The 57,319-nt window shown below is 38.3% G+C and overlaps 2 protein-coding genes across 2 annotated transcripts; one reads left to right on the plus strand and one right to left on the minus strand.

The window, feature by feature from the left end:
* Positions 1-482: 482 nt before the first annotated feature.
* Positions 483-13,545, minus strand: LOC146167879 (sodium-coupled monocarboxylate transporter 1-like). Its single transcript, XM_083382862.1, has 12 exons — positions 13,253-13,545; positions 12,614-12,753; positions 10,472-10,589; positions 9,477-9,699; positions 8,370-8,510; positions 6,879-7,097; positions 5,320-5,422; positions 4,106-4,267; positions 3,531-3,702; positions 2,932-3,075; positions 2,766-2,848; positions 483-1,441 (listed from the first exon to the last, which is right to left on the minus strand). Exons 1-12 carry the CDS (start codon positions 13,458-13,460, stop codon positions 1,238-1,240), a joined length of 1,917 nt encoding a protein of 638 aa, XP_083238988.1. The 5' UTR covers positions 13,461-13,545; the 3' UTR covers positions 483-1,237.
* Positions 13,546-26,785: 13,240 nt separating this feature from the next.
* On the plus strand, positions 26,786-55,860 carry LOC146167880 (tRNA (32-2'-O)-methyltransferase regulator THADA-like). Its single transcript, XM_083386161.1, has 37 exons — positions 26,786-26,897; positions 27,142-27,308; positions 27,383-27,610; positions 27,723-27,814; positions 28,120-28,337; positions 28,743-28,808; positions 28,882-29,061; positions 29,146-29,306; positions 29,525-29,700; positions 29,861-30,019; positions 30,154-30,228; positions 31,327-31,482; positions 31,543-31,659; positions 31,973-32,096; positions 32,175-32,320; positions 33,195-33,340; positions 33,799-33,936; positions 34,766-34,971; positions 36,071-36,222; positions 37,033-37,142; positions 37,749-37,881; positions 38,446-38,580; positions 39,206-39,305; positions 39,598-39,715; positions 40,289-40,389; positions 40,973-41,105; positions 41,359-41,515; positions 42,043-42,149; positions 42,806-42,888; positions 43,913-44,105; positions 44,585-44,676; positions 45,728-45,807; positions 45,874-46,029; positions 46,795-46,969; positions 53,285-53,407; positions 54,031-54,161; positions 55,732-55,860. The coding sequence occupies exons 1-37, from the start codon at positions 26,848-26,850 to the stop codon at positions 55,858-55,860; spliced, it is 5,013 nt and encodes a 1,670-aa protein (XP_083242287.1). The 5' UTR covers positions 26,786-26,847.
* The last annotated feature ends 1,459 nt before the right edge of the window (positions 55,861-57,319 follow it).

Here is a 57,319-nt window from a genome sequence, read left to right on the forward strand (position 1 = left end):
AATAGAACACTGGAATTATTGCGCCCCCTGTTGGCGGAACTAAATAAAATTTTGGTTGTGGGAATTATAAGGTTCGTACCCAAGAAACTTGTTTGTTGATTTCCCTGGATTGCATCAAACATTCCCAAAGAAGCAACTTAAATCAACGATCTCTTTCTTAAGGCTTAATAAAAAAAACTCCATTTTAAATTAAGAAAACAAAAAGCAATGTAAAGCAAATTTTAAAGCATCATTTGGGTGAACCTATGTTGTTATAAAACAATATTCAAATAAAGGTTATTTTAACGCCAGGTCCTTTGATGTCATATGGCATTATCAATTTGGAGAATCGAATCGCCGAGAAATAAATCGTGGCGAGTTGAACTCCAACTGTCACATAATATGTTAAAAAAGTTGGCCTGGCTTAAAGATGAAAACACAAATAAGAAACTTCATATTTTTTTAGGTTTTCGGAGATAATTCAAAAAAAATCTATGGCCAGAAACGAGCATAGCCTACTTTGGGAGGACAGTCACGGAACAAAGGATTTTTGTAGAGGGGAGGGATAACGTGGGTTCAGAAAATGTGGAATTACCTTGAACAACACCACACATTTCGTTGATTTTGTTCAATCTTTTAGTTGGAGAGGTGTTACTTTCAAAACAAAGGCTACACAATACAAAGATGTTATCAATAAAACGCGCAAAGCGAAAAAAACGAGTTTAATGCATATCACTTATGTTGCTAAAATGGTTCATTTTCGAGAGTGAGAGGTAACACACTCTATTTTGGGATAAAACTAGTTTACCTAAATGAGCTAAGACACACCAAAACACAATTCAGTATCGCGCAAAAAAAGCTTTTACGTAGCTAAATAGGCAAAAAATGCAGTTTTGGGTGAGGTTCACACTGTATCCGCGCTTTCTATATTGTTAACTTTATCTAACAGCTTATACAGCTTCAGTACAACATGATGTACGGTATATATATATATAGCTATGGTTGACATAAATATATAGTGCTTATTGGAAGATTATACGCCGCGTAACATTTGCCCTCAAATATATATATATTGATTAGAATTAGATAATGTGTTTAATTTTGTTAGCGATTTATATAAATAAGGTTTGGCAATCCACAAAATGGCCAGAAGCTAAAAACACATTCCAGTGGCTTAACGTTCTTGTACAGTTTGTACCTCGATGGGTTTGCAAATAAATAGGCAGTACAGAAAAGTGGCGATAGATGATTTTCGGCATTACACAGGGCGGCCGGGCAACAACACAACGCAGCTGCTGTCAATTCGTTCTTCGTCAACTTTCAACTTCAGGCTGGAGTCGGAGGAATAATCGCTCGGTGGCCGCTTTAACAAGCTGGAGTCGTTGCTCTCACGGTCGCTCGACTTTTTTTTGTCGTCTGTCGTCCGGTCGTATTGCACTCCACAACGCAAGGCGAATCGAATCTGGACAAGAGATCGGAAAACGAGGTTGCAAAACCCAATGATTCGTGGATCGGATGCTTATGATCTATAGCAGGAGGAGCCTATATGACTCGCGACTATTTTTGTGACGCCATATGGCTCTTTAGATAAAAGAATCTTGCTTGCAAAAAAATCTAAGCTAATATTTCTCAGCATGATCAGAATAAAACTGCACGCGGCCACGACCTGACTTTATATTTACTTTTTTTATTTCACATAGTACCAAATTTTCGACGCTTCTCGTGAATCCTGTCTGTTTGCAAAACTGTTATCCCTGTTGAGGGAATAGTCCATTCTTTCAACGGAACTCCGTAATCAAAGTTGTGCAAACTTAACTAACTCATTTTTAGTGCATAGCATAATCTGTCCTTTAAATGAGAACAAGATAAACGGACCTCATGCTCAATTTACTATTTTTTGCCAATCCATAACTAGATGTTAAAAAATTATTATATGGCTCTAATGGAATTACAACCAAGAATATTTGACTTTTATGGCTTACTTAGCTAAAAATGTTCCCACCCCTGATCTATAGGTTTACTCTTATGTTACAAATAGCGTCTGTGTTTTAAATGCAAATACACCTCTTTCGAATCGGTTATATGCATGTAAACTATAGGCGGAGAATATCTTTATTTAAACACAGATAGCGGTAGGCTATATAATTGATCTGCGAGGCAAGAAAAAAAGTGTCGCCTAATTCATGCAGATAATGGAATATATTCGTCGAGATTTGTCGGTCTACCAAATCGTGAATAAGCGAGCGAAAAATGTGACGTCGCCGCTACCTTTGTTCAGTGGCGTCAAACTGTGTGCTCATATCTCTGATTTTAAAGTAGTCTGATTTTACATCGACAGACTGTAACGGTAATAATTTAAAATTGAACATCTAAATGTCGGTTGTAAGTACGTCACAAAATAAGGGAGGGTTTCTATTTGTAACTATTAATTGTAATGACTAGAGATGTCCGATATTTTACAATTTCTTCCGATATCGATACCCGATATTTTGGACGAAAGATATCGCGATATCAATGACGTCAGTACTACGATTAAAGCAAATAGAGTTAAAACATTCGAGAGTATTTTTTTTTCATTTTTTTTTCTCCGAAATTTGCTTTAGAGTTGTAGGTTTAGTTACCTTTTTTTCTGATAAGGTTATCTTTCGATGTTGAATTGGTGCGTTTAATCAGAAATTATACCTGAAATCCCTATATTAATTTGCTATCGGATCGGCATAGATCCGACCTAGTATCGTACAATATCCGATGCGATATTATCGGGGACGTCCCTAATAATGACCTACCTTTTTCGGTAACCAGCAGAAAAAGGGGTGGTCGAAGAAAGCGTAAGAGACACCTGGCGGCAAGTCACGTGGATTTTGAATACCTAAACATTGTACCGAGTTGTTAATAATAATCATTACAATAGCGACTCGTTGATTAATGAAAAAAAAACTGAAATCAACTTACCTGTTATCACGGAAACGATATTGCCAACAATGATCGCCACAAAGCACCCGAGTGTGGTGTAGTAGGCGTAGGTGAGAGAAAACAATTCTGCGATAAACGGCCGTTCCTCTGCGTTGGTTGACTCGGCCATTGTACTAAATTCTCCTGAACAGAAACATAACTTACCAGAAACATTTTCGACTGGATTAAACGACCTTATGAATCAAATTAAAAAGTAGAACTAAATATTTAAAAAAAAAAGAAGGCTGTTCATAATAAGGGTAGCCTACATTTAATAATTTCAGTGTCGCAGAATCTAGCTGAAACATTATACCACTAAATAAGGATTCCAGTACCTTAGCTCTTCCACTATAACACGGTAGCCTATAACTATTAAATTAACCCAATTATAGTTTAACATGGTAAAGTTTTTCTGAAAGCAAAAAGAGTTTATGAAATACATATATACCTTAACGAATTTGTGTCAAACCTAAAAATAAATACTTAAAAAAATAATTTAATTGAGGTCAATGTGAGCTTTGTAGTTTCTTTAAAACCTATTCACGACAAGCAGTGGATAGTTTGGAAATCTTTATAGTATAAAAAAAATGAAATGTTACCTGCGGCAGTGGTGTAGGCCAGTGCTGTAGAGGTAAGATTAAACCCATATTCGCAGCCCACTGTAGTCAGGTCAAGCTTGCGTAAAAACTGATTCGGTGGGGGAAAACGGAGCTTTCCAACGTAACACCAGGTGGTCACCCCAAAGCCAGCAAACGCTCCAGAGAGCGCACCCTGAAAATAGTAGTGTTCAATAAGTAGTACAAATGCATGGAATTTTCTTAATTTAGATATATTTCGTTCTACAATTAAAAGAAAAAAGCAAGTTGTGTAAAGCCATAACGTGGTTGTGAATGTCTTGTAGCATTTTAAAACATACAAAGTGTGGCAAGATCAAATCGAAGACGTGGGTTCTTTATTTTTATATGTTTGAGATTTCTATCTAGCATGGCAATGCAAAATATGATCAGTCTTTATATTTCGTGTACAAAAAATAATGTCTCAGATGTTTCAACATCTTGAGGAAGGTCATTGGAATGTCACTGCAAAAGCGAAAGAACAAAAAGCAAGATTGTATTTTGAATAAACTTTCACAGCGATCTGTCACAGGTTAGTCAAGTGAAAGATTTTGTCTTACCCAAGAGTTGACCCAGGGAAAACCCCATCCCATCATGAAGACTCCCAGAATTGGGCCGAGTATGATCCCGTTCACGCTGTAGCTGGCGATCAATATTTCGCCGAGGTTGGCAGCAAGTGCGACCATTGCCACACAAACGCAACCGTAGAACAATACCAACACCTGTAATTGTGTAAGTATAATATATGTTAAGTGCTATTTAGTGTTAGGTCACTGTTCTAAATGACGTGACTCAACCTCAGTCTTTAAGGCAAAACCTTGACTAGGTTTCAGTCATTCAGGCAATTAAATTGGCCGTTTTTATGCAATAAATGTTTTAAATTTGGCCGTTTTTATGCAATAAACAAAGCCGTTTAATTTTATACACGTAGAACCTTATTTGTGCTTAGTTTTGGTTTGCTTGCGAAGTATTGTTTCGGAATGGGTTTTTTTTCCGGACTTGGCAATGACTTGGACTGGGTCGTGACTTGCTATTAGTTGAAGTTTACCGTTAACTTGAGTTATTTTTCAAACGTTAAACTACTTTTGTGAGATTTAAAAATCATGGGTTGGGATAGTGACGAAAAAATATGTTTTGGTTAACTGGTATTTGAAAAACTATAACTAACAACAACAACCTATAGCTTATCGCAAACAATATGATCAGTCACCTTGGGGGGCGTTATTTTGGTATGTAAGGGCAGTGTCCCGCCCAAATCTTTTGTCAAACTCTACTGTGTACTCTCTGCTCGCGATGAAACATGAAGCGTCGCGCATACACACACACGCGCACGTAGCCCACATACACACCACTGAAAAGTTGTTATTCTTCGCCGGGTGAGCCTACTATTTCTAAAACTGGAATGCTCTATTACATTATGTAGGATGGTTTTTATTTTTTTTTCAGCACAGAGCTCCTTTAAAGCTAGATGGTGCGCTTCATAGACAAAGCTGAATAAATATTTGGTACCAAACATCAAGTTAGTTAATTTATTTTCAGGGTGGAGCACGTTAGCGGAAAACTACGCAAATTTTGAGTCTACCAAGAAGTACAAATTTATCTAATTGTACTCTATAGATATCGCCTTTTTTAGCCAAACAAGCTAAAAATAAATGAACAAATACGCAAACATCGATATCCATAAATCGTAAATAGATTGAAAATGTAATTTTTTAAATTGGAATTTATCTAAAATTCTATATATGTTAAAAAAAGTATGATTCATTTCAAAAACCTTAGAGATCCAGGTCGAACTCCTATTGGAAATCTTCTTAAAAGGCTTGACAAAGTCTTCAAGTGTGACTGTGGCCATTGCGTTGATACCAGAGGACACCGTGCTGTAACAAACATAAACAATTTTTAAAACTAAAATGAAAATATGTTTTAAAGATGAGTTATATTTTTCAAGATGAGAAGGTTTTGCAGCAAATAGGGAGATACGCTTGAAATGGCGAAAAGCAAGCCTAATTTTCCACTTTAAAACCGACCGGGCTCCTAAATTCGAGAACATTTTGGTACCATCATTCTATTAAGTCTTACTTTTGTGTCCGACTTTGTCGAATATGGAAAAGCAATTTCAATTATGGCCTCCTTATGACTATATGGTGGAACCTCTCCACTTAAATAAGTTTGCTGAAGCCGTTTGATACAGCCAATGATTCTAATATGATTCTGACTTTTAACATGTAGCCAAAAAGTAACGTACGAAAAGCACAACATCTTCGTTAAGTAATGTAAACATATATTGTATAAAATGGCATAACAATTTCCTTTTGTAATAAAATGGGATTTTCAAAACATGTGATGTTATTTTTTGCGTTTTGCATTGTTCATAAAACAAGTAGCCCATATTGTAAAACAGCAAACGCTACGGTCATCCCTATATGTTGTCATTCCTGATTGTTTCTGAAATGGGTTAATTGAATGCTTCCCCACAATAAAAGTAAACCTTATTAGGATACGGCGCTTTCAATTACCCGGCGTAATATTCAAAACCAATACGTGATCCAGGTGAGGCGCGAATGCAAACTGTTTCAAATGTAAGAAAATCTTGTGACAAGTTTGTAAGTTATATATTTCATCGGCAGTTATGCCTTATTTCGAATAATTTAGGACTTTTTGTGTCTTATTCAGACGATTAAGTTATTATTCTCTCGTGGATAATACTGCGTATTTAGCTTTATTATGTCGTTGGTCACTATGGTTTTATAGATTTTTCTGCTTTAGGTAATATTGCATTTTAAGTCTTGTTGTGTGTTCCCTTAAAGAGGCCCTAACGTAAAACGTCCTACAGCGTCTCGTAAAATATATCGAACGGGAATCGATAACAAACGTAGCCTAAAACCTTGAAAGCAAATTAGCTTTGGTCTAAATAACTATTTTCCAATATGCTGTATATCACCTAAGAGTAAGTTTTCTTAAGCCGCATCTTCAAACGGAAGGATAAATTTATTTGCCCATTTGGCATGCATAGCGCACCACACTTGTCTAAGCCCGCCACGCAAACTACCAAGCAAATGCCACATGATCCAGTTTGTTTTGCTGTCAGGTAGAAAATGATTCACTTATATTTTGAAAGTTGTGAGGCCTATCACTTAAGACGCGCGCTGCGCTCTCGCATATTGCTCGGGCCTATCTCTTGCTATGCGAACATCACGCTATTTCATCGTCTGGCTTACAAACTATGCCAAATTTATTATGAATGTATTAAGAACTTTGACCAACACCTGTGCCAACATAACTCTTGGTACCGACAGTAGTTATTTTAAACTTTGTCGGCCGCTTCGCTTATACCTCAGTGTCCCGCTGAACGCACTGCATAAATAAATTCCGGGAAGACCCGGAAATTCGTGCAGGATTTCCATCACGAAGTAGGGGGTCAGTTGGTCCGTGGCCTTGACCCAGCCGGCCGCGTGGGGATCGCAATTGGCGTAGAACGCGAACATTGTCAGTCCGACCAGTCCGGCCAGACAGACGATCGCCGTGATTCCGAGCGCATTTAGGTAGACCGATCTGCGGCATTAAAGAACATTTCAGAGCCACACGTATTTTGAATTCAAGCAAAAAAAACGAAGAAAGATTTGTTTCAACAAACAAAGTTGGCGGACGGATTGCAAACAGTCAACTATTTACGCTCTGCGTCAGATAGAGGATGTCAGGTGAAAAAAGACGACAAAGGCAATTTCGCCATTTAAATGAAAACCGGGTGAAAACTTTTGCTCGATTTTGAAAAGCAGACAAAAAATCACTTTCCAGGATACCTTTTCGTACACTTCAATAGTTTAATTTAAATTGCTAATTTTTTTACTTAGAGTCTGAATGACGTTTTAAGTTTTTATGCAAAATAATAAATTAGTGTTGGCCTACTGGTTTTAGGTAAGGTTATTGAAGAAAGACTGTAACTTGTTTGTGATTGAAGTCCATACGCCTGAATCAACAAGCACCGATTGGAGTTAACCCAGTTAAAAATATGTTTGATACGTACTTCGACATTGCAATAAACAACTTAAAGACTTGACAAACTCGAGCGAAAGTATAGCCAGTAATCTTAATATTCATCTGCTCGTTAAAAAACAAATAGCAATATACAAGGATAACAAAACCTGCTTGTCTGTTGCACGATCGTAGGCTTGTTGTTGCAACCTGGAGCCGATTGGGACTGAAATATTTTTAAAATTGCATGCGACAGCATTATGGTTGCATACATAAACTTCTTAACTGTGGGCACTGGCTGTTTGGGCACTGTGCACCGGACTGGGCAGTTTCACGATTCTTCGTATAAGGAAGGTAGGGGTTAAAGTAAAGCCTAGCCTAAGTTAAAACGGCGGCCAACTTAGACTCATAAAGCCGCATGTGGCTCCCTATGGCGCCATATGCGGCTTTGGCCGAAAAATATATTGACTGACCAATAAATCTAGGTAAATAATTGTTTTTTGAGAAAAAAGCCCAATAAAGCTGTTTACAATTAAACGTGATCAACACACGGTATAGAATAAATTGTAATGCAATTTTTATTATTTTGTTGTTGTTATAGCTTTATAAAGTAAGGAATAGCAAGTTAAAGTTTGTACGAATGTCGGAGTTTAGGTATTATATACGCGTATCTTTATGATTTATCCATCACGTAAACCGCACGTTTAGACAAGTTTAGTGCTTTCAGCGCGATTGGATGATGAATAATTCACCGTACACAGTCTTTTTTTAGTTTCTGTGCCAAAGTTTTACCGCCTTGTAAGCTATTCTTTTTTACGTTAATTTACAAAAGTTTAATTTTAAAATACCCACATTTTTGCGTGTCTTTCTGATTTGCAACACAGATACCTCTGAACCATGGTCTGGGTGGTGCCGTTATTGGCCGACCAGTAGAAGGTTCCACCAATCACGGTCGCCCAAAACGTATGACGAATTCTCGGGTCCAATTCAAAACTAAAACAGGTAACAAATAAAAAGTCTGAATTTTTGACGCGGTTTTGGGTTAAGCATCGCAGTGTACTGTCTTTGTAGGAAAACTAAGAGTTAAGTTCTTAAACTTTTACAGGTTGCGACGTAATAAGTTCATAAAAACAACTTCGCGTTACATTTTCATCCTTACATAGCAATACAAGCAGTTGTAACTTGACAATCACCCGTACTGCACGGCAAGACTATAAAACCGTAATATTGTCACTTTACAGTTACTATAGATAGTGGTGGGATTCAAATTTTTTGTCAGCTAGTTCTACCACAAAAGATATATTTTTCAGCCGATTCTGTTAAAAAAGTCATATTTTTCAGCAAATAAACTGAACTTCGAGTATACATTAACACTGTGCATACAAGGGGAAACAACGCTAAGTAAATTAAAACAAAATGATAAAACTATCCGGTTTTCACCATGAAAATTAGCCTGTGCTAACTGACTGAAAGATGCATTCAATTATTGCATTTCAGCCTGCATGCATGTTTTTAGTACCAGGTTATAATCACAAATTGCAAAATGAATCTCCGGAGGCACACTGTTGTGTCGTGACACACGATTCAGTTGAAGATCTAAATAGGGTAATGTGGCATCATATACCGACAAATTGTATTGAAATCTTGACAAGCTTTCGCACACCCGTGCTTCATCAGGTCACAGTAGACCCGATGAAGTATTTTGACCTGGTGAAGTACTGTGACCGGTTATATGGTGCCAACTGATTAACCTATTTAGAATTAGACAACTGCGGCCATTTACAAAACTGTTTTAGTAGTATAAACCTTGGGTAATTTATTTCACTGTAAAGACCAATAGAAATGAATGTCTACATTAAACAGTGAGGCAATCATTGGGGAAATGTAGGTATATCTTAGTTTAAAAATATCGTTTAAATTTGCAGCAAGGCCACAATTTACCCGAAAAGCTTGACATACTTGTTAAAGTCTATCCGCCCGCGACTTTCGGCTATCCGCCACACGTTGTCGATTCCGCCCAGCAGGTAGCTACCCCGGGCGATAATGGCAATAAAGCCAACGAACATCATGCCGCACTGAAATACGTCGGTCCAAACGACCGCCTTAAGGCCGCCAAGTGTAGTGTAGAAGGTGCACACCGCGCTTGTGACGATCACCGAAAGCCAAAGGTTTAACCCTGTCACTGTAAATGTGTGATTTAGATATGGTTTGTACTTATGAACTATTGACAACATTGGCACAATGCAAAATATGGTTATGGCTTCTACGCCCCTTTTGCACCCACTTAAAGTTTAACAATTCATCAGTCTTGGATTGTGTTTAGGAAAGACCATACAGTCTTATTAAATGTCAAACAAGCTATAGGTTTTACAATTCAGCAATGGAGCAGGACATACATCATAGAAGGTATAGTAAACGTACAAACATCTTATTACAAATTAAACTCTTATCATTTTCGTTTTGACTGGCTTTCCTAAACCCTCGAAGATACGTCGTAAACCAAACTTTGAATGCGTTCCGCGCCTATATCATGAGGCTACGAAGACTCAAAATTTCGTTGCTCGCTTTTATCTGCAGTTGGCAAAGGATGGAAAATTTACGGGTTTTAAATATTCAAATCAAAGTCCACTTTAATACAGTAAGAAATACGTAAGGGGTCTAAAAACCGTGATACGAATTAAGTTACGATGCAATAAGTTTATGTTTGGTATTTTACGGTCTAATTTATCTCATCCGGACATGCCTGGTGGTCCGTGGAATGTTAATACTGGCCTGGCGGTCCGTGCGGAATGTAATATATCAATTTTGCCAAAACGCGTTTTGGTCATAGCGAATAACATCAAAACGGTCGCCAACCCAAATTATTCGTGAATAAGAGAGTGTACATAACAGGATGATTTTATATTTTATTTAGCTTTTTAGAGGCATAAGCAGTGGTGTAATTAGATGCTCACCTTCATTAATTGCCAGCGATGGGGCATAAATTGCAATAGATATGTACATGACTTGATTGAAAATGAACATGCTGGTGGCCAGCATTCGAACTGCTCTGTTGAAACGCATTTCCAAGTACTGCGAGGAGAACAAATCGAATGATTAAAGCAAAAAAATAACTACCATGGCATTTCAATAACGTAAGTTAGGTTGCTCAATATTCATTAACGTAAGTAAAGACGTTTGAACTTTTATGTTTGCGTTTTCCCAGTTTACCGCTTGTGCATAAAATTGTAATTCGATAAAAGTGTATTCCATGTCCCCCAACCTGTAAAACGTTTGAAGGTACCTGGTTTCAGTTTTTGGGTTTATAACCAAATTTGGAATTTTAAGGTTTATAGTAGTATACCTGAAAAGCGGCAAAAACTGTTTGGAACATTTGTTTAATACGCTAAGCCAGGGGCTCACAACCCACTGACCGCGACCGGATCGACCCGCCAATGTAATTCAACCAAGCGCGACTTCTTTTCTTTGCTGGGCACTAGGCAACGCCTCAACATTTTTGGCTATTTTCACTATACGTAATGTCATTTGGCTCAACGCGAATGGTATTTCACTTTAAAGTATATTCGCGTTTTGAGTGAATCTTCTCGAACTAAACAGTGCCATGCTCATGGAAAGTGGAATTTATTAGTAACACTTCGTTGCATTTAGTTCTTTTTGGTTGTAGTCAGGACTAACAAGTTAAAAGCCTTTGTTAAGCGATAAAGGATTGAATGTTGATTAACAACATGTCAAATTGTTTCCTTTTTGTTGTATAGTAACAAAATCAAGTGCACAATTTTGGCTACGGTATATAAGGTTTTAGAACCCTGGTATTGAGGAACCTGTCATGTGTTTCCGCCAACGTTTTGGCGTTCAATAGTTTGTTCCAGAGGAAGTGTGTGCATTTAGCATTTGGACAAGTTGACATTTTACTTTTTGAAATTCGATAACGGACGCAATAGGTATTCAGTAGTGCACAAAAAATCCCCAAAACAACCAGTACGTTTCATTATCACTTAAAATTCACCAGGACTATCACAATAAGATATGCTTGAAACTCAGACTGATAACAATTGCCCATCTCTTATAAGTGATGCTTGAAATGCTTCTCAGTCACATTAACTGAAGATGATACAAGCTCGTATCGAAACGTCTTATTAATCAAGATGATGTCGATCTCCTCGACCTTTTGGCTATGCGATTTATTATCGAGCTACATTACAGATCCGTGCATACTGCATAGTGTACCCAAGATATGCTTTTTTTCATTTTTTTAAGTTACCGTGTTGCGTATTGCGGAGTTGTGTATTGGTGTGTTGGGAAGTTATGTGTTTGGGAGGAAGGCCTATGCGTGTGTCTTCGCCAATTCTAGAGGGAAAAAATCCTCGTCACTTCCTTCCTTCAGTGACGTATACCAGTGGTCGGCAAACCTTTTCGTCGCGGCTCAAAGTCCTCTTTTCTGGTCTATTAAAGGCCCACTACGTATAACCACCACGAAAATAGTGGCGGATTCAGGATATTTGTTTTTAGGGTGAAATCTTACATGGCGCCTTGATGATCAAAACACTGCCATGGCATAATGTAAAACATTCTATAAAACGAAGAATATACGTGCGAAGCGCTAAACATTTTTCATTTACTTATAATTAAGGGGGCAAAAATATAGTTTGAGAAGCTCTAAGGCCACGTTTGACACGTGGATCTGAACTATGCAGAGACAATATAAAAATTCTAAGCCACACGAACTTGTAAAATAAAGTGCAATGAATGGACTCTGCGGCCCACAGTTTGCCGACCACTGACGTATACTATCAACAGGTAGCAAATTCAGCTATACAGATACTTCCAGCAGCACCTATTCCCGTCTACAATAACTACAACTAAATAACGTGGTTTTACAAAAGTTCCTGAAATAGTTTAAAGCAAATAGGTGTCATTGAATGTAATAACATTTTGATTTGCGCCTAGCATATAAATGTGCTTGGTCAAACTTTATATTCAAATAAATTAATCACACGCAAATTAAGGGATATTAGAAATGAAACTTTTCATTTTGGAGAAAATATAATATAAGCTTTTTCACTAATGATTATTATTATTTGGTCAAATGAATATACCTCGTAAGTGCTTGTAATGCCAAGACGATAGTAGATAGGAATGTAAATTTCTGCTGCAATGACGGCCACCAAAAAGTAGGAGATACAATAGGTTGAAAACATTGTACCGAACATATAAAACTCAGCGGGCGTTCCGATAACTGGAGGAAAATTAGATAAAGATAAAACGTATAAATGTCTTTAAAAAATCAATTATTTTATAAATTATGCAAGAGGTTTGCTATGGTACATGTCTACTCTATTGCAAATAAAGTTAGTCAAAAAATAGTTTTTTTAAAGGTGTTAGGGCACGTGGAGTGGTGTATTTTGAATAACAATGTAATTTGTTAAGCCATTGAACAAGCTTTAATAATAGCTTTCTTCGTCTTACATCGTTCTCGTAAATAAGGGATAATTGCTAACAGTAGTTAATTTTGAAAGCAAAACTTGCATAGGCGCGCTTTTTAAAAAAGACGATTCAGGCTGAAATAGAATTAACTCCTCTTGCAAAGAAGTAAGAAAATTAAACAAAAACACAATAGGGACTTTGCCCAAATATCAAAAATATGCAACCAACTTTGCTTTGTCCTTTCCCCAAATAGTTCCCAAACGAATTCTAATTAGAGACGCAAAAGTCGCACATCCAACGCATAAACATACTTGTAATAGCGGAAACGAAGCTAGCCACGTGGGATAGGGCAACCGGAACTGCGTGCATCTTCCGCCCTCCCATCAGGTACTCCTGCTCATCCTGAATCTTCTTGCGGTCGCGGATGGCAAAGAATAGTCCGATTGAAGTGGAAATGACGAACAGTGCGCCGAACATGAGGTAGTCCCATGGCGACAGGGAGTGAGTGGATTCCTGCATTTCTTATTTCCTCAAATTCTGGATAAGCCACAAATCAAATCAACTGTATGTTGGACCCCGTTTGTAAACCAAAACCCTAATAAGCAAACCTGACACGTAACATATATAGATCTTTTTAGATCTAAGAAACTTAGTTCATATAGTTAAGCGGAATTCGGCATAAAACTAAGTCTTACAATATACAACAACTGTTTTGTCTAACCGCTAACAAAGGCTAACATTATATAAAAACACTTCGGAAGAGGAAACTGTGCGATATCGCTACCGGTAAACACCTCCGCTATTGACCCATCAACATATAACAAATGATTGAGTGGCGATGTGGCGATGGTAACCACGCCGCTGCGAAAAAGCACGTTGTCGTCTACCGGGACTCGTGCGCTGATGCGTTAACTATACCTGCCGTAAAACGTGCTTTCGAAAAAAAGGGAAAGTTCAGGCTGTTCAGTAGGGACAAACAGCTTTATTCTCGCGCGAGAAACTGTGGCGTCTTGCGTAAACTAGAAAATTAATTTTAATCAGGATAGCCTTTGAGCAAGACGAATGTGCTTTGTCTTATTGACAAGTTGCCCAAACAGTTAAACGAAATTAAGTTTTTCAAGTACGGGCGTGCGAAAGCTGCTCAATTTTTGGTTCACATTTTTTACTTTAAAAACTAGGGCTTTTGATCTACTCTACATCTATGAAATAAGACAAATGCAACTGCCCTTTTGGATAAAAGTGTTACGATATGAGAAGGTAAAGCCCTAACAGCATTAACAAAACCACTGTAACAGCGGGAGCATATCTAAACACCGAAAAAACAACAAGTATAATATCGCAGGGCAAATTGGTCCGCGTCTGCGTTCGCGCAAAACCTCATACTATAGTTTCTTCAATAAAAAGATTGCTCACAACAAAAATCATAATAAAAAGTAAGGTCTGTAAATATATAAAATTCAAATCACCCTTTCGATACGATGTCGCTGAAAACAACATAACCATTGTTTTCCATGAACAATGACTAAAGCGCTTACAAACGTTATAAATTCTCATTGGTCACAGCGCACAAAGATAACGATTTAATACTAAACGAAATGTAGGAATGCATTTCCCACGAGAAAATTATTTAGCTTAATCAATCCCGTATAACAAACTCGTGTACTACTATAGAGATTCACGAATTATGATATCAAATTACAATTTAACTCGAAATTTTCAAATAATATTTTACACCGCAAACATTTTATTAAATAGAGAAACTGAATGTCGTGTTTTAACAGTACGCACCTAGAAATAATCCGTTTTATTCCTAAAAAAATAGAAAAACAATAATTCGAAGAAACTTGACTTTGCATAAACCGAAATTTAATAACAGAAGAGTAACAGCAAAGCCAATAAAAGTAGGAGATTATCTAACGCAAACTTAAGCAGCTCATTGCCGAGCTTGGCTAAGTATAGGTTTGAGTTTGAAATTTGAGATCAATCACATAAAATTCCACATCACATAACTCACATATGCGCTTTAATCGGGTACATAGGCCTACCTAACTCACATATAGGCCTACATAACTCTGCAGCGACGTAATTAATCACCGCGAACCACCTCATTAGCTTGGTACATCTATAGGCATGTTCAAAGTTGTTGCAAGGCTTTTCTTCGCTGCTGACAACGGGTCATTATGTTATAACCGACACTCAATCAATATTTGGTGTCAGTTCAGGCGCTTCCTTGGTTTGATACAGTTTCGGCGGACATGACCACGCGTGTCCATCCAGCAAAAAAACGAAATCGTGTGTTGGATTTATTTCGGTTAGTGAAAGTGGCTTGGATCGCACGATTTATGAAAACTAATTATTGAAATTGTAATACTCTTTAGTGATAAATAACTAATTGCAATGTTTTTTAGCCATGGCAAAACAGCTTAATATGTGTGTTGGAGGTGGATTTCCGTACTATTTATGTCGAGTTCAATCGCTAAAAGAAATACTTCCAAATAACATATGTTTTTTAACAAACTCAACTATACGAGTTGATAAGCGCGTCTTAACAAAATGATTGCTTTCAATATTTAATCAAAGCAATATAAGGCACTATTAATGCACTCGATGTCAAACCAATACCATTGCCAAATTATTGGTATTTTTGTTTTTGTTATTGTTATTGTCGTCTCGATGCGCATTGCAAAAATTAATCTTGGCTGTCGGTGTGAAAAGTTAAGCAAAACAATACAAGCAGAATTGTAAGTTACAAGCCCCCGATGTGCAGTAATCCACTATTGTTAGGGTGAACAAGATATTTTAGGATTGCCGTAAAACAGCAATATTAAAAGATAATTGAACGCAGAACGTCAATTTTTTTAGTTGTTAAATACTGCCAAACCAAAAGGTTTCAGAGCACTGGTCTGAACACATATACGACTGACTATAAGTATAGATAGACTAAAGAATAATAATAATCGCACTCGGCACAAGTAGGCTAATGATTTGCTGCAAACAATGTATTTGGATGAAACTCGTGCGCCAAGCAATTTTTCGGGGGGCGCGAGCTCGACTTCAATATTTTAACTTTTTGCAGTGATTTTAATGGTTTCGTTTGGGTTAGGCATAATTCCTACATACAAACTCTGTTTTTTGCCAACTTTAACACTAAAACTGCAAAAATTTTTCGCGCTGGGCGCGAATCTTCTAATTCCCTTTTAGGAGATCCACGGTATCACCGCCCTATATTAAATCAACTTATATAGATAAACGATAAAAGCTATCGCCCTTTCGGACTATTTTTCATCCATATTTTATATATGATAACAGGCTATAGCAACGGGGGGAGTCGAACGTTTTTTGCGCGAAACTATTTTGTTTTTGCAATATTGCCGTTGTATTGTGTGTCGTTACATCTTTTGAAACCCGATGACGCAATGTTTAATATTTGCGCTTGACATTTTTTGCGCTCGACATCATACAACTCTTACAACTGTGGAGTCAATGCCCTCGCAACACGTTTGTCAAAACCAGCTCGATAAAATCAATGTGTCGAGCTCGCGCATTTTGTTGTGTGCCCAATGCGAAACGCCCCTTCGGTTGCAGTTTAGCCAATTCGACCAAATAAAACTCAAAATTTTTCGCGCTTCGCGCGACCAACAACACCCTTCACTTTTTTCCTGTTTTCTCAGTAATATTTAATTGCAGAATGTCGAAATATTTTCATAGGGGGGCGCAAGGCATGAGAAAATTACCAAAGGGGGGGGGGGGGGGCGGCTGAAAAAAGGTTAAGAACCACTGTGGTAGGGTATTGTCAGCTTGGAAACGTTCACGTGAAGGCATTAATAAATAATTTATACGCTGCTGAAATCATGTAAAAAATAATACACATTGTTTTGATAACGTTTGGTTTACTTGAAACCAGATCGCAATAACTAAACAGTCCGATTGAGACAGTATTCTATTACAAAACGTGTGTTGTATGTAATACCGAATCCTATCAAATTACAACGTCTTAAAACACTTTTTTAGGCTGTTTGTACAATTGTAAATGAGCGTTGAACCACACCGTCTTAATGGTGGCCATGCTAATCGCACTGCTAACACATTTCACATCACTTACCGCGTAAGGTTATTTCGATCAAACCTGAAGAGTGATTTTCGCCAAAGGGCACACTAATCCATACAGATTCAAGCTTTACCATGTATGCAGAAATGCATAGTAGACAACACTTTTAGCTGATACGATATTCCCATTCAGGTTTATAGAAATAAAACTTCAAATAAAATGCATCACTCCACGATCCCTTAATAGCTTAGTTCCTTGGTTCATTAAATATTTACAGACGGAATGATGTCGCCTTGTGGCCCATTGACTGCCAACTCATGGTTAAAACAATATCCATTTGTTTAAACTCTGTTGTGCTGCATAGTGGTCAAGTAACCTAATCATGCATTTGTTTGATTTATGATCACTTTGACCTGGCTGTTGGCATAGGCAGCGACCTAACGGTTGACAATTCAAACTATTACAAGTGACCCGCCACAGAAAACCAAACTACCCTTAGTTACAAGTAGAGTCGGTGGTTGACATTACAATTGCCAATTGGTTGTTACAAACTTTGGCAATTTAGCGCAAAAACAAAACAACGAATGAGCCACCAAATGACCGACCTTATCCTTATGTGGTCGTGGACAACTTGACATATAACATGTAAATTTGTAACTGAGATAATTCCATTCAAATATAGTTCTTGCTGAAACCGTGCTATTTTTTCTCTCCAGAAATGACTAACGTACAACATACCTCAGGAATCATCACTAAATAATGCAAGCCGCGTATTTCCATCTCTAAAAAATGTAACCCGAGCTTGCTGGTCGCTCACTACCTTGCAAAACCCTGGTGTACCATCAGCCGGAAACCACTCACCAATCTGGCCACAAATACATTCAACTCCTTAAGTAGCGCCACAAGCCGAGCTATGAAAATAGCGCTGTAAGGAGTTAAATTTTATACACAGTGAACAGAATACACGCGGGATTGCTCAAACAGCTCTATGCGCTAGGCCACTAACTACAGCACCCATTCAATATCCCTACAGTTAGCCAACACTTTACTACTTCTAGGAACATTTGGCGCACACAACGCAGCTGGGCTGTGATAAGGAAGTATTGCTGGTTATAGAGAAATAAGTCCCTGGATTTTTCTACTCACGTCGGTATATTTCTACCTCATATAGGCCTAACAAGTCTTAAGCGTGTAAGTTTTGCTAGTTATCTAAATGAATAAACTTAAAAAAGTTTAAGAATGGAAGAGCAAAACAAACGGTTGCCATTCAAACAGCCAAAGTTACGACATAAAAATCGATTATACACTGATAGAATATAATAGTTTGGCCACACAGTACACGTCTATAACATCCTGAAAACTATTTGGCTCTACCAAAAAGTTTCTGTAAAAGCCAAATGTTTGGTTGCCGTTGAACGACAAGGCTACACTTTTTTCTCCGCTGACATCTCCTTTGTCCGTGACAATACATTCTAATTCTCACGGCAAGTGTATTTTATGTACACATTGTGTTGATCTATAAATATGGGAAGAAAAAAATAACAACTACCCTGTGCCTAAACTTCGCTACTTGTGAAATATGTTTCCCGATACTAAAATGTGCTGTGTCTTAGCTCCTACAAAGCTGTAGGTCATGTGGCAAACATACATAAAGCCTTTACGACACAAAAATCTATAAAAATGGCTGCACAAGTTATGTCAGACTGCTAAATAGTAAAAATAACCAAAGCCAACGGAGTATCATATTATACATGGTTACCTAAATTTAATACGCATAGACGAGAAACATATTTATTAACGATGAATGTCCCAGGGTGGAAAGACTATGGTCATAGTGTTAACGCTAAAAATCAATTGTCACAACTGGAGTGGCACTTGACTTCTTTCCAAATTAGCGGTGTTTGAGCATAAAAATCATATAGGAGTACTAACATATATTTTAAGTTGTCGGTCAAACATATATTTTTATGTTGTCGGTCAAACTCGTGCGCGAGTTTATTTAAAACTTGGTCCAATTTTTTTATAAATATGGCGGCAAATGAACAGTTTCACGAAGAAAATACGTTCATCTGGTTAAATTTGACAAAACGTTTAGTATAGAAGAGACATCGCACTTTTAACGCGTTCAATAATTATACTTTTAAATGTTATTTGAGCCATTAAGTTGTGAATACCATTAGCCATACAGCTGTACAGTACAGAAGTTAGAAAGTAGTATGACCGCTACAATGGTAAAATTGAAAAGACAATATAGATTCGCGCAAATCGCGACAAAAACACTAATTAGGGAGGAAATTCCATTTTTAAGGAAGGTTGAGTTGATGAGGCGCCAGATAATCTTCACACAGAAAATGTGCGAGAAATCTATACTTCCTGAAAGGCGTTGAAGTAAATCCTTTATCGAGTTAAAACTCGAAAAATTGTAATTAGAATACGACCATTAACACTTAACGTTGTGCTATCACTTAAAAATAAAATAAAATAACCGGGATTTGCTATCTCAACCAAAATGTGAAAGGCAGAATTAGCAACAGCTTGTGCGGAGAAACCGGTGATTATCGAAATAATAGGTGAATAAATAAAAACTCTTTTCGCATCCTTAAAGCTTACATCAATATAAACGCAGATATCGTGACTCACATTTTGGTCTTAATACCCCACTTCTTTATCAAAAATCCCTTTCGCCCTGCGCAAAACGAATTCCTAAAATGTTTGTTTTGTCAGCGGTAGCGATAGACATTATGGGCCTTGAGCGTCTTTGTCTGACTTCATCGATCCTCACCGAGCCACTTATCTAATCAAAAACGCTTTGATATTGAATAACAGGGCGTTTAAATAATAATTCGTGTTGCTTAGGCTGTAATGGACTGAAACCGATCGTTTACATTCTTGCTGGCGATAATATACGGTTTGTATTCGGCGCAATTAAACTCTTCATAACTTAATCCATGCCTGAAATATTTTTATTCGTCTCTTGTAAGGCATGACTAGTTCTTAAGCGCCAGACTGTTGCGGTGTAATCGACGTACTGTGTTTCCGCGTACTGTACTTATCCAAATTAAATGTTGGACCAAACATGCATGGCGAATATTGCGCGACAAACAGCAGTCCAATGACTAAACGTTTGTGTCGACTTGAATTTCTGCAGTATCGGTTGTGTATTTGCGCCAAAACCAACATCTGCGCGAAAATTCATTAGCCTACAACCCTACATATACCCACAAGGCTACAATACACGTATTTTGACTGTTATGACTGCCTTGCAACACTTAAAAGACAAGAAAATATACAGAGCCTAACGTTTGTTAAAGTCTTTTAAAATAAAAAATGTGGACAATTTATACAAAGGGGAAATACAGAGTTCATAGTTTGTTAAAGTCCTATAAATTTCGGACAAATATAACAATAGGTTGCGTGCCACTGAAAGTATCATGCTCTGTTTTTGCCCAGATCTTTCAGTGCATTTTTTTTCTTTTTAATGAGAATAATGCCTATAAGGAAAGCCAAAGCCGCAAAAAATACCACTTTATAGATTTCAATGAGAAGTATTTATGAGGCAAAGGCGCATTTTAACGGCACAACGTTGATTTACTTATCAAATTTTTAAATGAAATAACAACATTGCTTTTCATTTAGCAACTTATGATTCAAACACTTGATTTACTTCTCTATTTTTTTTTACACAGCTATAGTTACTTCCTACTTGATTGTAATGACTACTATGCAATCCATTTGCCAACCTTGTCATTCACATATCTTATTTATGTTTACCTAGTCCTAAACCAAGGGTTCTTAAACAGGGGTTCATGGAACCCTTGAGGGTCCGTGAGCTAGTTTTAGGAAGTCCATAAAGGCCTACTTGAAATATTTGTGTATATTCAAGAAGTTGGCCCTAATCAGTTTTCTAAGAAAACAGTTTGATTAAAAATAAAACGGTTTTCCACTGAATGTATTTAGTTTCCATTTCACTTTCCCATTTTTGGACCGAAATCAGCAGATTTATAAAGTCTATTTATACTGTGACGCTTTTTGATTTTTCGCCTACCGTGGTCCACGCGAGGCAAAAAAAATTGTAGGGTTTTGCGATAAAAAAAATGTAAGGCCAAACTTTCGGACATTTAAGGCACAACTTTCGGGCATTTAATAGCCATGCAGTTTTGAAACGGCAACTAATAAGACAGCAAGTTTAATTTTACAACATACCACAAGTGATTCGTGACAATGCCACAATGTTTTAAATTTGCGGATACAGCGCGTACAAATCAAACAGCATAATATGTTGAATTGAAGAGCGACTTGGCGAATGGCATAAAAAAAAGGTAAATGACTTAGCTACATGGCGCATGGCTTGGCATATTCGGGACTAAGGTGTCTAATGAAACGTCTAGTAATTAACGAACGGAATGGCTACTTTGCGAATCAAACAGCAACATGGCAAATAGCATATAGCAGGTGTTCAAATGATTTCTGCCATGATCCACCACAGTCAAACCTGACAACATGATGATCCACCAAATACGAATAGTGAACTTATTGGACACGCTTTAATTTTTATATTGCTTTATTTATGTAAACGCGATAACTTTAACAGTTAATCTTGTTTAGTGTTTGTTAACCTTTGTAAGTCAGGGCGCACGTGGCGAGCGAAGCGAGCGCGATTTTTTTAGGTATACCGGCATTTCTTTTAAATTAAGTTTTTATTACATTACCGAAAATATAAAATGTTAAAAAATATATGTCCAGTATTTTTGAATGCGTTTTCCATTAACGGTAACGAAGCGCTGATCTAGTTCAAAACACCGCATCAAAACGTAAACAAGCCGGACGTAAAAAGATGATTCGCGCGAAGCGGGAATTTTTTTCGCACTTACGTAGTTAAAATAGTCAAAAATTATTTGAAATGGACTCGTATCTAGTTTGTCAAAGAGGCGGCGGGTCGAATGAATTACATTGGCGGGGCGCATCCGGCCCGCGAGCTGTAGGTTGCCGACCCCTGTTTTAGACTAGGTCGTACAAAAGCATCGAATTGGGGCTTTCTTTCGCTGACTGATATCCTCAAACGCTCACAAAGATTAACATTTGGGAGCCTTGTTCTATGCTTGATTTTTTACAAAATTCATTAACACTGACAATTGGTATTCAGATGAAAACACTGTAGAAAGTTTATTTTTTAAGACTACATTAGAAGATCCGCACAAAACGCTGAAAAGATCCGGATCAGGATCGCGATCCGCCATTTGAACATGACCGGCATGTAGCATGTTTAGGATTTTTAAAATCGTGTCGAATGAAACGTCTATTTGACGATTGTAACGGCAATACTTATGACGGATTTGCGAATTAAACAGAATCTTATGTATTTTAGCAACGTTTTGAATGTAACGCCCAACTAATAATTTAAATTGCAATACTTGGAATAGCTACTTCTCGAAATCAAACAGCAAAATGGCTAATATGATAACATCATTAGGATTTTTGCAACATGTCAAATAAAACACCTACTTAACGATTTTAATAGCATTATTTCAAATGTAATATCTTAGCAGTTTAGCTCGTGAAGAGTATGTGATATAAAACGTTTAGTTAACCATTGTAATGGCAAATTGTGAAGTAAATGGCAATAAAGATAATGACTTGTATTTTAGCAATTTAGAGTGGCGATAAATATGCTGTTGTTACCAGGCATAGTATATTTAAAATAAGTTCTTCTGCCTTATATTTCTTCAACTAACGTTTCGGCTTACTATACGGCAAGTCTTCGTCGGGGACTGACACACATAGGCACACAAGTGGCGATATTAGGAATAATAATGTCTGCTTTTAAAACGGCAACTTATAATATAGCATGAGCATTCGCAGCCTACAGCCTGGTATATAGCTTGTGTCTTATGATGAAGTAAACGTTTTTTTCGTTTGAAGCACGTCTTGGATCCTATGCTCAGTGTTGCAAACAAGTCATTTCAAACTGACTCAAGTCCCAGTCAAGTCATTTGTAAAATAACTGAAGTCCAGGTCAAGTTTTTTTGAATAAATAACAAGTCAAGTCCCAGTCCAAGTCATCAGTTGCGCACGTCAATTCCCAGTTAAGTCATAATAAGAGCAAGTCAAATTCAAGTCACATTTTTATCCTTAAACTATTAGAATTTTTAAAAGTATGATTATGAACAATAACTGAACTAAAAAATAAGACAAACGCAACATTTAGCTAGCGATTTGTTTTATGTGCAAACATTTGTATAAATAGCTCATTTTTTATAAAAAAAATACTTAAAGAAAACACTTCATTTCAACCCAAGTCGTCCAAAGACTCAAATCAAGTCCAGAATTTGTCCGGAAGACTTAGGTCAAGTCAAGTCATTTTGCCCAAATGACTTAGTCAAGTCAAGTCATTTGAAAACAGTGACTTAAGTGCACTTAAGTCAAGTCACTGACTTAAGTCATTACAACACTACTTATGCTGACATTGTACGTTTGTATGTTAATGTAATGCACAGACTAAACATAAATTTAAAGAATGAGTAAGCCTAAAATGAATTTGGTAGCCTCGAATAAAAATTCAAACTTGCATATTTTTGTTTTTACATTTTTATTATGTAAACAAAAATTTGTTTTAAGCGCACGGGTTCGCTCAAGTACAACAGGTGTTTCTAAACTAATTGTTTTATGACGTCATGTCATGTCATGAAATAGCATCATCTTTGTTAATCTTCAAGCCATGCCCCCATTATAAGGCAATATTACCTAAATTTTGCATAAAATAATTAATAGTGGTAAACTAATTTATCATCACAGAGCAACGTGCTTTTTTGATTTTAGCAGACTGCAATCCTGGTATAGGCAAATAGGCATATATCATTTATTTCACCTTTTACGTCTATCTTCATAATAGGTGCGATAAGATTAGGCTACCTACTTTACCGATACCAGATGTTTACCGAACGACATTTTAGTTATAAGTTAGTTTCCGGTACGTCGCAGGGATAAAAATATATGTTATTCTTTTCACGTTTATATTTGCGAAGTTATTTTTCTCACGCGAATCTCAATTTGCCTGAAAAATGTTAAGCCCGAAACACCGTGCGCCCAATAGCACTTTACTTTTGCAAACTTTAATATGTTTCAAAGCACAATTTGCATTTCGCGCTACCTTTTAAGTGAAGTCTTTTAGGTCAAACAGCCGTTGGTATAATCGTTTTCATAAAGCCAAAAGTTTGCGCAAATGCTTGTCGCAGTCTCTTTCAATGTATTTTTGTGCAAATTAGTAACGTCATACCTAAAAATGTTGCGTTCCGTTAAGAAATGTTTTTTTTTATATTTACTGTTGCTCAAACTTATATGTGCTTATTAGGCTATAACCTAGTTTAGATTAGGGTATATAGGTCGACTTACCGTAGCACATGAAGAATTCAACGAAAGCCCCTCTAATATCGTACTGCCGTTATTTTTTTCCAATAAAAAAAAAAATAAAAGCTGTTCGCGGGTACTAGTCTATACTCTGTGGTAAAAGTAAGCCGGAACATCCGGAAACGTACTGGTAAAAATGTCCTTTTTTAACATCCATCCCGCAATCTCCTTGAATGTTTTAAAAGTAAGATTTATATCAGTTGTATACTTGTGTTAGACTTCAAACGATAAGTGAGCTTTCTTGTTTTAGACCAGGGAGTCGAACCGGAACCGAACCGGACCTTTATGAACCGGTTTTGGACCTAATTTGTTCGAAGCGTAACCGAACCTGAACCGTTTTATGTAAGATTTTTAAGAGCTGAACCGGAACTGAACCGAATATTCTGAAAGAACCTGAACCTCAACCGAACCCGAACCTGTAAACAAAAGAGGTTCATCCAGCATTACGTTACAAGTTATGCCATGTTCGAAATTTTGTGAAAAAATAAATAAATACTGATTAAATAAAACAATAATTTTTTATTTTTTAGATATTTTAATGTAAGGCTGGAACCCCACCTTTCATGTAAGGCTGGAACCCCACCGGACTTTTAGACACGACGCGACGAAACACGTCTGACCAATGACTAGTCGCGTCGTGCCTGAAAGCGACTCTATCCAATCCCCACCGACAAAGCGCGCGAAACTTGAACTCGTCAAAACTTTGCCTATATAGCCTAATTCAGTTATGATCATGGCGGAGGCAAATGAAATGGAAACTTTGGGAGAAATATGGATTTGGAAATGTAACTTGCAGTACACCCTATTTTCTAAAAATATATTAAGAGGGTGGTTCTTTCTATACACTCTTTTCACATTGTATTGAAACATGAATATAGATCAAACTGGAAAAGGCTTTTCAACCGTACCAGGATTATATTTCCGTAATAATTAAACGAATATATCTGCTGAACCTTTTAAAATAACATTCCTAACAGAAAAACTTTTGAAAACCCGAAACAAACTCGTGGTTTTGTAGCGTGCAATTAAACCCGCCTGCTTCAGTTTCTATCAAAAAACATCTTTAGTCACGGCAAAAAGTAGTGCACGCGCTATCTGACTAAAAACGCGTTTAGTCGTGTCTGTCTGCTGTGCGTGAGATTTGCGTCAAGTCTGGTCGGGGAAGACGCGACAACAGAAGAAATAGCGTTCCATCTCATTAGTCGCTATCAGTCTGCTGTAAAGCATTTTTGTCTAACCGGTGGGGATTCAGCCTAACTGTACATTTATTGACTCATATTTTCATCTCATATTGCATCCGAACCGGAACTTTATAAACCGGTTTTGAAATAACAATGGTTGAACCGGAGCTAAACCGGAACTTTTGAAATGCTCGGAACCGAAACTGAACCGTATTCCAAAAAATGACTTGACCCGAACCGAACCTGAAACGGAAAAGTTAAAGGTTCGACTCTCTGTTTTATACCCGTTATAATGTAACTTTGTGACGTCATCTCTGATTTTTTTGTGCGTTAAGACAATAAAATTAAACTATTTTACCCCTGGTACTTCTCCTACACAAGTCGTTTAGGGTAATGTTATATCGTTGATGTATCACAGGTTAACTAACACTGAATTAGTAAATATCCAACATCTTTAAAATCGTTTTTTTTAGTTTTTATGTTTTTTTGTCTTGAGGATACATTTACGATTTAGGGAAAATATTAATTTTCACACGTGGTTTATTTGTTTACGTTTGAGAAAACCAGGTATTTTTTAGTTTTTTAGCTGCTTGTTTTGAACTATTAGAGTTTAGAACTTTGGACTGTTCTTATGTTTCATTTATTGCAACTGTTTTCAGTTCTTTTGGAATATGCTTTTTCTTTATAATGGGAAAGCATCCACCTAAAAAAGTTGTTTTAATATTTACACCTGAAGTAAACCTTTATTTGGTGAACAATTTGAGGTTTCTAAAAGAAGATTGTGAAGACCTTAAATGTTGTTTTAAAGATATTAATAAGCGTTGGAAAGATTTCATACAGGTAGGATTTCGTTTTGTTCAGCATTTATAAAATAGAAATGATCTTTGTTTTAAGTATAACTTGTGTTATTAAAATTGATTTTGTATAGCTGATAGTTATGTGTTAAAAATCGGCGCTGGTTTAGAATCCTTCAAACAATTTTTAAAGCAACGCACAATGTTTGGATTAGGGTGCAGGTTAGTGTTGGGTCAAATGTTATCACTTGATAATATAACTTGACCTACCCAGACCCAAACGCTAACCCATGCCTAACGCAAATAATATGCCTGGTAAGATTCTAGACCAGCGCCTAAAAATCTCTCAAAGTTGTGTTACTATAAAATTACCGATAATTGTGTTTCCAGAAAGCAATAAATTTATGTTATAGATTGTGGTTGGTATTATTGCAACTGATGGAGAAAATTCAAAGAAGTATTTGCATGATGTTTGTATCATGTTCATATATTGTTCAGTCCAGCATCCCTGTAAACATTCATTAAACAAGTGAGTATATTATTTTTCGCAGTTATATTATATACTTTTTATTATACTAATTAGACCTATTTTTTTCTAATTATAAAGTTAGATGTCAGGTGTGCAGCTAGTTTAGGTGTACAATTAAATAATTCAGGTATCCACACAAATAGCTTTTTCGATTACCAGATGTGCACCTGCCACTGAACGTAGACTTGGAGGTATATAGAAAATCTGTTTGTTTGACGCCATTTTTTTTTAAGAAAAATTTTAGTGTTTTACAGAAAAACAATCAAATTGGTGACATACTAGTGACCTGCTTGAAGGATGCTTTACAAGAGGACTTTCACAGTTTTAATGAAGTGATTTTACCCCCATGCCATGTACTTCAAACTTTACAAATTTGCGGAAAGCAATATTGTTTGCAATTTTTACCTGAAAGTTTGTTTATTTATTCATTATAAATCCAAATAATTGAACTGGTAAATTATTATTTTTTTTATTTTTGCTTTTAGTCATTGTAGCAATGATTACAAGAATAAAAAAAGACAGTACGCATCTTACTTCATTGGAATTAAGTTCAGAAGAAACTATTATACTTTGTTATCAAATCTGCGACAATTGTAAAGCTATCAACTCACTCTTGCAGAAATGGCTACCATTTCAACATGAGGAAGATATTGAGCCAGTATTAAATCTTTTGAAAGAACTTAAGAAGCTATGTATTGAAATTCTTCAAAATGGTAATCAATGTAGATGGATTTCATGATAAATTAATACAGTTATTTAGTGTACAGTTTATGGATATAACTAATTCATTAGAATACTTTTTTTAAATTAAATATATCTTTTTAGACTTTTTTAGAGGTGATATTTGGAATTCTGTTAGTCAACTTTGGCCCAATCTTGTTGCATCTACTAATGCTGGATCCGACATTCTTCCAATGGTATTTATTTTTCTTATTTTTACTAAACAACGAAAACTGTATTTATGTACCCATATTTATTAAACAAATGACCCTAATATATAAAATTGATATGTTATATTAATTAATGATACAACAAGAAAAAAAAACAGTTAAAAACTATGTACTCCAGGTGCCAAGAAAAACAGTTTCTTAATGTTAATCTGTTTGGAAAAATAGATCGTTTAAAAAAATCGCATATGCATGCACAATGATAAATCTGTTAAATATGAGTTTTTTACTTTAGTTAATTTTACTCATTATCTACACTTTTTGTCATCCCATAGTTATCTGAGCTTATAAAAGTGGACCACTCAAAGACTAAACATTTAGAAGAGGATATGAGAAACCTTAGCTGTCCAGCAAATTTAGCATGCCTACATGGTGCTTTGGTTTTTATGTCTAATAAAAAACACATTGACACTTGTAACCAACAAGACTTCTATCAAAACACTGCTTCATTTTTAGAACTTTCACTGGAAAGTCTGAAACAAAAACAAAAAAGGTGGGCAGTTGCTTGTTTAGTAGCTGGGTAACAATGAACAAGTTTGTTTTTTGTTTAATAGAACCCAAAAACTTTAAACAAAGAATCCAGTTAATTTAACTGTTCCTCAAATATTATATTTGTTTGTTGGAACTTCATTTAAAAATGGCGTACATTGCTTTTTTCAGCCAAGCCTTATTTGCACTTAACTGCTTGAAAGTCAATTAATATCTATACCCCTCTCCAACAATTGATGTGTATATTGATGGCTGTACAGTTTTTGTCAACAAGTACCATAATTTCAGGGCCACATCATAGCTAAGCGCAGTATAATTGATTCAGTTAATGTTATTTATTATCTTAAAAGAGTTTCTCAGTTTTAAATATTTTTATAGTTTTTAAATACCATGAACCAAACTTACACAGGTTGATTTGCTTACAAGATGAGATTGCACATTCAAAGTGCCTTCTGCAATGGACTATTGTATTAAAGTAAGTGTTATAAATATTATTTATATAAATTTGTGGCCGTGGTGCTTTGCAAATCACAGATCTTAAATTTTAGAACTGTTTGTTGCCATTTACAAAAAGATACCAATCTGCAAATCCATTCTATAGTTCAGTGGTTTATGCCACACATAAACATTGGTCTGGAACAAGCTGCTGATATATTAAGACACCAAGCAACCAGTATGCTGCAAAACGTACTTGCTATTGCTCAATTTTATGATTCTGACACAGGTTGGTATTTAAAAGTCCTGCATGAATACCAGCTTTGTTTATTTTTAAAGTGTTGACTTTTTTGTTATTCTAATCCCATATTTTAAAGTCATTTTCCGTCCTCAGTTGGGGATGAGATCTTACAGGTTATTATATCTTGGGAATGGTCCAATAAATCAGTTTATATTGGATTGTGCTGTTGGCTCCATTACTCACCTGCTGATTGCATTCTACAGAAGAAGCCCGAAATCATTTTTTTATTATTGAAAGGTTTACATTTATTTTGTTCGTCATCTCTAGAAGTTAATGATATGTGTGTTATATATGAGGTGAATTGTATGGACACTACTAGTCTTTGTATAATTTTTTGTCATTCAAGTGTAGTTTTATATGTGTGGTCACAATTTATCTTATGCTATATTATTATTTTGTTTTAAATTAGTTTTGCCTCTTTATATTAAAACATTAATTATTTTAATTTTCAACAGCCATGGCTGATCAGACCCTAGTCCCATATGCATCAACTCTTTATTCTGATATGGCAAGCAATGCATTTGCAAATTGTAAGCCCGATACTCACGTTGCTACAATGGGGCAATTTCTGACTCCTCTGCTTGAGGTCCTTGGCAATAGTGAAGAGCATCATAAAAAATTACTTCTCGATGTAAGTAACAAAAAACAATATGCACTTGTTGTAAACAAGGATTTTAATATAAATCCCAGAAGTTGTTTTTCTAAGTGCCCAGTCTTGTAAATTCATTGTGCCAAAACAATTTTCATCTTAAAACGTTTTAACTATTTACTATATGTGTATTTCTTTTCAGTATTGTCTTAAAAAGGTGTTGAAGCTGTTTGGTAAAACTGGCTTGGACTTTATGATGTCTTATATTCACAAACATCCCTTGCTTAACCAAGCACAATCAGTTAATAGTGGAGTTTCTATAATGTGTCTTCGTACTGCGCAATCAATGGGTTTTTTGAAGGTGATTTACCATTATATGTTTGTCATAGTGAAACTGTAGATTGTTCACAATTAATACAAATTAAACTTATATGTCAATATTATATATATTTTAGAGTTATAACATGCAACAAATTCATTTTTGTTCATTGACAGAATGATAGAGGATTATGGAAGAAGGAATTTGGCATTGCAATAATCAAACAATCTATGGTTCATCCAGATGATCTGGTAGTGAACTTACTTTACCATAATTATATTCACATTACAACTTGCTGTCAATTTGATAAATAACAGCACACATTGATATCTGATTTTTTATATTTGCTAAAGAATGATGTTTGTAAGATAATTGACTGTTTTAATTCCAAATAATGTTTGGTAGTACTACTTCGAATGTACACAACATTTTTCTAAAATCATTCTCTCCCCTAACTCCTATGTAATTACTTTAAACTTAACTAAGCTGAATGTTTATTCTTATAATTAATTAAATATTCACTTGGGTCAATCGGTTTACAACTGTGCTCCTGCCAGCATTTATGATGACCTATTGGGGTCCACAGAATTTTTTACTTCAGTTGCTGAACAGCAATAAAGCTCATGTTGTTCAAAGAGCCCAGATAAACAGTGATACTTTGTTGCTAGTGAATGAAGCAAGTAGCAATTAATTATGTTTCTGTTTTTTCGCATGTCAGATTATGTCTTCTTATGTTCCACCCACACCTCTTGGGGGTCCAAATGGTTATCTAAATGGCCATGGTATTAGATGTAAGGAAACTAGTGAAAAACTCCTGGATTCATGGGCCCCGAACGTGGGTGTGCAGAGCGTTTTTAGACGCTCTGAATTTTCTCAAACAGCCCGGAATTTGACCAGGTTATGCATGCAATTAGCATGCAAAATTAATTCCTGTAGCTCAATTTTAGTTCAGCAAAAGTATTTAAATTTTTTCCTGGATTACCACGTAGGCAAGTGGCTATTGAAACCCCAAACTATATTTTTTAATTTTACATAAATGCAATTTTTTTTCGATTTAATGCTACGTTTTGCCCCTTTCCAAGGAAACGTTTTTAGCCTTAAGACGCGGTATACTTAATAGTTTACTACTTATGTGATTAAAATATTAATTTTTGCACTGCTAGGAAAAATGCCCTGGAATTTTAACAGTTCTGCGCCTGTGCCTGGTTTACAGTATTTTAACAGGCCTCTTTGGTTTGTTTTATTTTCAGTATAACAATTATCTCTCAAAAAACAACTCATTTCTTGTTATTTTGATATTATGACACAAAATATACAACATCATTAAGTTATGTAAAGGTTATATTCAGGTTCGCCTCGATGCATTTTGCCTAATTTGTGAGAGCTGGAAACCATCCGATGCAATTGATTCGTCAGACTTGCAATTACTTCAGTTTGCCATTCCATACAACCTTACCAGTCAAAGTCCATCATTTAGACAAGAATTGCTAAACACTTTAAAAAAGGTACAACCTATTCAAAATAACTTCTAACATATAATGCTGATATTGTCGTAAATTTAACAGTTTTTACTTCGTTTGAACTTGGTGTATGAGAAACTTTGCCGTGACCTTAAAGCCAAAGCCAAGCAAGAAAACAAAAACACAGATAATAAAGAGGAATCTTTACAATCCATGTATAAGGTATGTGACAGAGTGTAAATTCTACTATTTGTTTTAGTAAAACTTTATAAAATGTTGCCTTATTTTCAGTGATTTAAAATGATTCGGTTTGTATTATTTTAACATTTTCTGCCAACTACCAGTTAACTGCTGTTTACCACATACAGTCGTTAGGTTTATAATTAAATACAATTTGTCAATAGTCTCGATAAAACTTGGTAATTTGCACAAATTTGGAACGGTTGTAACCTACAATAGATCAATAAGTTATATATTATAACTAGTCCAACAGGTTGTTCCTACTCGCAGCATTTTCAATATTTGTATTCTGCAGAGTTTTGTTGATTGGCTTTTGAACATGATTTTCAAGCAAATGTTTCCCAGTGCCTGTTTTGCACGACGTCAAATCAGTCTACATCTTCTCAACTACCTTTTTACAACCTTTACCCCTGGAAAAGGTTGTTATATTATATTCCGTGCAATTTAAATGCTGTATAAGAAAGCTATCTTTATTATTTGTCTTGCCATGCATTTAGGGTTATTTCCCGCTTCCGACGTGGTGATGACTGGTTCCCGAACTCTTCAGCTGCTCAACGTTCTTCGTGACACATACGAAGAGAACCGAATGTTGGCCTTGCACATCATGTCAGGAGAATTTGTGAAAAATCGAATCACAGAGATTGTGAGTCGTATAATATTAATAGTATTTCTTTAGGTTTTCCTTAAAGAATGCCTTTGCCCTACTTGAAAATACTTACCACTTAAAGGAGTGTCCGCTAATATCGGGCCTGAGCCGTTACCCAATGCCATGTTGTAGTATTGATATTCGTCTTATGACATTGTGGCATCTATATCGATCCGATATCGAGTTAAAGGAATTTCAGCTTGATTTGCAATCCAACGCCGCGATTTCTGCCCAAGAAAATTTGAAATTATATTTCAAATATAGTAATTGACTACTAACTATAGGTAACTAACTGCTCAAAGTCAAAGCAAAGTTTGCTTTTTTGATCATAGTAATGACGTCATTTTGTATCAGATTGGATCGCGGTACTTTTTGTCTAAAATATCGCGTGTCAAATATATCGATTTTTTAGTAAATTGTATCGATTTTTCAATAAAAAAGTATATGACATAATATGCGAATCGTATTAATTTGCAGCGCCATACTTGGATTTAGGATGCTAAATGTATTCGCTATTACAATGTTAACCTAACGGAAAGTTCCTCAGCCACGTTTAAGGGTCACATGATCTTGATCTATGTCAGTGTTTCTCAACCTTTTATGGCTAGCGGCACCCCTCAGAACTAACAAATAGATTGCGGCACCCGTACAATATTTTTCCGTTGGTAATTCACTATAATGTCACAATAAACGGAACGGGAACACACATAAACTATGCACGACGTAGGTGGTTATAATTGGATTTATTCCACTCTAATCTTTACAAAAAAGTCTTGAGTTGAGCAAAAATCAGATTTCTAATGATTCTCAATTATTTCTCGGCAACATTGCCGCGATTGGACTTATTAAGTACATTTTTTCTACTTTCAAGTTGGGCAAAAAACGGCTTGCTGAGCTCAAGGCAGAAAGCCTGGATGTGTGCAAGCGGAGCTGCAAACCCGAAGATGTCAAAGATTCTGCTTATCATCTTCGCTTGGTTATTGTCTTGTCCAAACAAGCCGCTTCCGAAACGCTAAGGTGCGCCATTTTGCAGCAGTGGCCGACTAAGCTTGCCATTGGTCAAGTACATTTACCGAATTCCTCAGTCAGACCATTGTTGGTTGCTTTTTTATAGTGTCAAACATTTTAATATGCTGAAAATACCTTGGCAGTGGTATTGTCTGTAGTTTATCTATCATGACTTCGCTGTTTCTGCAGTGGTTTTCTGCAACTATTTGGAAAGAAAGTGAGGATTATGGAAACTTATAATAGAAAAGCGCTTTTTTACTTTTGATCATTAAGAGTTTATAACATAAGTTACTTTTATGACAGTTTAACTCATTATGTGGGTCATAGGCTTATCTTATGTTTTAGTATAGGGAGGTAATCCATTTTTTTATTTGACGTGTTACGTTCGCACTATATTCGTTTATATTCATGCTGAAAGTCATAACTAGCAAAGCATTAAAATATGTTTTATCGTTTATTTTTTTCAGCATTTGCGTTCACATTTTATCCAAGCTGTACGATGATGTAATGGCGGCAAAGTCCAACCTGATGAAAACGATTCCCTCTTTTCCGTTGTATGGCAACCTTTTCTGTATTCGACAAATTTTGCGCCATGCCAACCTCAGGTAGTATGCCTGTCATTGTTAGGATTTTTACCGCAATTAAAATTGACTAATACACAAACCAATATGTTTTGTTGGTTGTATTTCGAAAAATAACAGCTGATTTACATTTCCTGCGTTTCATGTGCTACTTTTCTTTTTAGCCGTTTTCCTTTCCCGGAGTCGACGTCGACGCTTAATAATTTTCTGCGTATGACATACTAACATTGCTTAAGATTAAACTAAGAACAAAACTTCAATGGAAAATCAGTTTGTTAAGATAAATATAGGTACGCAGCTCTCCACGTTCTCCCGCCTGCTCTTTTAGTTTAACGGGTAACGACAAGTTAACGATCTATGAAAACGGTTATCTACTGACTTCGGGTAACGCGGGTGCAATAGATTTGAGAACATCATCAAAATGCCGAAGTTACTGTAAGGCAAATATCAGAAATAACTGCCTACTTTGTATTTGCTTGTCTTGATCGTTACGATGAGAAGCGTGTACTGTATAACCACAATCAGCATAGGTTATTTTCGTAATTGTAATAAATATCTGCTGTTTTTACCGCTTATTCCCCTAAGACCTTCAGGGCAGCTAAATATATATTTCACTCCTATATAAGAGCATTATCAGTACTAACATTGTGTAAGCTTTTACAACTTTGCTTGCTGATTTTTTATACTACAGTATCAAGTTAGTTTTATGGGTTAAAAGTAAATTTCCAAGAATAATAAAAGACGCCACCACCGTACTGTTCGTCTATTAGCGCATTATAGAGCTTCTAGGACCAGTTAATGCTGGACCACATGTATGTGTCAAAACTTAAGAGAATTATGTTGTTCCTTTAAGGGAACTCAATGGAGATGCGGCATGGAGGTCAATGTTGGACCGTTGTGTAGAAGCCTGCTACTCGGTTTTTGAGGCGGTGTTTTCCGTAGTGGGAAGCGTTTCACCCGAGGGTCATTTGCCTGAAGTAGGCGACTCGGAAGATGCGTGGGACAACCTTCCACCTCAGCTGCGCCATCTCGTGAGCGGCGATGATTCCAAAACCAACCGTAAGTGGGAGAGAAAGAGCTTCGCGAACAATTACAGAGTGGATTTAAATTCTTTGGACTGAAAAGCCGCGACAAATTTAATTGTATTGCGGGTTTAAGAAAAATAACTCTTAACTAAAAACAACAGTTATTTCTACCTTTCCTACCAAAACGTCTGAAATACTTTAACTTACCTAATTCGAATTGTCGAGTTTTTACTGTAGTTATATATCTGAATAGTGAAGTCTGATATTTTGTTTTTTATTCCCAAGCCGGTGCCCAACAATTATTTTATTACAATGCTTTTAACCCGGTTTCAAGTACTACTTTTCTGTTAACTATTAATTTAGTATCCCAAGGTAGTATTGAACTGGGTGTTATCTGCCAAAAAAATTACCCAGGTAAAAGCACTGGGTTAAAGCTAACTTTAATGAGGCATAACACTTGCATAGTTTCGGGCGAGTACTCGGATGTAATAAAAAATGTAGTTTTTTCTGTCAGTTTTTCTGTAAATTTTCCCTCACTTCGCTTCGTTGGAATATTGAAAGACCGTTAACATTTTAATAGAGGGAAAAAAATCAAGGTACTACTATATAATTTAACACAGTACTCCTAGAAACTCCTTCCTAAAGACAAATCTGCCAACAATTTAATCATTAGGCTTAATAATGAATGTGTTTCAGCTGATAAAAGTTATTAGTCATTTACTTTGTAAGATATTCCCGTAAAACTTTACCACGGACAGTTTAAAACCAATAATCTTTATCAGGGGTATCTATCACGTCGATCGCCACATTTTACCTGGTCGATCGCGTCGAATATGTGTTACGTCATTACAGTAGCTGTCGCACACAAGTAGAACATTAAAATGACCAATTAATGTCTGGACAAGCCTAATAAAGCGTCTTTGACGTAACAAATTAACCTCCATCGTCGGCTTGGAATGCAATTAACGCACAAAATGTTTGAAAGTGTCCTTGATTTTTTTACCGAACCAGTCGATCGAGTGTCTCTAAAAATATTTTAGTCGATCGGAATCAAAGTTAGCTACACCTGATCTATATAAACAGGCGTTTAGAGAAGCATCAATCTCTAACAACGCTGCACCGTTTTGTTCCAGGTGCGGTTGCAGAGCGGCTTGCGGCTCAAAGGGTGCTGGTTGCGTGCTGGCGTAGTGCGAAGGAGACGTCGCTGCTTCTGCAGGAAATCGCCCAAAACGCTCAATGCGATTCGTCGCCGACAACGCACGACGGTCTTCTGTCGTGGACGCAAGTATGAAAATCTCGAGTGTCCCCAAAATGTCACGAGTCACGACGGTCTTGACTTGCGAAACTAGAAAATACTTCGTGTTTGTCGTCATTGGGCAAACAAAATAAAACGAGGATTTTTAAACACTTTTTGTATCAGACGTCAAATAGCGTTGTAAATGTAATGAAGGTAAATAATGAAAATCGCTTAACTCTTACTATAACTTTGAAGCATAATGGTTGGGGGTTGTATTAAACATGTTGAAAATGAATAAAGAGTTATTCGAAACGTTCAAAATGATACCTTCTTCTGTATTGGATTTGATATTCTTATTACGTATTACAATAACGTACGGTGAAAGGTGCTTTTTAAATCACTTCACAATCCAAGTAGGCTAATATATGTGCCAGATATTTTAATACATACTCGTAGCCAAAAGTATTGTACCTCAGTATTTCTTTGTATGCAATTACATCCCCAGGAACATAGTTTACAACATACACCTGATAACCAAAGACGCCGAACGTGGGTGTACAGAGCATTACGTTATGACAAAATTACAAGGCACACAGCGCAGTGTTATAAGGATAATATGTTGAAGCGCAATATTAGTTTTCCAAGTATGTTACGTTTTGTTTGCAATTAATAAGCATCTTGGACTGGTATAAAAAACGCCCTGGAATGAAAGTTCGGCGCCTAAGCTGATAACTCATTATTTTACGAATATCCATAGAGTAAAATACTTTGGGGCAATATTGTGCATTGATATGCCGTCTAAACTCCTAAGAATTTCCTTTTTATAAACATTTACTTAGTAAATAAAACTTTGTTCAGTTTCTAAACATCGGAGATCATCTAAGGAAGCAGATTATGGAAGCTCGCCACAGGGGGGCGTTCGAGGTCGCCTTTTCGGCTTTCAAAGCTTATTGTCCTCTTCTGTGGAGGTATTGGATTTCCAATAGATTCGGCCAAGTTTAGTAGCTAAGCGTCGTATTTAAATTCCGTATTACATTTTTCTTTTGAACTATTGATAAAGGCATTATTGCAAACTGTTGGTTATGTATTTTTGCTGAATAGACATCAAGATGTCCTATAGTTGGTTCTAAAACATCCTTTCTTAACCTGGGGTAAATAGTTTTAGGGGGTAAATGAGCTATCAATCAAAATATCCACATAAGTTGGCGGGACAGAAAAATTGTGCCAGCTGTAGGTAGTGTTAGCCTACTTTCCGAGTTCAGCTTAACTGCTAATTCCAAGGTAGCCTGTAGTAGACTATATTGATTATTATCGTTTAGGGTCGGTAACGTTATGCTTCGCTAATTGATACTTTTTATATCTTAGTTACTTTATTGTTACGCCATGTATGAGCACCATTTTATATATTGGGGGTAAATCTGATAATCGTCTTTGCTAAAAGGGTAAAACATACAAAAAAGGTTAAGAACCCCTGTTCTAAAAGCTTACCCATGGCTAAAGTATTTTTCATTTTGTGTTTTACAGACGGTTCTTCCTTTAACTTTTTAATTTAGAAAATTGTAATTTGTGCGAAGGAACCCAAACTACGAAATACGTCGTCTCCCTGTCGAATGGATCAACTCAACCATCGCAGATATTTGCGACCCGATAAAGTCGGAGACACTGTGTGCCACAAGACGCAGCGCTGGCCTCCCTTTCTTGGCTCAGGTGCGCTTCGCTCCACGGTCTAGCGCAGTGGTTCCAAAACTGTGGGCCATGGCCCAGAAGTGGCCCATGAGACTACTTTAAGTGGTCCATAGTGCTATTTGAAAACATTGCAACTACACATTTTGTTTTACTAAAATAGTTGTTGACATAAACTGTGCGAGTTGTTGAAATTCAGCAGACTCATCAGAAACTTAATAAAGTTACATTTGTTGTTAGACAAATGGTATCAAGGAATAAAAATTATTATAATATTGGAAAACTTTTGTTAATCCCTATGCACTATAGTCATAACTAGAGGTGAAAAAATCGGGTAACGGTAACGGCAAGTTAACGGTCTGTAAAAACGGTTATCTACTAACTTCGGGGAACGCAGGTGCAAATAGATGTAAGCACATCATCAAAATGCCGAAGTTACTGTGAGGCAAATATTAAAACTAACTGCCTACTTTGTATTTGCTTGTCTCGATCGTTACCATGAGAAGCGGGTATACCCACAGTTAATATAAGTTTATTTCGTCACTGTAATAAATATCTGCTGTTTTAACACTTACTTATTCCCTTAAGGCCTTGCTGGGCAGCAACCGGGGGACCGAATCACGTGCGTGTCTACGTAACGCTATGACGTCATTGCTACATGTAGCAAATGACACAAGCGCTGTTATAGGAAAGAGCGGCGAATCGGTTGTCCGGGCTTCCAAGGTAAGTATTTTCGAAAATCATAAAATAATTTGGTAATAATAATTTGTTTTGTAGTTAAATTTATTAAACTTGACAATATATATCCGTAAACTTACGTGCGGAAGCGAGCCTTGAAAGAAAAATTATACATGTTTAACATTAAACTTCTGCTTGAAAAACGAAAAAACGTTCTAGTTGTTGTTATTTTGGTTTTAATGGAGCACACAAGACTGTCTATCATTTAATTTTTATTCGCAAACTACTAAAAAATACGTAAATGTTGGTATCACGGTGACACATTTCGACTCATCTGCCTGAAACTCGGCATATCTAAGCGTTGGAGGAAAAAAACTACTTTTGCTAGCGTTCAATTCAAATTTTTGTAAGCGCTAAACCAATTCACCGATTTGCATAACACACACGTGAAAAATACTGTGTGTTTTTCGATTTTCTCCGAACCTAATGTCTCTCCAAAGCTTGTATACACAGTCTAAGTGTCGAAGCACTTGCGCGCCCTGGCTTTACAAACTTGCCGTGATTGACCGCGCCACAACACCCAGTATCAGGAATAGCCTGCAATCAATCTCTGGCACCTCTTAACCGCGCGTCGCTCCCACAGTCGCGTTACGTATACACTCGCCCTCAGGTGCACGCCCTCAACGTCATGCGAGGCCTTGTCCGTGACGCAAGCCTCGGCGAAGATGTCATACCTCATCTGGAAAGCTGCGTTATAGTGGCCATAAAAGGTGCGTTCGGTTTATTTTTACGTTCTGATTGATGCGTCTGCTAATGTGGTTTTCGTTTTTGAGATATTACACAGGCGCCTTCATCTGTTCGTACATTTTTCCTCTCTGAGCACGCGCTGTTTAAATACGGTATAAAAGATTTTCAATAAAGTTTCCTTCTTAATGTGGATTATAATTTAATGCTGAATTGCCAATTTTCCTGTAACACACAATTGCCTTATTTGGAACTATGGTATTTATTTGTACAGCTGTTAACTCAAGGAGTTTTAATCCTTTACATTTTTCACGCTAGGCTTCGCCTGTCAGCAGTGGTCGGTTCGCAATTCGTCGACCCTTCTCTTTTCCGCCCTGATGACCCGGATATTCGGAGTAAAGCGAGAGAAGGACCTCGAGAATTCGTTGAAAAACCGGTGGGTGGCACCCATTGACCAATTCTGCTCTACGCGTTTTTTATTATTTTTACCTGTTAAATGTTGACACCAGTTTATACGTGTTTTTGTTAAACTGTCTTTAAAAGATAATATTTATTTAACAAATATTGATTTTTATCGTTACTTAACATAATATGCAAAATCTTGTCAGTAAGGTCATATATTAGCCGTACAATATAGTAATTAGTAGGAACGGTTAGAAGCATTAAATAAACAGCATGCACCTCTAAAACAAGAGTGGGTGTACCTTGGTGGTTCATGTAAAACAACCTGGCTGCCCTATACGACAGGATTGGGCTAGTTTTAAAATCGGAACTAATATTGCATCATTTGATGGTTTGGAAGCATGCATTTTTTTTGTGAAGTGACTATAAATTCTATGTCGGTTGGGCCACCGTTGTTGAAACTTCTTGGGCTGTATGCAAAACGTGTTTCGTTTATTTCATCAACCCGTCGTACAATTTGTGCCATCATCATAAGTGACTTAAAGTTATTACTCACTTTGCAAACGAATCGATTTTTTATGCAGTAATTGTGTTGTTGATTGCGCAGATTGTCATGTCACGAGTTTGTCACGCGCTTTCCGAAGCTCGGCGATTTTCTCTTCGAGCAAATGAAAACGCACACAGATGACGAATCAACGAAAGGCCCATGTAAGTTGGGGAAACCTTTTTTCAGCGGAACATTTTCCAGTAGCCAACCCTCCTAAAATATACGCCAGTGGTCGGCAATTTTTTTTTGTCGCGGCCCAAAATGTTCTTCCAAGAACTATTGAAGGCCCACTACGTGAAACAAATGACGCAAAAAGTTACGCCATAAAGCACTTAATCTTAAAAATCTTGCGTGTAGTGCGAAAAAATTATGATAACATTGAATAAAAATTTACGTCTTCGTAGCGTTTATAAGTCACATGGCACAACATGCCATAGTATGCATAGCGTCTTTTGGCCTAAACGATTTAACGAAGTATAGTTTGGAGAGAGCCATAGCACGTTGGCCGTATGATGCAACAATAAGCAAAAGTAGAAAATCTCTTAGCCACACAATTTAAAAAATACAGTACAGAAAATGTAATTGTAATGCTATCACGCGGCCCACAACTTCATGACAAAACTGAATATTAAAAATTATCCCGCGACCAACTGAAAATTGGGCCGCGGCCGACAGTTTGCCGACCACTGCTGTACGCCAATTTCTATTGCTATCAGTCATGTTTTTTAAAAGTTTATTTGTCAGATTGTTCTCCGATCGAGCGACACGCCCACCTGCATCCGTCTCTCCTTATCTTATCCAGGATTTACCCATCTCCTGCCGCACTCCGCACTTCAGCTGTTACCTCCCTCGCTCGGTTCCAACCCCTCTTGATAAGGTAAGCGGGTCCGTCACAAGCTGCACTCGTGGACTAAGAGCGCAAAATAATCATGTTACTTTTTATAAATTCTTGCATCTCGTTTTTCAATATGCAACCCGTACCCACACACACGTAATATCTATCTACTGTAGTTTGGTCACCAGTTCAAGTTTTTTGCTTTGCTATTTCCGATCAGTGTGAGGGCCAATGCGGATTAAACCTACTCCCAGCCAAGTGACCTTATGTAACCCAGTACCTCTTTTATTTTCAGGTGCCTAAGCAGTCCTATTCTTAAGATTCGCGAGATTGCGGCTAGGGCCTTGGCTGGCACTGTGCCAAACGGGGATCGCCAAAACGTGGTGGAAGCGATCTGTCAAACTCTGGACTCGTGTAAAACTCAAAATCAACTTCACGGGGCACTGCTTGCAGTAAGTTTGTAACTTTCGCTTTATCTAGTTTTTTTTGTAAAATTACGCCCTTGATTATTTTTTTAGGAATTTGCTGCTAGGTTATGAGTGGACTAATTAGCTTTACAAGAACCAATTGGTTACTTATTTACATTTAAAAATGTTGATTGAGTATATATACTAATCGACTGGTGCGCTTGCCCTTAATCGAGATTCCAATTCTTACACGCAGTTCATGCTGGGCAAAGGGGGTTACTTTTCCGTATCGTGCAGAAACCGCCAAGATATTCTATAAATATAGTTTATATACCCTCTTCTGTTTGCGGTCATTAGCATCATCGCCTGTCGTCGACTTCTCGTTAAAATTCGCCGCACGCGCACGAACCGCGATAAGCAAAGCACGAAACCTCCACAAAAGAAACATGAAGTAAACAAAGTGCCCATCACGCTCTGTTCTGGGACTTTTCTAAGAAAACGCGATCGCACAAGCCATGTTCGCCTCTCGGCCGTTTGTTTCCCAACGTGAAACAGTCCTGTGTTACTCTCAGCTGGGTCGACTCCATTCAAAATCAGCCGAGAGCTCGTGCGCCGAAACAGCGCAGCTGCGTTCGACCTTGCTGCGTCGGCTTCTTGCCTGTCATCGCATTGGAGCCAGGTCAGTTTTTCGCCGCACCCGACGACGCTAGTCACGATGTTTAGGCCGCGGTTTCTCGCCCGAACTCTTTTGCCTCACGGTTTTCTCCAAAGCTGTCGTGAGCCTTAGGCCGCGGCCTATTGCATGACTCGCCCCTAACTTTTAAACGTTCGGGTGCCACGTCCATCAGGCGACCAAGCCCTGATCGAGCCGTTTCTGAAACTTTAATAGCTTGCAGCACACCTTTTACAACAGTTGATTAATGCACTGTAACATACTCTGCAAATTTTAGTGTTACATTTTTGTGCCTGGAAAACTGGTAACGCTGAAACAAGTTTGCATTGTTGCACACTCCTTCGTAATTAATCTATATCAAGTCTCTTTGTTGCCTGCAGGTCTATTTGTAATACAAACTTCTTATTTGTCCTGTTAAAAAAGTACCATTGAATGCTGCCTATTTCGATACAAGTTATTTTTGTAAAATTTGGATTTCAAACTGCTAATAACTGAACAACATAGTAGACAAAAGTTGTGATTTTATTTTCTGTTTTGTGACGTACGGTACCTTGTGTATCTATATTGGACTTGTTTGTTTGAAGATTTCTTGAACTCTAAAGTGCCACATGAAATCTAGATTTCAAATTAGAAAAATACAGCTTATTTTTGTTTCAATGCAGTTGCAACCGATGTCCTGTCACAAGATCTCTGTTTCTTGAGGTTCTGATGCAGGTTCTAGACCAGAAGGACGCCGATCAGGATGGTAAGGTTAATGTAAAAGAAAATGTAGCTAAACGTGAATCGAAACCTGGGTACAGCCGATTTGGCAGCGTTTAAAGCATTAAGTTCTCCCCGACTCGCCAGCCTCTAAATCGCCTATTTCTGTCAAACAAGGTCAGGTGTGGTTTAGCGACAGGTAAACTACACCCGAGCCCACATCTGATCTTGAAACAGCAGGGGCAGTTGTAGCGACCACGCCAGGTGGAGTACGTCATATAAACGCGACACAACGACAAAGCCCGAGTAGGATTTCGCATGACGCCCTACAATTCGAGTAGGAAGGCGAAGTGCCAAACAAGGCGACAGTCGTTTAGTTCGAACACCCAATGCCGCGCCGCCTGTACGTCGTTTGTTTGCCTACTCGATTTTTCCATTGCTTTGGGTTCGTGTCCCTTTAAAGCTCCCTTGTAGTTTGACCACGACAATGGCCCTCTGGTGACACATGAGCTTTGCTCAGGCAAGCGCGCTTCCGAAACGGCTCGAGCCGGATTACGGGCCTTTTCGGGGATTTGTCGCGTATATGTGCGCCGTAAACAGAACGACCGAGTTATAAAAAGACATACCGGGCCTCTTCGGGTGGTTGTGCTTTTAGTATTGTGCTGCGCCTGCAGCTTGGCGCATACCATGCGGTATGTAGGCAACGGAAATACAGGGATCGTCGCGAGTCGGAGGTCCCATGGACGTTTCAAGTTCATGGATGCGCTATAAACATTACGTGGTTAAATGTCGTCATATCGCTGCAGCACTGCTTGTCACGAATATTCATCAAATTATGTAACGCGCCAGGCTCCAGCAATGGTACTCTGCGCAGCTTTGGTCCAGTTATAGTGTGACTGTTTTATAAATTACACGGCTTCATCCTGTTTTCGTGCCTTTTTTGCATGTCTTTCGAACAGATGTGTAAAAAAAGAAAAAATATCCAAAGCGGTCATGTAAGCTGGCAAACAAGCCGCTGAACCACTTAAGCTCAGATCATTTTTCCCATTCACCTGCCCTCACATCGACAGGATTCAAGTTCGAGCACTTGACGTCCGACGCGAAATCGACGCTGAAGTGGCTGCTGGCAGACGTCACGAGCCACCTACGTAGTGATGACGTCATAGGCAGCAGGTGTCCCGGGCAGTCGCTATTGGACATGACCATCGGCAAGCTGGCCGCAACCGCTCACTTCTGGTCCCTTGAAGTGGCGTTCCAAGACAGGTGGGTGGAAAAATGGGAAACTTGGAGACAAAGGCGATTGCTTCGCGTTAAAATGCTTTTTGGCATCGACTGAAAGACTTGGTTGTTGCGCCACGTTGTGGCTGTGGTTCAAGTTTGATTTCTTTGTAATGCGACCTTCGATCGGTAACCTTGCCCGTCTGTTTACCGATTTCTGGTTACCATGCACCTGCCTAAAGCGTATATTGCCTGGGGAACAAAGTAGCGTGCGGTAAACCTTGACTTTTGCATTATTTTAAAGATTGTGTATTAGACAAAATTCAACAAGTCAAATCCTTAAATGAAAACTGGTGCTAACGCTCACCACTTACATGCTAGAAAAAATATCGTATATATTACAATCATATTAGTTTTGCCATTGTGTGATTAGGATGCAAAAATCTGTTTTTTGTACGAACTATAAATGTTAAACAAGCATAAATGCGACCCGAAAGAAAACTTACAAGTTCATTCTCTTGTAGGCAGTATCGAGACCCGACCCAACTGAATGACGCGATTTCCTGCAAATTGCCCGACGTGCGAATGTCAGCCTTGACAGCCCTGGAAGCCAAGTGTAAGCTTAAATAAGTTTCCTGTGAGCCCTTACATCGCAATTCAGCCTCTTTTACGGCCTAAAGCCGACGCAGATGGCAAAATTGTGCTTTTAACTTTCAAGGCGTTTTCACATTGATGACGTGCTAAAAAAACGATACCCTTAATAAAAATTGAACCGCGTTCGGGTAACATATCAGAAATACACAAAAAGAATAAGGCAGTTAAACATATTTGAACTTATTTGAGATAAAAGCGATTAAAAGGTATTTATATTTTAATTATTCGGTCAAATTTTAGATTTGTTGCATTTCTGCAAACTTATCGGTACATTTTGTACGTTAAATAGCTTTGTTTCGCAAGTGCTTTCAATTGCGCTTGTATATACTCGCCAGCTATTTCAGCAGACGCATTCCATCGAAAACACATTAGGCGCAATGAATGAATTTAATGGGAATTCTCGGGATCCGCATTCTAAAGCCTGGCATTTAAAAGCCGTGCTGTTTGTATTGATGGCGTTCTGCTAACATGCCGAACCGTGAAGGAATCACGATCGTCTGTGACGTTTTTGCGGTATAAGCATTGAAATGCGGTCCAACTTGACATTTAAACTGTGCTGTGAAGCTTTGCCAGGTTTACAGAGACTAGTCGATTTTATCTGCTTATGTAATTATCGCATTATAGTATCTATTTTGATTAGGGTTCGTGCGGGCCTCAATGACGCAAAACAACAATGAATGACATGGGATGTGGCTTTTATTACACACAGTTATTTTAGATCTATCATGATAATAAGACAACCTATATACGTTTTCTGATCAAATACCCCTTCTGCTTGAAGTACCGCAATTATTTCAACAGAGAGTTTCGGTAACATTAGGTTATGCCAAAATAATAAAGCGAAATGTTGGCCACCTAAAACAATAACTTGATAAAAACGGCTTGATTGCTTTAATAGTGAATTATAGCGTAAAAAGCAATACGCCAAATTGGTGCTTGGTTTTATTTCGTTTATTCTGCATTAAGCTAAACGCAATACAAAGCGCGATAATCTGTGATATTTTGCTTACCAGGTTTTGAGCTGCAGGACGAATCTCATTGTTGTTTGATGGAATTAGCAAAAAAGGAAAAAGACACCAGGATTCTCACACTTGTAAGTCGCAAAATTTTACTCACTCAACACATTACAGTAACCTATTAAACCAAGCGGATTTTGCAGATTTTTAGGATTCTTTCACTTTCTTCTAAAAATCGAAACACAATCGAAGTTGTTGTTTCGTTATGCTGCCACCTTGCGGAAAGTTTAATGATTAGCAATGTCCTCAAGGAGGCGGTAATCGTTTGCTGGGCAAATCATATCGGTTTCGCCATGAAGGTAATCACTATTTCCCTATATTCAACGTAAAAACGTGAACTTGCTAGATTTAGGTAATATATAGGTGTAAAATATAGTGCGTGGGACGCATGGAAATAAATTAACGGTTATGTAGTTTCACTATTGTTATGTTAAAATGTTTCTACCGCCAAAAAGACACGATGAGCTGGTAAAAATCATTTTACTGGCGTGTTTTAGTGGCTAAATCAATAAAAAATTTTAGACTTGACTTTACATGGAAAATGGTTCGGCACGATACGATTAATGAGTGTTTAATCAGTTATCTTCTAAAATTTAAGCTATAATCGATAAAAGCGTTTTGCTATTTACACTACTTTTATATTTGAGTGTGTTTCTAGTTTATTAGTTTAGTCTGGGCTGTGTCGCACGTAGATGCTTGAATACAACAGACACGAATCGTTAGTAGGGTAATACGATACCTGAATCTTTCGGTAACCACAAAGAATTTCTAATGAACGTATGGTTAATCAACTAATAAGGAGAAAGTACCGTTTGTTAGATTCTAACCTTTTTATTTCGTTCCCTGTCTAGACGTCTTACGCTTAGGTGACGTACACTTATCAGCGCAATAGAAGCCTTAATTATTAAAAAAAGAGCAAATTTCGACAGACTTGTCAGCGACACGTCACTTCGTCGTCGTTTCGAATTTGCTTTGCGGCGGCGAAACAAACAAAAGCCGGCGCCGCCTTACAATGAACCGACGCCCTTCTCCCAATATCCGATTGTTGCACGTCTCTAATTTAGGAAAACGCGCCAATTTTCAAGGAAGGCGGCGATTGCTGCGCGATCAAGTGGATGCGAGCTGCTCGACGCATGTGCGGCCCCGAGCAGGACGGATCCAGCGATGAACTTAAGGTCTCCGTGGGCAGAGCATTACTTCAAATCGCGCCGTCCCTCTGCTCTTTCCAGGCTGGAAAAGGTTGGTTGTAAATGATTTAGGTCTTTTTGGCGGGGCGACGTATAAGGTATTTAGAGGTTCGCGTGTTGTGTTCCGCTAATATGAATTTGACACTAATAACTACGTTTTAGAATGTCTGATAAAATCAGATATGATGAGTCGTAAGCCTGGTGCTCAGCATTGTTGTTTGTCTGTAAAGCCTACAGCCCCAAGTGTATAGACCAGGGGTTCTTAAACTTTTTTTACCGCGGACCCCCACTTTTTTTTTGCTTCGCGCAAACCACGGCAGACAAGAATTTTTCTAGCATTTCCACTAGGCCTTCATAAACCCCCAAGGGGTCAATGGACCCTAGTTTTAGAACCCCTGGTATAGACTTAACTATTCTAGTTTAGAAGGAATGGCCTGGTGCCCATTCTGTTACATGACCTTAAAATGCGGGCGCTGATCGAGTTGTACTAAAGGCAAATTTTTAACGGTCGGCTTCCGACAGGTAACCAGACTAGACAAAAATGTTTTCCTTTTTTCGCAAAAAGGACGCAACGCGTTCGCCTGAAAAACAGACATACCAGCGGGGGGTTACCCGAATTTTTCGACTTTGTTTTGAGCACGACGGGTCGCCGGGGTGGTGTCAAGTTAACCAGCAGCGCCAGTTTCCGTTTTGCTCACTTTCCGACTCGAGTGCTTTTCCTTTTGGCCGCTGACGATGCGTCGCTAAAGACGACAGCACTTCCACGCTAGTGACGTCATTCCGGGAGGGTTTTCGAGTCCGAGACGTTGTTATCGTACTTCCATACAGCAGTTGTCCCATCTTCCTTCATCCACCCCTTTATATATCGTTTACGTCACGGTGGAATAAGTTGCTCGCATAGAGCAACATTATTTGGCTATTTTTCGTAGACCTCACTTAATACACTATGAGCGCTTGTCAAAATTTGCTTCGTAAACGTTTTTTGCTTTTTTGCACAATTTGACATTTCCCGGATATAGGTGATACGTGAACGATGTACAAAACCTCCGTAGGTAACGCAAATATAAAAATGTTCGAGAAATAATAAATTCAAGTTTGTTTTCCGGGCCACATAAGTCGCAGGTTTCCTTTTCCTCGTGAATAACAAGCTAAAATCCTGATTTTAAAGGTTAGTAGACAACTTCTAAAAATTAATTTATTTCCTTTTGAGACAAGAGTTGTCTTACACGCTCTTTAAGTCGACCTTTACACTCGCAAGCCGTTATCGAATACCTTAATTAAAACACAAAATCGGTTTTCATGACCACTTAAGTTTTTCATGTGCAACCGCCACGAAACGGCTTATCAGATTTTTGAGGCCAAGTACGTCAAAAGTCGGTTTACGTCGAAAGCTTGTTTGTGATGGAGAGCCGGGATTTGGATAATGGCGGTTAGCTCGTCTCAGTAGAGGTTAAAGGCGTCTATTAGGAAGCGGTGACATCATATAGCTCTGGTCTAATCGGTAGAATCTTATGGTGATTTTGGGATTCCCTTTCAAGGTCGGCCGCCGCTTACGCTCATAACTCAGTTGGTTTTCCGAAATGTGAAATGCTGTTATGTGGTTAACTTAATCGCAGTAACCGCGCACTCATCCGATTCAGGGATTTACTTCTTCGATCCGTTGAGTTTTTTTTTTATTAAAGTGTTGTGTTGAAACCGAGTATACGTTTTTTCCTTACGACTTAACACCATCTCGTTTTACCTCAAAAAACGTCAAATCCTGTAACCAATGTTGTTGTTTTACGAAAGAAAACGGTGAAAGACGATAAGTAAGCGGTAATTGTGACCAACACTGTAAACCTATTATATCACTCATTTTGAATATACAACGTGATGCTGGAAAACTTAAACAAGTAACACCTGTTAATATTACTTAAGCTTTCCTTTCGTTCAAAAAGTCTCTTGCACATCGCCTTCAGTATAGAAAGTTTCGATTTATGTAAAAATGTATTTTAATTTTTTAACAATTTGAAAAGAGTAAACAAGTTATTTAAGAACGCTTTCCTCTATAATCAGGTAATTAATTTTACAGTACAATAATTCGGTATAAGAATGATTTATATTTCGTTTCATGTCTAGTACACAAGTTTTGTCCACAGTTCTGCATTTCAATATTGTTAATTTTACGCAGATTTAAACAATAGAATTCACACAACAGCGTTACATCTGTACAGACCAAATTAAAAAAAATAATATGCATTGGCCTGTATATTGTGGGTATGGTTTGTCACATGTTATGTTACATGGTCTGGTGTCGCCCTAAATTTACCAAGTTTCTCATAATCTGCGTTTAAAGTTTTAAACCCAGATCCTATAGTAAAAACTGGCGCGCGGAATCCGGGCGCATTTTTAAAGGTCTAAATCTCAACCCGGGGCAATCCCAGGTTAGGTCTGCTCAATTAATTTCCTTCAATCTCCGTTCAATCTGTTTGTTTACGAACGCACGGACGAAGAACGCTGGAAAACTTACCGACCACAATCAGTGCTGAAGGGCCTGACATACTGGCCTGTACGGTCGAGATACTCATGTCGTGTTCTTAATATTATGTTGGACAGCACGGCAAAAGTTTGTTAACGTGAACTCATTAAAGTTGAATGATTCAGTTCAAGATAATATACTACATGGTTTTTTATTTGTAGTAGGTAATTATATTCTAACTTGTCGTAAATCCTCGCGTGGATTGTACAGCTACCCTGGTCCATTTGAATGTTTTAGGGCGTGTGTCCTCATTAAGTAGTTCTGATTTCCCTCAAAATCCAGGCGCAATACTTCAAATTTAAAAATAGAATAAAATTACCTTTACAAGTAACCTCATCCGTGCCAAATGCCCATATAACCCGCCTATAACCTATCCCTAACCCTAAACACTCCGGTGCCAAAACAAGGGCATTCAAACCACGGCGCTCAAGTCGGCGATGCCAGAAAGGCCAGTTTAAAGAGAATGTGTCCAATTGACCGTATCCAGATTTTATGGCTTATTCTGATGAGTTTAGATCTTATTTTGTTGGGTTTAGGTTTTATGTTGATGGTTTTCGGTCTTAGAGAAATCATATATTATTTGCTAGATATTATTTTTGTTTCCGTAATGATGTCAACTCGTGCATTTGCCCTGTTATTTCTTTGGCAATCAAACATTTGAATCAATACTGTCATTCCGTCCTAAAATCAAAAATTAAGCCGAGTTCCAACCTTTTCCTGTTTGCGAATTTGAGATAAAGCCAGATTTTGAATGCACTATTTGCCATACCCTTGCAACGTGATGTGGTAGTACAGCGCGCAAAAACGTATAAAACCAAGTTTTTCGGGATTTTCGGGTCTTCAAATTTGCTGCAAACAAGGATCAATCACATCCAATTTAGTTTCTGGGGCTCCTGCGGCAAGTGTAAAGCAAAACGACACCCGGGCCCTTCTCATTGGATTATCGGGCTTTAGCAGCCGTAATTGCCGGCTCATGTTGTCCGGTGGTTGTGTGCGCGCGCGTGTCACATTGCCTTTAATCGCTAACACGAGGCTGAAATGTGTGCGCGAAGAGCCGTGAAAGGAGCATTGATGACCGGGGTAAGTGGCCAAGTGCTCCCGTCACACCGCGGTCATCGTGATCGAGCGGATTTTTAGGGGCCGCCTCAGCTTTTCAGCTGCCTCCACTCGATGTATTTTCTGCCTGCATCTCAGGATAGGGCCGTTGCCCAGTCATTCTCGAACAATACAGGCGCCGGCCGGCAGTATTCAAGGGTGGGTCGCCCATATACGATTACGTAATGGAATTTTTGTATATTGTGCAAGCTGTTGTGTTTTCTGTTTTCGTTTTTTTTAAATCCACTTCTAAGGTTCCCGGTAAATGTTGCATTATAAAATAAATGGAATAAGTTTCTATTTAAATAAAATACTGATGATGCTTTTAAAAGCGAAAAATATTTATCGTGTAACATTCAAACAAACTGATTCACGGTATACCAAGTTCTGTACATATTTAGTCTTTCTCATTTACGTGCAACCAGAATCGTTTGTTTTTTACCATTCGGATTCAGAAAGATTCTATTATCGAACAGAAAATTCTGATAATTATGGTGAAGTTATTCGACAAGCTTTTCTTTACTTCACTAACAACGGTAATATTATCCCACACCATTCGAAAGGTTTACACGTTTTAACGTATTCTGTTTTGTGAGATTAAGGTAAACCTACAAATCATTAAAAAAAAGGTGCCACCCGCGCAAATATTGCGATGTGACCTCTCTGCAAGTGCAAAAAAAAATGTCTCTCGCGCAACCACGCGCAAGCCTTTGCGCCGTGTTTTCATTCGCAGCAACACACACCGACACGGAAAGATATACACGCCTCGGGATTCTTCCAAACCGAGATGCGCGGGTGTGGGGTAGGCGGTTGTTGCACACGTGTTATTGGAAGGCGAAGCACTGTACATCGGTGTCTCCCATCTAGACTCTCCCTTCTCTCTCCGCGTTGATCGTGTACAAAGTCTTGTTGTACAGGAGCTACAGGCGCAATCCGCCATCGCCAGCGCCACGCGATCAATCAAATTTAGTGTTACATTTTTCGACCGTGACTCCTGCACTGATGTAGTATGTCCTACCCCTGGGAGAGGGAAGTTGTTGACAGTGGGCGGTGTTTTTCTAGTGAGTGGCCCCTTGTTTACCTTCCGGCTTAATTGGGTGCCTTTAACCGAGGTATATTTAAACAAGTGTGACGCGTTACGGTTCTTCAGCACGTTGTTAAAAAGGTTTCTTAGTTGCGTTAAGTCCTTCCTCAAACTTTTAAAAGCCTATGGCGAACTATGCTCTAGAGATCTAGAACGCCTAAAGTTGCACAATATTGTAGGTTGCTCCGTATACCATATGGCTCAACAACAAACGCACGATAAATTGTTAATGTTTTTTGATGTAGAAAGCAATCCCGGCCAATTTCATAGATTTTTTTTTGTTTGCAATAAAATGAGCAACCCTAAAATACTAATAAGGCGAATACTGACCAGATTCTTACACGGCGTTCAGTTTCCGCCAGCCTTTATAGCCTTTTCCAAAGCAGTCGCTACCCTTCGTTAATTAGTTTGCGACAGCTATAGAAATATTACGATTATGTATTGTTTTCGTTAGTCACACAACGCTGCTTTTGTACCAGGATACCGAAAGTCTAAGTATAATTTATGCGCATTTTGGTATATGAAGCTTCTCCTAAACTCTTCCTTCAAGCCAATAACCTATTCCGACTGTGTTCATTTTTTTCTTTTTTGAGCCTATATTAAACCGGGCTGTACGAACCGTTAACGGGGGCATGCCAAGTTGTTGTTTTCCTCGCCGCAATGCTGTGTATTGTGTAAGAGGGGGAGAGGGCTGTCACCAAGCGCATAAAGGAAACCTCTCCAGAGCGAGTTTCCCGCCGCTGCCTTGCCTTTCTGTGGGCGCGCCCTGACAAAACGCGGGGAGTTGGCGCACGCCAGACCAATTCCTGGAATAGAAAATCAGCCCAACTTATGACAAGGCCCCTGTCAGGCGGCTTAGCGCACTTTACCTCGCGTCGTTGCGACCGCAACTGCATCCTTTGTGATTTTTCCCGCGTCGAGGAAACATCTCAAACCTCCCTTCTCGCGGCTTTGTTTTCGATGTCGTCGCAGTCCGCCGTCCAAGCAGAAAGGCCCCCATAAATCACTTGCTGCTGCATCGTGTGTTGCGTGGATTTACGACGTCCCGGTTGGCATTTTGTTCCTTGCACTTGTGTTGAATACTTGCCAAGTCGCCCGCCGCTCCTCGCAGTCTATTTTGTAAAACTAAACTACACAAGACGTAAAAGCGTTTTAGGTTGCTGCTTATGTTGAACCTATTTTTACCTGTTATAATTTAAAAGTTCACGAAACATTTCCTACAAATGACCTATTTTTTGGTTGCGTATATCTTTTTTCGATTTTTGCTTTAACTTACTTAATAGATAAGGATATTTTATTAAAACGTAAAAAAAACAGCAATGGTCTCGAAGTTTTTTTTCTTACTAAAAGAAAGTAAGTCGTGAATGTTTAGTGGTTCATTCTTCCTATTAGCTAAAAAGGCGGCCGGGAATACCTGAAATGTCAGTAATGTTCAGACCCAGTCTTCAGAACAACCATTCTCCCATAAGGAGACGGTTCTGCCACTTAAACTGCACATCGGCAGAAGGCCAACATTGCCTTTTTGGTCGTTGTGTAGGTAATAATATAGTGTCAGTAGTAGGTAATACTTTTAATATTTTTTTAGCCATTATACTGATGATAAAAAAGTAGCACCGGCTTGCGACACAAAGACCGCTCTTCCTAATTGCCAAGTTTTACTTTAATTGCAGTTGCTCCAGATCCGGACCTTTGGGTCCTGCTTTTTACCTTGCTGCTGGACGAAGACGAGAATGTGCGTTATGAGGCCTCTCACTTTGTACACTGGGTGGCGCAGCAGTGCGGCCACGAAAGCGGTAAGCAGTGTTTGTTGTGTTTCTGCTTGGCATCCCCAGCGCGAGAACAGGATTAAGGGCCCGGGCCTAATCCATCGAGCTATCTTTTTACGACGGATTAGCGTTGGCTTTCGGCGCTGCTTACGCAACACGATAACAGCCTAGTTTGTTTAAATGCGAATTGATGCTTTTTCTTCATTATGCATGTAAAATCTGGATACTAGTAGAACAAACCCGATAAAGTTACTACATCATGTACTGCCAATTAATGTATTTTGGTAAATGTATGTTTTAGTTGTAACCAAAATAATGTTGTGTTAAATGCATGCTGTAGTTATAAACAATATCCTGGTGTGTTAACCGTTAAATGCAAGTCATTCTTTAAACGAAAATTTGAGAATAAACGCGGGGTCGGAACATGTAGCAGGGGATACACATTTGTTTAGTGTCGTATTCAAAACAACGCTCCACTCCGCTGGTATACCGCACTTCGTCGTTTAAATTTTTAGTCGCATTTGCGTGCACCGAAAAAGAGCGATTTCAGATCGGTCCTGAATTACTTCGACCATCAATAACGCAGCTCAATTTGAAGCGTTGGCGAGCAGGGCTCTATCAAATCAGCTTACTTGTTTCGTTTGTTGCAGCTTACCTCTGCCTCGATTCGCTTGCCTTGGAAGTGGCCTTCGACTGTTTGGTGAAATTACACGCGAGCGCCCATCCGGAACGATGCCTAAATATCTTCAGTGATGTCATAAAAGCCTTCGGCGGCGACGAGGTGAGATTTTTTGTTGTTGCAAGTTTAAGCACAACGTCAACCTACGACCTTCACACATACCCTGGTATTTTCTTTTTTCCTGGTCATGATCAGCGGCTTGTTTTTGGTATTTTCTAAACTATTCGTGTAATGACATGCTCGCGTGTCAAGTTCCTATTCCTGCCCTAAGCCCAACAATTTTGCGGAAATGCCTTTCGACGTTTTTTGTTTGACAACGGATTGAGGGAAACGATGGTTTCCATTTAGTGTAAAATTTTACCATGATTCGTTCTTCTATCCTGTCAACTTTACTTAAGGGCGCATGACAATTTGGTATTTTAATATCAAATCCACTAGTTGTAACATCACATTGGATGAAAAGTCCAATGTGTAGATGCTCTGTTTTAAACTAACCGTCCCAATAAACCTACAAGTTGATATATAAACTGTCGCTACTAGGCATAGTAATACAAATAAAAAAACAGCTCCTCTGGTAATTTTTCGGTGATTTCAGCCTGGCGATGGCGACTAGCATAGGTTGCCGAAACGTTGGTAAAAAATTACAATTACGAGAGGAGCTGTTTTTGATTTGTACTACCAGTTTATGTACACTATAATTATTAAACGACAGTTTTTAATGACAGAAATTAAAGCGCATTTCTTGCTCGCCGATATATTTTGTCTTTTTACCTTTGAAACTGCTGGAGTGTAATTAAAGCGTATGTTTGGCACATGCCCGTCTTCCCCAAAGCTTTACTGGCCTTTCCAAGAATCAACCACCGATAAACGGGCAAAGTCGGCGCCAAAAGACACAACTGCAAACAACCTCTATTTGTCGCAGAGTTGGCGCAGGCCGGCGGTTGGAAAGCACCGCTTACAAGTCACGAGTTCGCCTTAACTGGGAGGGCGCATTCTCACCGGTTTGATAAGACGCAGATGCCCGCATCAGCATCAGCAGCACCACCACCATTGGCCAGCAGTTTTCTCTTGTTTCAAAAAGGGCTTTTCGCACTTTAACTAGCTAACGTTAAACTCGTGTGCGAGTGCCGGTCTTTTGTGTTGGATGTACCGATACTCTGTGAGCGAAACTCGATCGCTTGTTGTATTTGGCCAACTCGCAAGCGGGCCAGGCAGTTCGCCCGGTGACTAATGAACAAAGCTCGTCGCGCCCCGCCGCTGTTTTCGGTCCTAACATTGGCCCTGGTGCCCGGCGCCCCCTTTCAGACCTCCCTTCTTTCTTTAACCGTCCATGCGGGAACATTCGTTTATGCATTGAATTCTGCGAAGTGGCTGGCTGTTGATGCTAGGATGCCCGCTGTTGTTATTGCGCCGGCGCGTTAAGAAATCTCCTGCCGCTGTTCACCGGTTTCGCTGGCGCTTTTCTTTCGCGGCTCGAAATCTCCTTAACTTTGGAACGCTAATGGCCCTTCACTACTTAACTGGGCACTTTAACCGCCACGCGGGAGATATTCGTCTTGCAAAATGACGCTCTTTTTGCTCTAAATTAACTTGTATTGGTCTCAGTCTTACATATATAATTGTTAGAGCCTTTCAGTTTTTTTAACTATTCGATGTTTTTTTGTTCTTGTAGAAAGGTGGCGGTGATGATGTCGCCAGAGAGGCCCGCGTTTTTGATCGCGGCGAAACGAACACGTACGTCGAAGCTGACGTCATACAGATGCTGGTGGAACGCTTCAGGCTGGAGATCATCCGAGCGTGACCCAGCGGTTAAGGCCGCTTTACGGTAAGCTGCTTTACTTTTTGTCGGGCCATCGGCCGATCGATGTTTTGTATATATTTTCTTGCGCGGGCGGTTTTCGGTTGCACTTTGGCAGTAAGCGAGCTTATTCGGTTTTCTTTTAAAGCGCCGTACCGCGTGCTGGTTGTTGTCTCGTCAAATGACAAGGGTCTCGCAAAGATGCCATCGCGTAATGGAATCTGAACTTTTCGGGTATTTAAGAACGCAAAGACAAACACGGACGCCTGCGATTACTGCGCCTCCTTTCACCGCCGGTGTTTGGAGAATCAATTCTCAACCCGCAGAAAAACGAAATGTCAGCGATTGGAGAAAGCGACGCTACATAACAGTTCCGCGAAGTAGAACTTGGTCCGAGTTGTTTTTGCCCGGGCTCGTTACAAGGAGCTTGAGTGTTTTCTAAACTCGTAATGGACGCGCGTTAAACTGGACCACGGATGTGCTTCCGCCATTATGTAGCCGCCAGGCTTCAATTGCGCGCCAGATACGCATCTCTGCCTGGCCTATCTGTCCTTCTATCACAGCGGCCGTGACTTTTTTTAGCCTTTTTGCGACTACAATTTCTCTCCCGTTGCTCGGAAATTGCGCCTGGGTTGGACAGCGTTTTGTTAACCCAACAGTGGGGGGTTGGCTTTAAAAACAACAGGCCTGTTGTTGTTATTGAGGTTTTCGATGGCGGATCCGAAACGATTTGAGTGCGATGCACGACACTTAAGCCCCTCGTTATCTATGCCGGCCCTAAATTTGAAAATACCTTGCTCAGAGCTTGTTGATTTTTTCACTTTGCATAGTTTAAAAGTTCAGGTTTTCGCCTTAATCTTAGCTTTGTTTATCTAGATATTATCTATCGTTCAGCTGATAACGCTGTTGCGTATGTTCTTTCCCATAACAAACACGACGCGATGCGCTGAAGTTTTTGATATGAAATATAATAAATATACATTGTAGAAGTTAAATATTTGTCGGGCCTTGTGGCAAACTTGTGCCTAACATTGCAAAGCGTTTATTCTCGGTTGGCGAATTATTCATTCTGGCCTTCTCGTCAACTGCCCTTTCCCCAGCAATTGGTGGACGAGCGAAAAGGCTCTAATGGCATCAACATGTGGTAAAACCATTTCGGCTTGAAAACCCGTCAACCTCACTCGATTTTCTGAATCATGCTTCGTAACCAACCCACCGCAAACATTACGTGGAAGTCGAACTCTTCGCGATACATCCCCAACCAAAGTTTTACTGACTAATTAAGTTTCATTGACTAAATGAAACTCACGTTTTCAATGTTTTGAGCTCGATACGACTTAGTCTTTTGTACAAATGACTTGACCGTCTTGGCTGTAATTTAGTGTTTAAATGAAATATTTTTGGTAAAATAGTTTATTTTTCTTTCACTTATTAGATGCAAAACACTTGGTTGTCGTTTGTT

Source organism: Ascidiella aspersa, chromosome 1, assembly GCF_963924565.1.
Source record: "Ascidiella aspersa chromosome 1, kaAscAspe10.2, whole genome shotgun sequence".
Lineage (NCBI taxonomy): Eukaryota > Metazoa > Chordata > Ascidiacea > Phlebobranchia > Ascidiidae > Ascidiella > Ascidiella aspersa.

Bases quoted from the DNA above. Each gene is read 5' to 3' on its own strand.
- LOC146167879 (XM_083382862.1), bottom strand. From the start codon at position 13,460: ATGCAGGAATCCACTCACTCCCTGTCGCCATGGGACTACCTCATGTTC. The intron at 5,423-6,878 runs GTATAAGCGAAG...TGTTTGTTACAG, and splicing joins GCGTTCAGCGGGACACTGAG to CACGGTGTCCTCTGGTATCA. The intron at 3,076-3,530 runs GTAACATTTCAT...GTTTCTGTTCAG, and splicing joins GGCCTACACCACTGCCGCAG to GAGAATTTAGTACAATGGCC.
- LOC146167880 (XM_083386161.1), top strand. From the start codon at position 26,848: ATGTTCATATATTGTTCAGTCCAGCATCCCTGTAAACATTCATTAAAC. The intron at 32,321-33,194 runs GTGAGTCGTATA...TCTACTTTCAAG, and splicing joins AAAATCGAATCACAGAGATT to TTGGGCAAAAAACGGCTTGC. The intron at 46,970-53,284 runs GTTGGTTGTAAA...CTTTAATTGCAG, and splicing joins CTCTTTCCAGGCTGGAAAAG to TTGCTCCAGATCCGGACCTT.